Below are 72089 nucleotides of genomic sequence, written 5' to 3'. Positions count from 1 at the left end.
GTTTAAAAGCTTTTAAAAGGATATAGTTTACACCTAATTATAGTTTTCACATAATTTTTCAGTAAAATTATCGGCACTATGAATAAAGAATAATAGATTTATTCATACAAATGTATTTATTCAAAATCTACTTAAATCAATAAAATTAAATCCATTTTTCTAAGGCTCCGTGGCCAAAATTATGACCTCAAAATGATTACCTATGCTAAACTGCCTTTTGAAGGGGGAAACCCCTTTGTTTCAATCCATGTGGTTATTCATTTTAATTTCCGTTCGTTTTGGGTTTGATAAACCTTTCTTAATAATTTCTGTTTTTTATAAGTTTTACATATATATGAGTTAATATCTATTAGTGCTAGGTTTTACTACAGTCCTTTAATTTATATCGAGAACCTCTTTTTGGAAATAATGTTTAATTAGTACGTTGAAGGGAAAGGAAAGGATTTTTATCCCAGATGTTTCAGTCCAGTTAGACGATTAAACTTGAAAAGCTATTTCAATGTCCTTCAATTACAATAACACAATGACACAAACACAGCGGAGTTGTGCCATATTTTTCATTTTAAGCAAATTTTTGCTCCACTTATGATAGCAAAGAGAACATTTTCATCTAAACATCTAATAGCACTTTAACACAGTTTAATCTTTCCCATCAAGAAACGTGGTTATGTAAATTTTGACTTGTATCAGGGCAACCCCAAGTACGATCAAGATAGAACAGAAACATATACTCAGCAAAATAGATATTAGCCTACTACAAAATCGATTAAAAAGACACAGATTTACTTGACGGATTGAAGAAAGAAAGTTTTCTTAACGAAGCACAGGGAAAAAAACTAACCTTGGAAAAAATCAAATTCCAATTAACAATCTGTTAAAACATTAAATATCAAAGTTGGAAATAGAAATTTTGTAAGTAATACAACTGAAAATATCCTTGCATTGCATCAGTTTTACGAGGCTTCTTGAGTACTAAGGTACTATACACTAAGGCCCTGGTAGTAAGGTACTAAGTACTAAGAGTACTGTTGGCCCTGCAGTTTGTTACTACAGCTAGGTTAGACCTCTTGGTCTCGTACTACCAAGCTGAGATCAAACCCACTGCGCCACCACAGTTACAAATGAAAATGTCTTATTATTAAACTAAGCTGTTTCAAAATTAAGTGGCTTAATTAAATTAGGTGGCTTAAATTCTTGGAAGCTAAAATTAGGTAGAACCTAAAATCTTGGAAAACGCTTAGAGTGGAGGGATCGGGATGAAACTTGGTGGGAAAAATAAGCAGAAGTCCTAGATACGTTATTGACATGTTGGTCTTGGAAATCTTGGTCTCGTACTACCAAGCTGAGATCAAACCCACTGCGCCACCACAGGACAACTGAAAATGTCTTATTATTAAACTAAGCTGTTTCAAAATTAAGTGGCTTAATTAAATTAGGTGGCCTAAATTCTTGGAACCTAAAATTAGGTAGAACCTAAAATCTTGGAAAACGCTTAAGAGTGGAGGGATCGGGATGAAACTTGGTGGGAAAAATAAGCAGAAGTCCTAGATACGTTATTGACATGTTGGTCTTGGAAATCTTGGTCTCGTACTACCAAGCTGAGATCAAACCCACTGCGCCACCACAGGACAACTGAAAATGTCTTATTATTAAACTAAGCTGTTTCAAAATTAAGTGGCTTAATTAAATTAGGTGGCTTAAATTAAGCAGTAATGCTGCATAGAAAATCCTTTGTTCGAGTTCAATTAAAAGCTTTATAAAAAAATGACTTGTTAATTCGTTTATTCACATATTCAGAGTTAAGTAAACTGCTTGTTACTGAAAAATTACAATTCAATTATGGTTTGTAATTTTTATTTATGTTATGTTATTTATGTAATTATATGTTATTATATGTTATATAATTATATGTTATAATATGTTATATAATTATATGTAATTATATGTTATTATGTAATTATATGTAATAATATGTAATTTTTATTTATTTATTTATTTATGTATTATTTTTTTTAATTATGGCTTGTATGGTTCGTAATAAGGAAAAAAAGCAAAATAATTCTGCAAAAGAAATGAAACAATAATTAAAATTAATTCACTGAAAATAAATAATATAATATAGAAGGATACAAGGATAAGAATAATACAAAGAAAGAATAAAAAGAAAATATAATAATATTAAAGGTATTATAGTAATATAAAAATTATATTAATAATAGAAAACATGTAACGCTTCTTTACAAAAGCTGAATTATGTAATGGAATTACATAATTCAGTCGGAAAAATTTATTCAATTCTCGATTTGAATCTTTTGAAAAGTATTGGACATCACGATTTCGAATTAAAATTCATTGTTTTATTACTAGTTTTCCCATCAGTCACAGGGAAAGGGAGTAAGGTTATTGCCTTTTCACAATACCCCCAACGTTCGTCCCAGCATATTACAATACACCCAACCTTCGTTCCAGCACATTACTCTTTGTCTTCCAGTGCAATAAGATCTTCCTTCGATAAATGAAGGGCCCAAAAGGTCGATTTATACGTTAGGTACCGGGCATAGATAAAACAGAAGTGTCGTTAATACTAGTTTGCAAAATGACGGAGAACTAATCATGGCAAATATCTTTCACGTCTTAGTTAAATTTTTATGGCGAATAAAGAAACAATATATTTTCCTATCAATTTTTTCCTCACTTTTTATGCTTAGCTTATATGGCACTTGTGACGAGGTCAGCAGAGCCAAGAGCTCATATAGCATGAGCTCTAGCAAAATCCTAAGAATCAATAGACTGATTTAAAATGAAAATCCGAGCCTTAATGCCGGTCGAGATTTAAAATAAGAGCTCTGAGATACGAAGTCCTTCTAAATATCAAAATTCATTAAGATCCGATCACCCACTCGTAAGTTAAAACACCTCATTTTTTCTAATTTTTCCTCTCCCTTCAGCCCCAAGATGGTCAAGTTGGGGAGAACGACTTTATCAAGTCAATTTGTTCAGGTCCCTAACACGCTTACCAATTGTCATCGTCCTAGAACGTCCAGAAGCACCAAACTCGCCAAAGCAATGGACCATTTCCAAGATTTTAGGTTTCTCCCTCCAACTCCCCCCAATGTCATCATATCCGGTTGGGATTTAAAACAAGAGCTCTGAGACACGATATCCTTCTAAATGTTAAATTTCATTAAGATCCGATCACCCGTTCGTAAGTTAAAATACCTCATTTTTTTCTTATTTTTACGAATTAACCCCCCCCCCCCAGATGGTCGAATCGAGAAAACGACTATTTTTTAATTTAATCTGGTCTAGTCCCTGATACACCAGCCAAATTTCATCGTCCTAGCTTATCTGGAAGTGCCTAAACTAGCAAAACCAGGACCGACAGGCAGACTGACAGAAGTTGCGATCGCTATATGTCACTTGGTAAATACCAAGTGCCATAAAAATAGCTCTTAGTCTCGACGAAGTAAATTTACCGCCTTTTCTTGTAATTGTTGGTTTGATAGGCTTCATCCCGTTTTGGATATTCAGAAATCGTGGAATTTTTACGGCACTTGCCCGTCGGCCAAGTGCCATATAGCTATCTCAATTTCTGTCCGTCGGTCTGTCGGTCCCGGTATTACCAGTTCGGGCACTTCCAGATAAGCTAGGGCGATGAAATTTGACAGGCGTATCAGGGACCAGACTAGATTAAATTAAAAATGGTCGCTTCCCGATTCAGCCACCTGGGGGGGGGGGAGGAGGAAAAGTTGATTAAAAAAAATTAGAAAAAATGAGGTATTTTTAACTTACGAACGGGAGATCACATCTTAATGAAATTTGATACTTAGAAGGACCGCTGTCTCAGAGCTTTTATTTTAAATCTCGACAATTGGGGGGTGGGGGTTGAGGGGAAACCAGAAATTTTGGAAAACACTTAGAGTGGAGGGATCGAGATGACACTTGGTGGGAAGAATAAGCACAAGTCCTAGATACGTGATTGACATAACCGGACCAGATCCGCTCTCTTTGGGGGAGTTGGGGAGGGCGTGTTAATTCGAAAAAGTAGAAAAAACGGGGTATTTTTACGTACGAACGGGTGATCAGATCTTAATGAAACTTGATATTTAGAAGGACCCCGTGTCTCAAAGCTCTTATTTTGAATCCCGACCGGATCCGGTGACATTAGGGGGGGGGGTTGGAGGGGGAACCAGAAATCTTGGAAAACGCTAAGAGTGGAGAGATCGGGATGAAACTTGGTGGGAAGAATAAGCACAAGTCCTAGATACGTGATTGACATAACCGGAGGATCCGCTCTCTTTGGGGGGTGGGGGTTAATCCGGAAAATTTGAAAAAATCAGATCTTAAGTAAATCTGATAATTAGAAGGACCTCGTGTCTCTGAGCTCTTATTTTAAATCCCGACTGTATCCGGTGACATTGGGGGGAGTTGGAGGGGGAAACCCGAAATCTTGGAAAACGCTTAGAGTGGAGAGATCGGGATGAAACGTGGTGGGTAGAATAAGCAAATAGAATGAAGAAAATGAAGATGAAGCAGACCAGAATGGCTCATTCTCTTTTACAAACGTTAGAGAGATACTTGATTCTCATGACGACCCCGAGTATTTCCAACTTCCTCCACACTTCAAGTGTGTCAGTCACACACTTAACCTGCTTGGATCCACTGATTCTGACAAAGACCTCTGTGATGTTGCACATAATAGGCAGTACCACGCCGCTTTTTTGAAGTGTATTGCTCTCTGGGATGCTGTAGAGTTCAAAAACTGCTGACGCTGTGAAAGAGGTATATGACAAACAGCTTATAAGACCTGTGGTAACCAGGTGGCACTCGAAGTGTGAAAGCATCAAACGTCTGATGGATTGTCACAAAATCGGAAAGCTTGTTAACGTATAATAAAAACGCTCGAAAAAAATTAAAAGTTCTAGTTGCCTTTTTAAATAACCAAAAAATCGGAGGGTAACTAAGCCTACTCCCCCGCTCCTTTTTTTTCTCAAAATCGTCCGATCAAAACTATGAGAAAGCCAGTTAGCCAAAAAAATAAATTAATATGCAAATTTTGTTTTAATTATTCATGTGCGGAGAGCAAACGTTTTTTTTTTATTTAATACAACCTAGAAATAGTACCGAGATTATAGTGGACTAAAAACAAATTTTTAGAAAATTAACCATAGAAAAAAAAACCTAACTCTTTAACTCAGTGGCGGATATTAACGAAAATTTTGAGTGGAAATACCAAAAAAGACACTTTTACTAAAACATAACCCTCAAAAGGCTATTTGTCAATATATAGAAGCGAGAAAAAAAAATTCTAGGGATGCATATTCCCCCATCCCCAGTTGAAGCCAATTCTTTCAGTGCCTTAGCTTTATGGCTTTAGGGCATTGGAAACCAAATTTTCAAAAGGTAACATCACCAGCTATGCAAGGATCCCATTTACAAGGGTAAAAAGCCCGAATATATTCCAACTCCCGATCAGAGTTAGAGACGAAGTCAGAGATGGCCAATAAAACAATAATTTAGAACTGCTAAAACATAAACGGAAATGCAATGCACTGGATATATTTTTGAATATACGGATTTCGGAATAATATTAGGATATTTTGCAGAAATTATTAGCAGAAAACTTACCATCTCGACCACCTGTAGCAATTTCTGGAGATGTGGTCTCGCTACCCTTGCCACAAATGCTATTCACTGTGCCAACGTGAGCATGCTTAACTGTGTAAATTGGTTCATCCAGATTATCCACGTCCCTTAAAGAAAACTTATAAATGTAACGCAAATTCTTGATAATATGATTTTGTTTCGTTTTTTTTTTTTTCAAACAAAAGGGAGTAAAAAATACAAGTAAACATACCATGAAATCTCAGCGCAACTGAATAAAAACTGTCACTGGTTTTCATTATTGCACTTCTATTGAGCATAGTAAAAAACAAACAAAAACTTAAGCATATGGACCTATCAGGTCCACGTAGCAGGTGTCGATTTTCTGATGCTCTGCTGGGAGTTCTATGCGTGGTTGGGGGCGAACCATTCAACGCTTTCTATGTTTTCCCTAGATTCCTCTAATTAGCCGTTTGAAGGTGGGTGAGCTTCAGATTTGTCTTACTGAAACAACTATACCTATATCAGGGTTGCAGGAGTAGAGGCAACCAAGTAGGAGACGGTCACGTCCGGTACTAAGGAACAAAAAAGCGTATAATTTAAAAGAAAAGCAACTGCTCAATCATTTTGAAGAGTCATAGCTTTGGTTTAACTTGCTCGGTGTACTCTGTGAGGCTTTGACCATCACTAAGATTTGCTTGCGAATGCTGCTGAAAAATATCCAATGGGGAGATGGAGTTTCATCTCCCCAATGGGGAATGAATGGGGGGAGATGAATGGGGTAGAAAATATCCAATGGGGAGATGGAGTTTCGTCTCCCCAATGGGGGAGATGAATGGGCGAGAATGAATGAATGAATGGGGGGAGATGGATGGGGGAGAAAATATGCAATGGGGAGATGGAGTTTCATCTCCCCAATGGGGGAGATGAATGGGGGGAGAATGAATAAATGAATGGGGGAGAAAATATCCAATGGGGAGATGGAGTTTCATCTCCCCAATGGGGGAGATGAATGGGGGATCAATGGGGGGAGAATAAATGAATGAATGGGGGGAGATGAATAGGGGAAAAAATATTCAATGGGGAGATGGAGTTCAACATAAATAAAACTGGGTGATCAGAAGATTAATGAGTCGATATTGCTACTGAGTATTTTGGTTTATCTTGGGAAAACAATACACAGTAGTCTAAAACTTCCCAACTATTCCAAGATAAAATATTAGTACATCAGTTTTTTTCAACTGAAAATAGGAACCAAACATTGATATTTAAAACGAACAAAAATTGTGCAGTATATGAGTGGAGTTTTTCCTTAGTACCTGGCTCTTCACGCTAAAGTACTTTAGAGCTTTAAAAAGCTTCTTATTCTAACTAAACGACCTTTGTGTTTGAGGAGGCGTTCTTAAAGGATTGGGACAAAAAGTCAAACTTTAGCGTAACGTGCAAGAAATTGAGATATCACGAAAACATTATTAGATACGGGTTATTTTCCTATAATAACTCATGCTTTTGTAAGCAAAGTTTTATTGTCAAAGTCAGAAAACTGGGATAAGTTTCCTGAAAATATGTTCATTGTTGAAACCGAAAGCAACAGGCTAGCAATTGAACTAATGTCCTGGCTTGAAGGTTTTAGGATCGTCAGAAAAATAGACTAGGAAATGAAAAAGTATGGGAAAGAGCCGAAAAAGTGTTGTCTGATGCCGTTGAAGAAGTAAGTTTTAACTGTGCACAAAATCCTCGAGAAGATGCCTGTTACGGACCTAAGTTGGAGTTTGTTCTAAAGACCCAATAGGCTAGGCGGCACGGGCAATGCACAATGCGGCAGACACAGGCAATGCGGCACGCAACAAGTTGATTTCAATTTAGCACAAAGTCTGGGAGTTTTTTATACAGGGACCGACGGGATTAACCATTACCCCGTCTAATTACATAGAGCAATTATAGGGAAATTTGAACATTTTACTGGAATTTTAATTGAAAACTATGCAATAATCTTCACTATGACTTGCTCCCACACAGCTTGTCATTCTGACAGTTACCATCGAGGCCAAGAGGTATGCTACAGAACTTGTTTAACTCGTGTCGTAAGGACCGACCCGGCTCAATAGTAACCGAAACTCTAAAAAAGGAATTTTGATACCAATAGTTACGTCCAAAGAATTGCATTTTAATACTTATTTTAAATATATAAGTTTCATCAACTTTCATCATACTCATCAAAGTTACGATTCTGAGAAAAATTAGCCTTATTTTAGAAAATAGGGGGAAACACCCCCTAAAAGTCATAAAATCTTAACGAAAATCACACAATCAGAATCAGCGTATCAGAGAACTGCACTGTAGAAGTTTCAAGCTCCTATCCATAAAAATGTGAAATTTTGTATTTTTTGCCAGAAGACAGATTACGGATGCGTGTTTATTTGTTGTTTTTTTCCCATGGGTGATCGTATCGACCCAGTAGTCGTAGAATGTTGCGAGAGGGCTCATTCTAACGGAAATTAGAAGTTATAGCGCCCTTTTTAAGTGACCAAAAAAACTGGAGGGCACCTAGGCCACCTCCCACACACATTTTTTCCCAAAGTAATCGGACCAAAATTTTAATTTTTTTAATGTTTTAAAAAGTAGTAGCTGTTGGGCTGGCGCTTCGCGCCACCCTAACATCTAGTTGGTGGGGGCGCTTCGCGCCCCCCCCCAAGCCCCCCGCGCGCGTAAGTCGTTACACGCCATTGTAGTTGTGTCCCTGTGTCCCACCTGCGAATATAGATAGATATATACATATATATACGTTTTTAACTACGTGAAACTAGCGAATATACAACCTTCTTCGATGTCCCATTGTCTGTGCATATAAATAGATTGTCAGGTTTACCGACTCTTGAACATGCAACATAAAATTGTCCATGGGAAAAACAATCCGTATTTAGATCTATACTTCATTATTCTAATGATTGCACTTGAGCTTTGTTGATGGTGATTGCTAATCGAACATTCCCTGTGTCCCCGTCGTCATTTATATACCCCCTGTACCCCCAGCGTCCCCGTTGTAGCTGTGTCCCGGTCGTCATTTATATTCCCAGTATCCCGGTCGTCATTTGTGTCCCAGTGTCCCAGTCTGTAATTTCTCTTTGAGCGTCCCGGTCGTCATTTATATTCCCCGTGTCCCGGTGTCCCGGTCGTCATTTGTGTCCTGGTGTCCCGGTGTCCCGGTCTGTAATTTATCTTTGAGTGTCCCGGTCTTTATTTGTGTCCCAGTCTGTAATTTCTCTTTGAGTGTCCCGGTCGTCATTTATATTCTCTGTGTCCCGGTTTTAGTTTTCTTTTCTCCTTTATTTTTCAGTTTTTTTCTTTTTTAGTTTTTTTTTCTTTTTCAGTTTTTAGTTATTTTAATTTTTTTTATTAGTTTTTGGTTTTTTTTCTTTTATTTTTTTTTGTCGTTTTTACCTTTTTTTAGTTTTTTCAGTTTTTTTTTCTTTTTTAGTTTTTAGTTTTTTACCTTTTTTTAATTTTTTTTTTTAGTTTTTTTAGTATTTTCTTTTTAGTTTTTTTTGTAGTTTTTACCTTTTTTAATTTTTTTTTCTTTTGTATTAATGTTAAAGCCAAGGCTCGAACCTGGAACCTCTCGGACCTAGAACCTGGAACATAACGCTTTACCAACTCAGCTACTTCGGCTTGAATACATTCGTTTTTGAATTGGTATATGATGACTAACTTCATGACGACATACAGCTCAATCCTTATAATGACGTCAGTCGACAGACAAACAACTTATTTATACATATATAGATAGTTGTGAGAAAGAGTCAAACTTTAGCGCAAAGAGCGAGGCATTGCGGAGGGGACAACCTCTTTCATATGCGGAATAATTTCTGTTCGTTTTAAGTTTTAATGTCGCTCCTTACTTGTAGTTAAAAAAAACTTGTTTTTTTTATTTAATTAGGGTTAAACGGAGGAAACAATGCAACACAAGATAGCCTTACATAGCTAAAAGTTTTACCTCCCCTCCCGCAACACAAAAGTTTTACCTCCTATTCAAACCCTCTATGAGCTTCCTGAAAAATTGATTTTATTTTAAATACTGTGTTTTTTAATGACAAAAGCCCATAGATGTAGCTCTTAATAACTTTTTATGATGTTCTAGTGCCCCGCTAGCAGTGAAAAAGTAAAAGAACGGAAAAAGGAGGCCTTAAAAGGAGGCTAGCGCTGCAACCACAATACTGTTGAAAAAGGTAAAAAAGAATATTTTGATTTTAGTTTCAAAGAAAAAAAGTATGTTCAGTAAATTTTAACAATAAATATCTTGCAAAAGGCTTCTTCGAGGTTTCGTTCTCAGAGCTCCCCCATGCCACTTCGTCATGTGTACTCACAGGATCCTAATTTAAGGACTTGGCCATACTGACAAAGATATACTCATGAGACTCTGCCACATTTAATGGACTTATGCAATCGTCATTATTATTTATTAAGTAGCATTGAGGTATCAAAGCAATGGAGTATATTCAACAAGGTTAAAAGAACAAAGTTTTCGAAGCTCTTTTCTCGATATGAAGCCATCATCGTTAGTATCAATGAATTTTCCTTTCATCCATGAAGCTGCTTTTACTTTTTCGATTGGCTCTCTCGTATCACCGCAAGTCAAATGTCCAAATACTCTTTGAAGAAAAAGAAATACAATTTATCATGTTCCTGTATAATATGGCTAAGTCATTCAGGCTCAGATGATTTTTACTTACAGTTACAGGGACAAATAGACAGGGACCCAGGCAGAAATATGGTGTTTTTATTAGGAGATTTTAACACACAGGTCGATTGGAATAGAAAAAGCTAGTATCCTAGCATAGGGAAATTTGACATATAAAAAGAAAACAGTAAATGCTACAAACTGCTACAATTTTGTATGTATAACAATCTAGTTATAGCCAATACAGTGTTTGCTCATAAAAGAGCCCATAAGTCAACGTGGTATTCACGTGATGGTAATACAGCAAACCTTATTGATTACGTTATTGTAAACCGATGACTGGCAAGATCAATACAAGATACTAGGGTGAATAGGGGTGCTTTTATTGATGTCAAAAATAAGATTATCATCTAGTAGTGTCTAGGGTTAATTTAAAGCTGAAATTTCGGAAGGACAACTACCTCCCGGGAAGTTATGATGTTGGTAAACTCCAGGATGATAATTTGAGATAAAACTTTCCAGGAACAGTTGAATATTAAACTCGAGAGTCTAAAATTTGACGATGTAGAAGATAGATGGAATAATTTTAGTAGAACAATTTGTGAAGTCGTTGATGGTGTCTTAAGGAAGAAAGTTAGGAACGCAGCTAAGAATATTAGTGAAAAAGCCTTATGTTTAATAGAGAGAAGCGGCCTGAACAAGAACTATATGAGTGATTGATCGCTTAAAAACAATGGAAATTCAAAGAGAGTAGAGAAAGCATTAAAATATTAACTAAAGAGGTGTGAAGTTGAGGCCATGGATAAAATAGCCAAGGATCTGGAAGATGCAGCTAGACGGCATAACAGTAAAATATTGTACTGGCATGTTAATAAATTGAGAAGGAGTAGTCAATCGGACCTGTCCCAGTTAAAGATAGGAGTGGGGCCACAATTAGTGATAAGGGAAGAGTTAAAGAGAGATGGGCATAACATTTTGAGAATGTGCTAAACCAAGATAGAGTTGCAGGATAAGATACAGAGGAAAATGAAAAAGTTTGTGATACCTTGGATGTGAAAGAAGGTTTGTTTTGTGAGGAAGAATTAGCAACAGTACTAAAAGGATTAAAAAATAATATGGCTCCAGGTGCTCATATCGTGGTAATTGAGTTTCTTAAATATGGTGGCTCCATGGTTAGAAATAAGTTATTGTATATTATGAATATGATTTTTGAAAAAGGGGAACAGCCTAGCGAAGGGGAACGGCCGGATTTGGAAAGTGGCGACTTCTAAGCCAATCTTGCCGAATCTCCAATATTCCAGCCAAATTTCATCGTCCTAGTACGTCTAGAAATACCGTGAATTGCGATCACCGGAATTCCAAATCCCCCCCCCCCTGTTGCTGGAATCCTGTCCGGTCTTGTCTACTATGTACCTAGGGCTTGTACTTGTTCTTCCCACCAAGCTTCATCCCGATCCGTCCACTTTGAACATTTCACAGAATTTACGGTCCCCCCTAACCCCCCCAAAAGTCACCGGATCCATTCCGAACTTGAAGTGTAACGTCTGAGACACGAGGTCTTTCCAAAAATCAAATTTCATTAAGATCCGATCACTCGTTCGAAAGTTTAGTTGCCTCAAAATTCTGGATTCCCCATCCCTTCACTCCCCCCACGGTGGTCGGATCGGAGAAGTGACTATTTCTAGGTTAGTTTGGTCGGATCCCTGATGTGCCTACCAAGTTTCATCGTCCTAGCAATTCTGGAAGTTCCCTTTGAACATGTCACACGATTTCCGGTTCCCCCCATCTCCCCCCCTAAAAGTCATCGGATCCATTTTGGACTTGAAAAGTAACGTCTGAGACACGAGGTCTTTCCAAATATCGAGTTTCATTAACATCCGATCAGCCGTTCGAAAGTTATAGTTGTCTCAAGATTCCGGATTCCCCATCCCTCTACTCCCCCACGGTGTTCGGATCCAGGAAGTGACTCTTTCTAGGTTACTTTGGTCGGGTCCCTGACATGCCTGCCAAGTTTCATCGTCCTAGCACTTCTGACAGTACCCTAACTCGAGAACAGTCGATCGCCCGACCGACCGACAGACAGACAGAAAAGTGATCGGTAAATGGCACTTGAGCGAAGCTGCAAGTACCATAAAAAAAATGCAATTGTCAGCCGGAGATTAAAAATGAAATTTGAATGTGAAATTAATTACATTTTTAACTTTGCCGGATTCTGAACAGACTAGTTGAATCCCAAACACCAATCCTAAAACTGTTATTTTTAATCACAGAATTATTCTTACCTTCATGATGCAAGTTAACTGGTGGGTTTGTATCTCCTGGTTTTGCTTTCTGTGTCGGCACAATTTTGTACGACATTGCTTCTTTACTTGAACGCAAACAATTCTAAACTGATCAAGAAACACAGAAAACAATTATTTTTCAAACCTTTTCCGTAGTTAATCCTATCACTTATAATCTCATAGTCCGCTGTCCCAGGATGATTTTGGCCTCCCCTGTGGACGGTTTCGGCAGTCGGCATTGTAAACTAGGATGATGTTAATATCCCATGTGACCAGTTTGAACTGTCGGCATCTGGAACTGTTGGCGTTTTAAGCCGCCGGCATTTCTAACGATACCAATTTCTGGTGTTCATCCTGAATCGTGGGCATTTCGAGTCGTGGGCATTTTGAGTCAGTGGGCATCTTAATCGTGAGCATTTTGATCTTGGTAATTTTGAGCCGTGGGCATTCTGAGCGCGGGCATTGTGAGCTTGGACAAAAAGATCGTGACGATTTTGGGAACCTCCCATAGTTTTTGTATAACTTTCTGCTGCCTGTTGCAGCAGAGAAGCAAATTCTAAAGAAGTATAAAAGGTCTCATTTGCCTTTTTGCCAAACTGGGCTCCTACTTTCAGTTGAAATTTATTGAGGAGGGTTTGAGGGGAGGGGGTTATGCGGGGGGGAACTTTCCATGGAAAATTTCCATGAAGGGGGCGCAAGATTTTTTAGTATTTTTTTTAAAAAACAATCAAAAAATAAACATGAAAAAAAAGTAAGTCTGAAAGTAAGGAACAACATTAAAACAAAACGAACAGAAATTATTCTGTATATGAGGGGTTCAACTCCTCCTAATACCTTGCTCTTTACGCTGAAGTGGTTTTATTAATTTCAACTATTTATTCTACGGCCTTTGTGATTCAGGTGTCATTCTTAAGGAATTGGGACAAAATTTAAGCTTTAGTGTATAGAGCGAGGTATTGACGAGGGGGGAATCCCCTCATATACGTGATAAAAACATATCATGGAAAGAGAAATCACCAATGCTACAGCACAAACACAAAAAAAAAAAAAAAAAAAAAAAAAAAAAAAAAAAAAAAAAAGACAGAAGGAGAAAAGGAAGACTGTTTTCCTAAATTAGTGATAAATATAGACCAGCACTTGAATGAGGCCTTAACCCTACTCATCCATACAATCACATAGGTCAAACAGCATAGCCACACACAATCAACCATAAAGAATAATCCATGGACAGGCAGTCATGTCGTCAATAAGTATAAGTCGTCATTTACCGAACAATAGAAAAAAATAATATAAACAAATAATTCAGAAGCAACACCCAACATAAGGGCTCATCGGGAGAATACACTGGCCTATATAGGGTTTCCCCATTCTAAATTCTCTACCCAGCACAGTGTTGTGGCTACCACAGAATACCCATGGCATCCCCGCGTCAGGTATCACCCCCAAAATACATGCCTATGAAAAAAAAAAAAACAGCAAATGTAAAACAACCAAGTAAAACCAAAACAAGCTTATCCTGTTAATATATCGCTCCCTTTAGCAACAATAGGTAAACTAAATATTATAAATTTTACCAAATCACAAATATTAACACATTGCAAAAAACCTGAATGAACTAAACAATTATAGAATTCATCTTTACCTTGTGGCTAATTTTTTTAAAAAAAATCCGCTCAATTAAAAACACAATTCAAAATAAATGGCGCTGTGACAACATTTCTCGAACCTCCGAAATTAGTTAAAAATTTCTTTAAGTATTTCTAGATAATTCTTTTGATATTTATTTAATAGTTCGTTATAATGAAAACTAAATTTTTTAAATTGCCAAGTTAATTTATTTGCAGAAAAACCTCTTGATATCAATTTTTGGCTTAAGATTTTACATCTATTTTTAAAATCAATATAATTACTACAAATCCTTGCATAACGAAGTAACTGTGAGAAAAACGCTAGAATATTGAAGTTCGTTACGTAAGTTAATTCGTAAGTACGTATATTTTTACTAATAAAAACGTTCGTAAAAAATTAAAAGTTTTAGTTGCATTTTAAATAACCAAAAAATTAAAGGGTAAGTAGGCCTCCTCCCTCGCTCCTTTTTTCTCAAATCGTCCGATCAAAACTATGAGAAAGCCCTTTAGCCATAAAAATAAATTAATATGCAAATTTCGTTTTAATTATACTTGTACACAGAGCCAAAATCAAAACATGCATTATTTCAAAAACGTTGAGAAATTAAATAAAAAAACAAGTTTTTTTTTAACTGAAAGTAAGGAGCGATATTAAAACAAAACGAAGAGAAATTCCTCCGTATACGAAAGAGGCTATTCCATCCTCAACGCCCTGCTCTTTACTCTAAGGTTTTTCACTGTTTTAAAAAGTAGATTTGAGAGAAAGAGTCAAACTATAGCGTAAAGAGCGAGGCGTTGATGAGGGAACAGCCCCTTTCATATACAGAGTAATTTCTGTTCGTTTCAAGTTATAATATCGCTCCTTACTTTCCGTGAAAAAAGAAAACATGTTTTTTTTATTTAATTCCATTATAAAACAGGTCTCTAGATATAGTATTAAATTCAAATTAAAGTAGCATGATTAATGGTATATTTTAATTACAAAATCTTTCTTTGTGGATGTAGTGCCATTTCTCTGTCAAAACTACACTTTGATCAAAATGATTGTTATCTGCTCTGAAAGTTTGAAGTTTATGCCATTTCATGTTACCTGGATTGAGCACTCACCAAGTCTCGCTGTTATTGGGTCTTCATCAGATCAGAAGGGAACAATTCAAATTTTTGGTGCCAATCATGGACAGTTGGAGACCCATGCAAAAGTAGTATTTACCATCTTTTAACTATTTTTTTTTATTTTTTAGAGGATTGAGTTTTTGGATTTTTGGGGAGTGGGTCAGTTGATTTGGGTTAATAGAATTTTTGGTAAAATTCTAGTTAATTGACTTCTTACTATCTCAGAAAGGTTTAGGTTAGGAAATTGAAACTTTCAGGGATGAATCTACAGACTAAAGTATTTCTTGGGAAGGGATTTTGAAGCAACTACCTCCACTCCTTCCCCCTCTAGAGGGCCCTGAAATTTGCCTACATGACAGGTCTATACCTATTGAAATTTTGACAAAACAACATTTTACCTTAATTTTCAGTTACTAGTTGCTTTTTTGCTGCCTTTAGTTCTGAAAATGCAATTCCTGTTATTTGAGTAGAATTTTGAGCCAAATCAATGTTGTTTTTTTTTTTTTTCAAAATTTAGGAAATGTATTTGCATGTCTTTAAAACCTTATAAAATGGGATTGAGCAAAGTTGTGAAGCTGAAAACAATTTTGTTGTACTTCAATTAATCAGAAGATGTATTTTGCAAGGTTTCACTTTTATAACACACATATTTTTAAAGGTCATCTAAGGTCAGGGCCCTCTAGAGGGATAAGGAGTGGAGGTAGTTCAAAATACCTTCCCAGGATAGAATTTTACCAAATTCTAGTTTAGTGACTTCTTGCTATCTCAGAAAGGGGTTAGGTTAGGAAATGAAATGGTGAAATTCTAGTTTAGCAACTTCTTGCTATCTTGGAAAGGGGTTAGGTTAGGAAAATGAAACTTGCAGGGATGGGTCTACAGGCTAAAGTATGTCCTGGGAAAATGTTTTGAAGTACCCACCAGTAAAATTCTAGTTTAGTGACTTTTGGCTATCTTGGAAAGGGGTTAGGTTAGGAAAATGAAACTTTTGGGGATGGGTCTGCAGGCTAAAGTATATCCCAGGAAGGTATTTAAAGTACCTACCTCTACTCCTTTTTCCTCTAGCGGGCCCTGAAATGTGCCTACATGACAGGTCTATACCTATTGAAATTTTGACAAAACAATATTTTACCTTAGTTTTCATTTACCAGTTGCTTTTTCTCTGCCTTTAGTTCTGAAAATGCGATTCTTGTTATTTGAGTAGAATTCTGAGCCATATCAATGTTCTTTTTCAAAATTTATGAAATGTACTTGCATATCTTTAAAACCTTATAAATTGGAATTAAGCAAAGTTGTGAAGCTGAAAACAATTTTGTTGTACTTTATTGAAGCAGAAGATCTATTTTGCAAGGTTTCACTTTTATAACACATATATTTTTAAAGGTAATCAAAGGTTACGACCCTCTAGAGTCTAGATGGAGAGGGAGTAGAGATAGGTATTTCAAAATACCTTCCCATAACATACTTTAGCCTTTAGACCCATCCCTGAAAGTTTCATTGTCCTAACCTAACCCCTTTCAGAGATAGCAAGAAGTCACTAAACTAGAATTTTACTGAAAAACTTTGTATTATATGAGTGAAACTTTTCACTACTATATTGAATAAAAGTTAGCTTATTATTGAATAATTTATTTCTGTCAATGATAGCCAATGAAAACCATTCTCTTTCAAAAAGATTAGTTTTCATTTATAGTAACTGATGAAAATAAATTGCAATTTGTTGAATATGAATTCACTATAGCCTAGTCTGTAAAAGTTTGGATTATAGTCAATGACTAATCCTAGTCCATTTTTTATGTGGCTCCCAAATTTTGTCAACTGTGATGTTCTAAACCATATTATCTACACTGACATCTACATTATCTAGAATAATTGGTAAAACAAATTTGTGTCCACTTTTTCTCATAAAGTAAACTCTGAAGTCACCCTCATTATCAGTTTTTGTTTGAGCAACATAAACAATCTCTATGCAATTCTTGCCAAGCAAAAGCTTCATAAGAATAAAATTGTTTACCATGGTTTTAACTAAAGTTGAAGGGCTTGACGTCTTCCATGTTACCATAATGAAGTAACCTGTCATTCTAAAAATTGTTCATATCAAGAAATTCACTATTACTGTGTTTACAAGTTTTTGGTGACTTCTTTTGTGTGGTCTTCTTTGATGTTTTGCTTGTTGTGGCACTTGGTATCTACCAAGTGACATATAGTGATTGCAAATTCTGTCAGTCAGTTGGTCTGTCTTTCTGCCCTGGTTTTGCTAGTTTAGCACTTCCAGGTACACTAGGACAATGAAATTCGGTAGGTACATCAGGAACCAGACTAGATTAAATTAGAAATTGTTGTTACCCTGATTCAATCATCTGGGGGGGGGATTGAGGTATCTTACAGATGGGTGATCGTATCTTAATGAAATTTGATATATAGAATAATCTTGTGTCTCAGATGCTCCATTTCCAATTCGAATTGGATCTGGGGACAAAGAGGGTTGGAGGGGGGAAACAGAAATCTTGGAAAATGCTTAAAGTGAAGAGATTGGGATGAAACCTGATGGGAAGAATAAGCACGAGTTATAGATACATGATTGAAATAATTGAAACAGTTCCGTTCTCTTTGGGGGAGCTGGGGGTTGTTAATTTGGAAAAATTAGAAAAATCGAGGTATTTTTAACTTATGAATGGGTGACTGGATCTTAATGAAATTTGATATTTAGAAGGAACTCATGTCTCATAACTCTTATTTCAAATCCCGACCAGACCTATTGACATCAGGGGGAGTTGGAGGGGGAAACTGGAAATCTTGGAAAACACCTAGAGCTGAGAGATCAGGATGAAACTTGGTGGGTAGAATAAGCAAATGTCATAGATACGTGATTGACGTAACCGGACTGGATCTGCTCTCTTTGGGGGAGCTAGGGGGTAGGGTTCAGTGCTTTGGCGAGTTTGGTGCTTCTAGACCTGCTAGGACAATGAAAATTGGTAGGCATGTCGGGGAGCTGCACAAATTGACTTGATTAAGTCTTTTTTCCCAATTCGACCATCTGGGGGCTGAAGGGAGAGGAAAAATTAGAAAAACTGAGGTTTTTTCAACTTACAAGTGGATGATTGGATATAAATTAATTTTGATATTTAGAAGGACCTTGTGACTCAGAGCCCTTATTTTAGATCCCGCCCGGCATTAAGCCTCTGATTTTCCTTTTAAATCAATCTATTGATCCTTAGTATTTTTCTAGAGCTCATACCATATCAGCTCTTGGCTCTTTCGACCTCGTCCCAAGTGCCATACAAGCTCTTGTTCTATATAATCTCTTTAAGATGTGTTGGTAATTATGTGGATTTACCCCAATTACAAGCTTGTGGCCCCAAAACAGTAAGCTAAATGTGGACACACAGGGGAAAGGTCAAACCTGTTCAGCACCGACTATAGGTCATTTTGGTATGAGGGGCCTTGGGGAATACCAAGGGACTAGGGTTCTCAGGCTCCATAATTACCAATATGTATGTTATCACAGAGGACATAAACCTTGATTGACAAAATATCCCTGTTGAATGGAAAAATTCATGCTTCATGAAAGGCAGACGCAGTATTTGTTAGGCTAAATTTTTTTTTGGAAATGCTGCAAAGTAAGTACTGCCACTTCATAGATTTGGATTATGGTTATCCAAATATAAAATAATAAGACATGTTCTGTATTTTTTTTGTATGTTTCACAAAATGCTTAACAGATTCAAGGAAGGTATTACTAGTAACTCATCTACTTTGGCTAGCCATACCTTGCACTCATGGTGACCTCTGCATAGCACATCAGCTTGGTAATTGACTTGGAGGAAAATATACACCAGAGGCAAGTAGCAAAATTTGACTATATTCAGCAGGGGTAATGTGCAAAACTTCCTTAGACACCATCAGAGCCATCAAGTATTCCAGGTCAACCCTGACAGTCATTACCCTTTCAGTCATTCTTCTTCTGAAGTTCTGATGTGAAATGGATTATCTTAAAGTTAGAGGTTATGGTGCCCTGCCCTCTTCCAATGTTTCACTTTGTCAAGGAATATGACAGGATGGACTTTTGTCTTGTAGCATTCTCAAATTTTTGTATTTCTGAAGTTCTTGAGAATATTTCTTCTATTTGTTTTATTGGGTTGAGTGGTATATCTTACCTTTGCCTGCACTAATGACATTCTTCTAACAAGTCGATCCAAAGTTGGTCTGGTGCAGATGGTTCAAAAGTTTTTGTCCCTTTACTGAAACTGGTCTTTAGCTTAATATAACTAATTATGAGAATTTTTTGTAGCCAGTCTGCCAAATTTATCCTCCATTTAGTATTTCTTTCTCTACTAGGCTTTAAAGTTCTCCTGGTTCTTTCACTGTTCCTATTATTGATTTGGCTGTTTTGTAGGCTATCATACTTGTATAAACCTCAAGACACTTTTGGAACATGATGTTTGTGATACTGAGGTACAAAATACAGACTAGTCCCTCTAAAACTGTTGCCAATAGAAGTAAGTAGGCTATAATTAATGTAACTAAATAATGCAATTAATATCATTATTAATGTAGATAATTAATGTTCAATTTGTAGGTTTTCACAGAAAGTTCATTTCGTTCTGCTAGTGTAGCTCCTTCTTCTCTTGGTTGTAGAGGCATATCTACTGGAACTTTTAATGGAATGCTTCAAATTTGGTAAATATTTAACATATTTTCTATTTACAGTTTTTCCAGGAAATTTCTAAGCAAAAACAAAAAAAAAATCTGTTATAGCCTGTTTGATATTAGGCTAAGAAGTTTGTATTTTCTATTGATTTTCTGAGTAAATTGCTTGGAAATATCTTCAATAGTTCAGACCAAATAAACCCACATGCTGAGGTATGAATAAATGGAAATACGTAATGTTTGTCAAACTTAAATATTATCAATTTTCATTGTGAAACTTAATATGTTTAACTTAAACTTAATATTAAATTAAATTTAACTTAAACTTAATATTTGCTTAGATATATTATTAGTTGACATTAACAGTTTAAATTTAACACATTCTATTAATCAACTATATCAGTAAAATATTGTACTGGCGTGTTAATAAATTGAGAAGGAGTAGTCAACCCGGACTTGTCCCAGTTAAAGATGGGAATGGGGCCTCAATTAGTGAAGGGAAGAGTTATAGAGAGATGGGCATAACATTTTGAGAATGTGCTAAACTGAGATAGAGTTGCAGGAAAAGATACAGAGGAAAATGAAAAAGTTTGTGATACTTTGGATGTGAAGGAAGGTTTGTTTTGTGAGGAAGAATTAGCAACTGTACAAAAAGGATTAAAAAATAATAAGGCCGCAGGTGCTCATATCGTGGTAATTGAGTTTCTTAAATATGGTGGCTCCATGGTTAGAAATAAGTTATTTTGTGGATTATGAATATGATTCTTGAAAAAGGGGAACAGCCTAGCGATTTTACCACAACCCTAATTAAACTCCTATATAAGAAAGGTGATAAGAGTGTGTGCGGTAATTATTGAGGCATTAGCCTAGTCTCTGTAGGTAGCAAATTACTTAGTAATATGATACTTTTTAGACTGAGAGATGCTGTAGACAAAGTGATAAGAGAAGAACAGTGCGTTTTAGAAAGGGTAGAGGATGTGTCAACCAAATTTTCACTCTTAGGTAAATAATTGAGAAGTGCCTGAGTTATATTAAACACCTTTGGTCCTCACTTTTATAGACTATGAGCAAGCGTTCGATTCTGTTGATAAAGAAGCTTTAGTATATTAAAGTAATTAGTGCTATGTATGAGAATAACACTGCTGCGGTTAAGGCAGGAAATGAGGTTAGCAGCTGGTATCTTATTGAATCAGGAATTAAACAGGGTTGTTTTCTAACCCCCTTTACATGGATGATTTTGATGGACTTAGTCTTAAAGAGCACAGGAAAGGCAATGGGAGAACACGGAATCAAATGGGGAGAAAAAACTTTCCTGGACTTAGAGTATGCTGATAATATAAGTATCCTAGATGAAAGTGGGAGCAAAATGAAAGAACTTTTAGAGATTTTGCGAGTCCTAGAATAGGTTTGAAAGAAGACTAAATTACTAAGGCTAGGAATAAGTGAGGATGAAAAGGTGATGTAACGAAAAGGTGATGTTACGAAAAGATTGATCAGGTTCACTTACCTTGGTAGTATTATTAGTACAGACGGTGGGAGCAGAGAAGATGTTAAAAGTAGAATAGCCAAAGCTCAGGTTTTTCTTTCTCAGGTGAAAAAAATTCGGAAGAATAGGAAGATAAGTTTGCTAACCAAGAAGAGAATATTAGAAGCGGATGAAGATTTGCTAGATGTTTTCCAGAGAAATTGCCTAAGGATTGTTCTGGGCATCCGGCTGACTGAAAGTATTTCAGAGTAGGCTGTATGAAAAACAAGAGCTAAGAGCTCATATGGCACTTGTGACGAGGCCCGAAGAGCCAAGAGCTCATATGGCATGAGCTCTAGCAAAATTCTAAGAATCAATAGATTGATTTAAAAGGAAAATTAAAGGCTTAATGGCGGTCGAGATTTAAAGTAAGAGCTCTGAGACACGAGGTCCTTCTAAATATCAAAATTTATTAAGATCCGATCACCCACTCGCGAGTTAAAAATACTCATTTTTTCTAATTTTTCTTCTCTCTTCAGCTCCCCACATGGTCGAATCGGGGAAAACGACTTCAAATCAAGTAAATTTGTGCAGATCCCTGACACGCCTACCAATTTTCATCGTCCTAGCACGTCCAGAAGCACCAAACTCGTCAAAGCACTGGAATCCCCCCTCCTAACTCCCCCAAAGGAGCCGATCCAGTCCGGTTACGTCAATTACGTATCTGCGACATTTGCTTATTCTACCCACCAAGTTTCATCCCGATATCTCCACTCTAAGCGTTTTCCAAGATTTCCCCCTCCAACTCACCCAAATGTCATCAGATCTGGTCGGGATTTAAAATAAGAGCTCTGAGACATGAGCTCCTTCCAAATATCAAATTTCATTAAGATCTGGTCATTCGTTCTGAAGTTAAGAATACCTCAAGTTTTTAATTTTCCCGAATTAACACCCCCTAAACTCCCCCAAAGAGAGCGGATCTGTTCCAATTATGCCAATTACGTATCTAGAACTTGTGTTTATTCTTCCCATCAAGTTTCATCCCGATCTCTCAACTCTAAGCGTTTTCTAAGATTTCCAGTTTCCAAGATTTCTGTTTCCCCCGGATCCGATGTCCTCGGATCTGATTCGAATTGAAAATGTAGCATCTGAGACATAAAATCTTTCTATATATCAAGTTTCATTAAGATCTGATCACCCATTCGTAAGATAGAGATACCTCAATGTTCACATTTTCCAAGATTTACGGTTTTTCCCTCCAACTCCCCCCATTGTCTCCGGATCTGGTCGGGATTTAGAATGAGAGATCTGAAGCACAAGGCCCTTCTAAATATCAAATTTCATTAACATCTAATCACCCGTTCGTAAGTTACAAATACCTCATTTTTTCTAATTTTTCCAAATTACCCCCCCCCCAACTCTCCCAAAGAGAGCAGATCCGGTCCGGCTATGTCAGGCACGTATCTTGGACTTGCGCTTATTCTTCCCACCAAGTACCGTCCTGATCTCTCCACTCTAAGCCTTTTTCAAGATTTCCGGTTCTGCTCCCCCCCCCCAATGACACTGGATCTGGTCGGGATTTGAAATAAAAGATCTGAGTTACGAGGTCCATCTAAATATGGAATTTTATTAAGATCGAATCACTTCTTCGTAAGTTAAAAATGCCTCATTTTTTCGAATTCTTCAGAGTTAGCCCTCCCCCCAACTCTCCCAAAGAGAGCGGATCCGTTCCGGTTATGTCAATCACGTATCTAGGACTTGTGCTTATTTTTCCCACCAAGTTTCATCCCGATCCCTTCATTCTAAACGTTTTCCAAAATTTTAGGTTTCCCCCTTCAACTCCCCCTAATGTCACCGGATCCGGTCGGGATTTAAAATAAGAGCTATGAGATACGATATCCTTCTAAGTATCAAATTTCATTAAGATTTGACCACCCGTTCGTAAGTTAAAAATACCTCAATGTTTCTAATGTTTCCGAATTAACCGTCTCCCCTTTTTGGCCAACCGTCTAGAGCTAAACGGAAAGCAGGTCGTCGGCGGTTGGGGTGGGAGGATGTCACAAAGAAAGGGAAATGGGGACTTCCTGACAGGGTGTTAAGAGGGAGGTTTTGAATAGATTGGGATGGAGGAGGAGTGTGCGCAGTTGTGTTGGCCTCAGACAACTTGATGCTGCGGTGAGTTGTTATTAGCATTACGGCATTAGGCTATTTTTTTGGAAGCCATGTCACATCGAACCTCCCAATGTCAAGTTTATTTCACTAGTAAACTTCAACCATCATGATTGCAGCAGTACTATAAGTCGATAATTGTAAATTTTATTCAACTGAACACAAATAAATGGTTGAAGATTAGATACAACAGCTTTTAAATAAGGCGCATAGGTAGAATAAAATACCAGACACGCTGTGACGGTACAGTTGATAGAGCCGTTCCTTTTAATGGGTGGTGCTTAGGTTCAATCCTCCCTATCGCTAGAAGATGGGATTACGTTAATATAAAGGTTTTTTCAAATTTAAATACGTTTTAAACTTGTTTCAGTATAGCCATTTTTTGGCTTACGCCGAAAAACTCATTCCATTCCAATTTGCAAAACAGATAAGCTTTGCCAAGACAGCGCTTAACAAAATATGTACGAATTTTGTCTGATAAGGTATTTTTGACATTTTCAGCACAAAAATTTTAACAGATTAATCTTATGGATATTTACTTTTCAAATTGCTAGACATTAGGCCGGAGACATGTGACTGACCTATTTTTGGCAAAAGGGCAAATGAGACCTTTTATACTTCTTTAGAATTTGCTTCTCTGCTGCAACAGGCAGCAGAAAGTTATACACAAACTATGGGAGGTTCCCAAAATCACCACGATCTTTTTGTCCAAGCTCACAATGCCCGCGCTCAGAATGCCCACGGCTCAAAAGTACCACGATCAAAATGCTCACGATTAAGATGCCCACTGACTCAAAATGCCCACGACTCGAAATGCCCACGATTCAGGATGAACACCAGAAATTGGTATCGTTAGAAATGCCGGCGGCTTAAAACGCCAACAGTTCCAGATGCCGACAGTTCAAACTGGTCACATGGGATATTAACATCATCCTAGTTTACAATGCCGACTGCCGAAACCGTCCACAGGGGAGGCCAAAATCATCCTGGGACAGCGGACTATGAGATTATAAGTGATAGGATTAACTACGGAAAAGGTTTGAAAAATAATTGTTTTCTGTGTTTCTTGATCAGTTTAGAATTGTTTGCGTTCAAGTAAAGAAGCAATGTCGTACAAAATTGTGCCGACACAGAAAGCAAAACCAGGAGATACAAACCCACCAGTTAACTTGCATCATGAAGGTAAGAATAATTCTGTGATTAAAAATGACAGTTTTAGGATTGGTGTTTGGGATTCAACTAGTCTGTTCAGAATCTGGCAAAGTTAAAAATGTAATTAATTTCACATTCAAATTTCATTTTTAATCTCCGGCTGACAATTGTATTTTTTTATGGTACTTGCAGCTTCGCTAAAGTGCCATTTACCGATCACTTTTCTGTCTGTCTGTCGGTCGGTCGGGCGATCGACTGTTCTCGAGTTAGGGTACTGTCAGAAGTGCTAGGACGATGAAACTTGGCAGGCATGTCAGGGACCCGACCAAAGTAACCTAGAAAGAGTCACTTCCTGGATCCGAACACCGTGGGGGAGTAGAGGGATGGGGAATCCGGAATCTTGAGACAACTATAACTTTCGAACGGCTGATCGGATGTTAATGAAACTCGATATTTGGAAAGACCTCGTGTCTCAGACGTTACTTTTCAAGTCCAAAATGGATCCGATGACTTTTAGGGGGGGAGATGGGGGGAACCGGAAATCGTGTGACATGTTCAAAGGGAACTTCCAGAATTGCTAGGACGATGAAACTTGGTAGGCACGTCAGGGATCCAACCAAACTAACCTAGAAATAGTCACTTCTCCGATCCGAACACCGTGGGGGGAGTGAAGGGATGGGGAATCCAGAATTTTGAGGCAACTAAACTTTCGAACGAGTGATCGGATCTTAATGAAATTTGATTTTTGGAAAGACCTCGTGTCTCAGACGTTACACTTCAAGTTCGGAATGGATCCGGTGACTTTTGGGGGAGTTAGGGGGGACCGTAAATTTTGTGAAATCTTCAAAGATGACGGATCGAGATGAAGCTTGGTGGGAAGAACAAGTACAAGCCCTATGTACATAATAGACAAGACCGGACAGGATTCCAGCAACAGGGGGGGGGGGGATTTGGAATTCCGGTGATCGCAATTCACGGTATTTCTAGACGTACTAGGACTATGAAATTTGGCTGGAATATTGGAGATTCGGCAAGAGTGGCTTAGAAGTCGCCACTTTCCAAATCCGGCCGTTCCCCTTCGCTAGGCTGTTCCCCTTTTTCAAAAATCATATTCATAATATACAATAACTTATTTCTAACCACGGAGCCACCATATTTAAGAAACTCAATTACCGCGATATGAGCACCTGGAGCCATATTAATTTTTAATCCTTTTAGTACTGTTGCTAATTCTTCCTCACAAAACAAACCTTCTTTCACATCCAAGGTATCACAAACTTTTTCATTTTCCTCTGTATCTTATCCTGCAACTCTATCTTGGTTTAGCACATTCTCAAAATGTTATGCCCATCTCTCTTTAACTCTTCCCTTATCACTAATTGTGGCCCCACTCCTATCTTTAACTGGGACAGGTCCGATTGACTACTCCTTCTCAATTTATTAACATGCCAGTACAATATTTTACTGTTATGCCGTCTAGCTGCATCTTCCAGATCCTTGGCTATTTTATCCATGGCCTCAACTTCACACCTCTTTAGTTAATATTTTAATGCTTTCTCTACTTTCTTTGAATTTCCATTGTTTTTAAACGATCAATCACTCAGATAGTTCTTGTTCAGGCCGCTTCTCTCTATTAAACATAAGGCTTTTTCACTAATATTCTTAGCTGCGTTCCTAACTTTCTTCCTTAAGACACCATCAACGACATCACAAATTGTTCTACTAAAATTATTCCATCTATCTTCTACATCGTCAAATTTTAGACTCTCGAGTTTAATATTCAACTGTTCCTGGAAAGTTTTATCTCAAATTATCATCCTGGAGTTTACCAACATCATAACTTCCCGGGAGGTAGTTGTCCTTCCGAAATTTCAGCTTTAAATTAACCCTAGACACTACTAGATGATAATCTTATTTTTGACATCAATAAAAGCACCCCTATTCACCCTAGTATCTTGTATTGATCCTGCCAGTCATCGGTTTACAATAACGTAATCAATAAGGTTTGCTGTATTACTATCACGTGAATACCACGTTGACTTATGGGCTCTTTTATGACCAAACACTGTATTGGCTATAACTAGATTGTAATACATACAAAATTGTAGCAGTTTGTAGCATTTACTGTTTTCTTTTTATATGCCAAATTTCCCTATGCTAGGATACTAGCTTTTTCTATTCCAATCGACCTGTGTGTTAAAATCTCCTAATAAAAACACCATATTTCTGCCTGGGTCCCTGTCTATTTGCCCCTGTAACTGTAAGTAAAAACCATCTGAGCCTGAATGACTTAGCCATATTATACAGGGACATGATAAATTGCATTTCTTTTTCTTCAAAGAGCATTTGGACATTTGACTTGCGGAGATACGAGAGAGCCAATCGAAAAAGTAAAAGCAGCTTCAGGGATGAAAGGAAAATTCATTGATACTAACGATGATGGCTTCATATCGAGAAAAGAGCTTCGAAAACTTTGTTCTTTTAACCTTGTTGAATATACTCCATTGCTTTGATACCTCAATGCTACTTAATAAATAATAATGACGATTGCATAAGTCCATTAAATGTGGCAGAGTCTCATGAGTATATCTTTGTCAGTATGGCCAAGTCCTTAAATTAGGATCCTGTGAGTACACATGACGAAGTGGCATGGGGGAGCTCTGAGAAAGAAACCTCGAAGAAGCCTTTTGCAAGATATTTATTGTTAAAATTTACGGAACAAACTTTTTTTCGTTGAAACTAAAATCAAAATATTCTTCTTTATCTTTTTCAACAGTATTGTGGTTGCAGCGCTAGCCTCCTTTTAAGGTCTCCTTTTTCCGTTCTTTTACTTTTTCACTGCTAGCGGGGCACTAGAACATCATAAAAAGTTATTAAGAGCTACATCTTTTTGCTTTTGTCATTAAAAAACACAGTATTTAAAATAAAGTCAATTTTTCAGTAAGCTCATAGAGGGTTTGAATAGGAGGTAAAACTTTTGTGTTGCGGGAGGGGAGGTAAAACTTTTAGCTATGTAAGGCTATCTTGTGTTGCATTGTTTCCTCCGTTAAGTCGGTCTTAACCCTAATTAAATAAAAAAACAAGTTTTTTTTTAACTACAAGTAAGGAGCGACATTAAAACTTAAAACGAACAGAAATTATTCCGCATATGAAAGAGGTTGTCCCCTCCGCAACGCCTCGCTCTTTGCGATAAAGTTTGACTCTTTCTCACAACTATCTATATATATATAAATAAGTTGTTTGTCTGTCGACTGACGTCATTATAAGGATTGAGCTGTATGTCGTCATGAAGTTAGTCATCATATACCAATTCAAAAACGAATGTATAAGCCGAAGTAGCTGAGTTGGTAAAGCGTTATGTTCCAGGTTCTAGGTCCGAGAGGTTCCAGGTTCGAGCCTTGGCTTTAACATTAATACAAAAGAAAAAAAAGGTAAAAATTACAAAAAAAAATAAAAGAAAAAAAACTAAAAACTAATAAAAAAAATTAAAAAAACTAAAAACTGAAAAAGAAAAAGAAACTAAAAAAGAAAAAAACTGAAAAATAAAGGAGAAAAGAAAACTAAAACCGGGACACAGAGAATATAAATGACGACCGGGACACTCAAAGAGAAATTACAGACTGGGACACAAATAAAGACCGGGACACTCAAAGATAAATTACAGACCGGGACACCGGGACACCAGGACACAAATGACGACCGGGACACCGGGACACGGGGAATATAAATGACGACCGGGATACTGGGAACATAAATGACGACCGGGACACAACTACAACGGGGACGCCGGGGGTACAGGGGGATATATAAATGACGACGGGGACACAGGGAATGTTCGATTAGCAATCACCATCAGCAAAGCTCAAGTGCAATCATTAGAATAATGAAGTATAGATCTAAATACGGATTATTTTTCCCATGGACAATTTTATGTTGCATGTTCAAGAGTCGGTAAACCTGACAATCTATTTATATGCACAGACAATGGGACATCGAAGAAGGTTGTATATTCGCTAGTTTCACGTAGTTAAAAACGTATATATATGTATATATCTATCTATATTCGCAGGTGGGACACAGGGACACAACTACAATGGCGTGTAACGACTTACGCGCGCGGGGGGCTTGGGGGGGGGGCGCGAAGCGCCCCCACCAACTAGATGTCAGGGTGGTGCGAAGCGCCAGCCCAACAGCTAGTACTTTTTAAAACATTAAAAAACTTAAAATTTTGGTCCGGTTACTTTGGGAAAAAATGTGTGTGGGAGGGGGCCTAGGTGCCCTCCAATTTTTTTGGTCACTTAAAAAGGGCGCTATAACTTCTAATTTCCGTTAGAATGAGCCCTCTCGCAACATTCTACGACCACTGGGTCGATACGATCACCCCTGGGGAAAAAAAAACAACAAATAAACACGCATCCGTAATCTGTCTTCTGGCCAAAAATACAAAATTTCACATTTTTATGGATAGGAGCTTGAAACTTCTACAGTGCAGTTCTCTGATACGCTGATTCTGATTGTGTGATTTTCGTTAAGATTTTATGACTTTTAGGGGGTGTTTCCCCCTATTTTCTAAAATAAGGCTAATTTTTCTCAGGCTCGTAACTTCGATGAGTTTGATGAAAGTTGATGAAACTTATATATTTAAAATAAGTATTAAAATGCGATTCTTTTGACGTAACTATTGGTATCAAAATTCCTTTTTTAGAGTTTCGGTTACTATTGAGCCGGGTCGGTCCTTACGACACGAGTTAAACAAGTTCTGTAGCATACCTCTTGGCCTCGATGGTAACTGTCAGAATGACAAGCTGTGTGGGAGCAAGTCATAGTGAAGATTATTGCATACTTTTCAATTAAAATTCCAGTAAATGCTCAAATTTCCCTATAATTGCTCTATGTAATTAGACGGGGTAATGGTTAATCCCGTCGGTCCCTGTATAAAAAACTCCCAGACTTTGTGCTAAATTGAAATCAACTTGTTGCGTGCCGCATTGCCTGTGTCTGCCGCATTGTGCATTGCCCGTGCCGCCTAGCCTATTGGGTCTTTAGAACAAACTCCAACTTAGGTCCGTAACAGGCATCTTCTCGAGGATTTTGTGCACAGTTAAAACTTACTTCTTCAACGGCATCAGACAACACTTTTTCGGCTCTTTCCCATACTTTTTCATTTCCTAGTCTATTTTTCTGACGATTCTAAAACCTTCTAGCCTGTTGCTTTCGGTTTCAACAATGAACATATTTTCAGGAAACTTATCCCAGTTTTCTGACTTTGACAATAAAACTTTGCTTACAAAAGCATGAGTTATTATAGGAAAATAACCCGTATCTAATAATGTTTTCGTGATATCTCAATTTCTTGCACGTTACGCTAAAGTTTGACTTTTTGTCCCAATCCTTTAAGAACGCCTCCTCAAACACAAAGGTCGTTTAGTTAGAATAAGAAGCTTTTTAAAGCTCTAAAGTACTTTAGCGTGAAGAGCCAGGTACTAAGGAAAAACTCCACTCATATACTGCACAATTTTTGTTCGTTTTAAATATCAATGTTTGGTTCCTATTTTCAGTTGAAAAAAAAACTGATGTTCTAATATTTTATCTTGGAATAGTTGGGAAGTTTTAGACTACTGTGTATTGTTTTCCCAAGATAAACCAAAATACTCAGTAGCAATATCGACTCATTAATCTTCTGATCACCCAGTTTTATTTATGTTGAAACTCCATCTCCCCATTGAATATTTTCTCCCCTATTCATCTCCCCCCATTCATTCATTCATTCATTCTTCCCCCATTCATCTCCCCCATTGGGGAGATGAAACTCCATCTCCCCATTGGATATTTTCTCCCCCATTCATTTATTCATTCTCCCCCCATTCATCTCCCCCATTGGGGAGATGAAACTCCATCTCCCCATTGCATATTTTCTCCCCCATCCATCTCCCCCCATTCATTCATTCATTCTCCCCCCATTCATCTCCCCCATTGGGGAGACGAAACTCCATCTCCCCATTGGATATTTTCTACCCCATTCATCTCCCCCCATTCATTCCCCATTGGGGAGATGAAACTCCATCTCCCCATTGGATATTTTTCAGCAGCATTCGCAAGCAAATCTTAGTGATGGTCAAAGCCTCACAGAGTACACCGAGCAAGTTAAACCAAAGCTATGACTCTTCAAAATGATTGAGCAGTTGCTTTTCTTTTAAATTATACGCTTTTTTGTTCCTTAGTACCGGACGTGACCGTCTCCTACTTGGTTGCCTCTACTCCTGCAACCCTGATAGAGGTATAGTTGTTTCAGTAAGACAAATCTGAAGCTCACCCACCTTCAAACGGCTAATTAGAGGAATCTAGGGAAAACATAGAAAGCGTTGAATGGTTCGCCCCCAACCACGCATAGAACTCCCAGCAGAGCATCAGAAAATCGACACCTGCTACGTGGACCTGATAGGTCCATATGCTTAAGTTTTTGTTTGTTTTTTACTATGCTCAATAGAAGTGCAATAATGAAAACCAGTGACAGTTTTTTATTCAGTTGCGCTGAGATTTCATGGTATGTTTACTTGTATTTTTTACTCCCTTTTGTTTGAAAAAAAAACGAAACAAAATCATATTATCAAGAATTTGCGTTACATTTATAAGTTTTCTTTAAGGGACGTGGATAATCTGGATGAACCAATTTACACAGTTAAGCATGCTCACGTTGGCACAGTGAATAGCATTTGTGGCAAGGGTAGCGAGACCACATCTCCAGAAATTGCTACAGGTGGTCGAGATGGTAAGTTTTCTGCTAATAATTTCTGCAAAATATCCTAATATTTCTTACCGAAACTAGCATTATTCCGAAATCTGTATATTCAAAAATATATCCAGTGCATTGCATTTCCGTTTATGTTTTAGCAGTTCTAAATTATTGTTTTATTGGCCATCCCTGACTTCGTCTCTAACTCTGATCGGGAGTTGGAATATATTCGGGCTTTTTACCCTTGTAAATGGGATCCTTGCATAGCTGGTGATGTTACCTTTTGAAAATTTGGTTTCCAATGCCCTAAAGCCATAAAGCTAAGGTACTGACAGAATTGGCTTCAACTGGGGATGGGGGAATATGCATCCCTAGAATTTTTTTTTCTCGCTTCTATATATTGACAAATAGCCTTTTGAGGGTTATGTTTTAGTAAAAGTGTCTTTTTTGGTATTTCCACTCAAAATTTTCGTTAATATTCGCCACCGAGTTAAAGAGCTATGTTTTTTCTATGGTTAATTTTCTATTATTTTTTTAGTCTACTATAATCTTGGTACAATTTCTAGTTTGTATTAACTAAAAAATTGTATAAAGCTTCATCCTAATATTTGTCATGAAAAGTACTGTTGATTGTTTAGTTACGTTCTTTATTAATTTCAAATATAGGAAAAAGCCTTTATCGTTTTCTTAGCTGTAACCTAGTGTACAACAAAGAATAGTTGTAAGGTTTTCCTAAGGTACATCTCAAAAAGTTACTTTGAATTCCGTCAACGTACAATAATTTGGAGAATATGACACATTGGAACCTGGATAACAAGAATTTGTGTGTTTAGTAAAAGTGTCTTTTTTGGTGTGTCCACTGAAAAAAAAAAATTGCCCTCCTCTATATTTTGAATATTTTCGTTAATATCCGCCACCGAGTTAAAGAGTTAGGTTTTTTTTCTATGGTTAATTTTCTAAAAATTTGTTTTTAGTCCACTATAATCTCGGTACTATTTCTAGGTTGTATTAAATAAAAAAAAAATGTTGGCTCTCCGCACATGAATAATTAAAACAAAATTTGCATATTAATTTATTTTTTTGGCTAACTGGCTTTCTCATAGTTTTGATCGGACGATTTTGAGAAAAAAAAGGAGCGGGGGAGTAGGCTTAGTTACCCTCCGACTTTTGGGTTATTTAAAAAGGCAACTAGAACTTTTAATTTTTTTTCGAGCGTTTTTATTATACGTTAACAAGCTTTCCGATTTTGTGACAATCCATCAGACGTTTGATGCTTTCACACTTCGAGTGCCACCTGGTTACCACAGGTCTTATAAGCTGTTTGTCATATACCTCTTTCACAGCGTCAGCAGTTTTTGAACTCTACAGCATCCCAGAGAGCAATACACTTCAAAAAAGCGGCGTGGTACTGCCTATTATGTGCAATATCACAGATGTCTTTGTCAGCATCAATGGATCCAAGCAGGTTAAGTGTGTGACTGACACACTTGAAGTGTGGAGGAAGTTAGAAATACTCTGGGTCGTCATGAGAATCAAGTATCTCTCTAACGTTTGTAAAAGAGAATGAGCCATTCTGGTCTGCTTCATCTTCATTTTCTTCATTCTATTTGCTTATTCTACCCACCACGTTTCATCCCGATCTCTCCACTCTAAGCGTTTTCCAAGATTTCGGGTTTCCCCCTCCAACTCCCCCCAATATCACCCAATATCACCATATACAGTCGGGATTTAAAATAAGAGCTCTGAGACACGAGGTCCTTCTAATTATCAGATTTAATTAAGATCTGATTTTTTCAAATTTTCCGGATTAACCCCCACCCCCCAAATAGAGCGGATCCTCCGGTTATGTCAATCACGTATCTAGGACTTGTGCTTATTCTTCCCACCAAGTTTCATCCCGATCTCTCCACTCTTAGCGTTTTTCAAGATTTCTGATTCCCCCTCCAACCCCCCCCCCCTAATGTCACCGGATCCGGTCGGGATTCAAAATAAGAGCTTTGAGACACGGGGTCCTTCTAAATATCAAGTTTCATTAATATCTGATCACCCGTTCGTAAGTAAAAATACCCCGTTTTTTCTACTTTTTCGAATTAACACGCCCTCCCCAACTCCCCCAAAGAGAGCGGATCTGGTCCGGTTATGTCAATCACGTATCTAGGACTTGTGCTTATTCTTCCCACCAAGTGTCATCTCGATCCCTCCACTCTAAGTGTTTTCCAAAATTTCTGGTTTCCCCCTCCACCCCCACCCCCCAATTGTCTCCCGATTCGGTCGGGATTTAAAATAAAAGCTCTGAGACAGCGGTCCTTCTAAGTATCAAATTTCATTAAGATGTGATCTCCCGTTCGTAAGTTAAAAATACCTCATTTTTTCTAATTTTTTTTAATCAACTTTTCCTCCTCCCCCCCCCCCCTCAGGTGGCTGAATCGGGAAGCGACCATTTTTAATTTAATCTAGTCTGGTCCCTGATACGCCTGACAAATTTCATCGTCCTAGCTAATCTGGAAGTGCCCGAACTGGTAATACCGGGACCGACAGACCGACGGACAGAAATTGAGATAGCTATATGGCACTTGGCCGACGGGCAAGTGCCGTAAAAATTCCATGATTTCTGAATATCCAAAACGGGATGAAGCCTATCAAACCAACAATTACAAGAAAAGGCGGTAAATTTACTTCGTCGAGACTAAGAGCTATTTTTATGGCACTTGGTATTTACCAAGGGACATATAGCGATCGCAACTTCTGTCAGTCTGCCTGTCGGTCCTGGTTTTGCTAGTTTAGGCACTTTCAGATAAGCTAGGACGATGAAATTTGGCTGGTGTATCAGGGACTAGACCAGATTAAATTATAAATAGTCGTTTTCTCGATTCGACCATCTGGGGGGGGGGGGTTAATTCGTAAAAATAAGAAAAAAATGAGGTATTTTAACTTACGAACGGGTGATCGGATCTTAATGAAATTTAACATTTAGAAGAATATCGTGTCTCAGAGCTCTTGTTTTGAATCCTAACCGGATATGGTGACATTGGGGGGAGTTGGAGGGAGAAACCTAAAATCTTGGAAATGGTCCATTGCTTTGGCGAGTTTGGTGCTTCTGGACGTTCTAGGACGATGACAATTGGTAAGCGTGTTAGGGACCTGAACAAATTGACTTGATAAAGTCGTTCTCCCCAATTTGACCATCTTGGGGCTGAAGGGAGAGGAAAAATTAGAAAAAATGAGGTGTTTTAACTTACGAGTGGGTGATCGGATCTTAATGAATTTTGATATTTAGAAGGACTTCGTATCTCAGAGCTCTTATTTTAAATCTCGACCGGTATTAAGGCTCGGATTTTCATTTTAAATCAGTCTATTGATTCTTAGGATTTTGCTAGAGCTCATGCTATGTGAGCTCTTGGCTCTGCTGACCTCGTCACAAGTGCCATATAAGCTAAGCATAAAAAGTGAGGAAAAATTGATAGGAAAATATATTGTTTCTTTATTCGCCATAAAAATTTAACTAAGACGTGAAAGATATTTGCCATGATTAGTTCTCCGTCATTTTGCAAACTAGTATTAACGACACTTCTGTTTTATCTATGCCCTGTACCTAACGTATAAATCGACCTTTTGGGCCCTTCATTTACCGAAGGAAGATCTTATTGCACTGGAAGACAAAGAGTAATGTGCTGGAACAAAGGTTGGGTGTATTGTAATATGCTGGGACGAACGTTGGGGGTATTGTGAAAAGGCAATAACCTTACTCCCTTTCCCTGTGACTGATTGGAAAACTAGTAATAGAACAATGAATTTTAATTCGAAATCGTGATGTCCAATACTTTTCAAAAGATTCGAATCGAGAATCGAATAAATTTTTCCGACTATTAAACAATTCCATTACATTATTCAGCTTTTGTAAAGAAACGTTACATGTTTTCTATTATTAATATAATTTTTATATTACTATAATACCTTTAATATTATTATATTTTCTTTTTATTCTTTCTTTGTATTATTCTTATCCTTGTATCCTTCTATATTATATTATTTATTTTCAGTGAATTAATTTTAATTATTGTTTCATTTCTTTTGCAGAATTATTTTGCTTTTTTTCCTTATTACGAACCATACAAGCCATTGACATTGAAATAGCTTTTCAAGTTTAATCGTCTAACTGGACTGAAACATCTGGGATAAAAATCCTTCCCTTTCCCTTCAACGTACTAAGTAAACATTATTTCCAGAAAGAGGTTCTCGATATAAATTAAAGGACTGTAGTAAAACCTAGCACTAATAGATATTAACTCATATATATATGTAAAACTTATAAAAAACAGAAATTATTAAGAAAGGTTTATCAAACCCAAAACGAACGGAAATTAAAATGAATAACCACATGGATTGAAACAAAGGGGTTTCCCCCTTCAAAAGGCAGTTTAGCATAGGTAATCATTTTGAGGTCATAATTTTGGCCACGGAGCCTTAGAAAAATGGATTTAATTTTATTGATTTAAGTAGATTTTGAATAAATACATTTGTATGAATAAATCTATTATTCTTTATTCCTAGTGCCGATAATTTTACTGAAAAATTATGTGAAAACTATAATTAGGTGTAAACTATATCCTTTTAAAAGCTTTTAAACATGAGGGTTTCTTCTGATGACTCCTATTGATAGCTAGTTTAACATAGACAGTAATTGCAAGGTTCATAGTAAAACTCTAAAATCCTTACGGACTCTCACTGTTGCTGATTGACTTTCTCTTAATCTTTCAAAGTGTGAATATCTTTCATTTAATAGCAATATCACTACTCCTCTAATCTGTGGATCTTTTTCTATCCCGTCGGTTTCTTCATTTCGGTGGCTGGGAATTAACGTTAGTAAAACTCTAAAATTCTTACGGACTCTCACTGTTGCTGATTGCAAGAAGAAAATCCAATTAAGTTACTCTAGAATTGTTGCTAACCGAGGTAGATACAATAGAAAGTCTCTTGCTAAATTATACTCGGTTTTTACAGATCATTAGGTTTTGTTTCTTTCTGGTATTTACCATATTTTTCATAAAAAAGATATCAGTTCAATTCGTTCTTATTATTTCCGTTTTTCCCGTTTTCTATTGTATCTGCCTCCATGGTATAGGAATAGGAGCCTCATATCTATTTATAGTTTCCTGGATATTGGGTCGAAGCTCACAGAGCTTGCTGGCAAAATATCCCAGTCTACTTATAAGTATCTGCCCGCCCACGGAGGCCTTACTCGTTTGCTTTAGTTTCTTGTTTTTTCTGTTTTGTGTAGTGTTTTTTTTGTTTCTTTTATTGATACTCCGCTTCGATTTTTTGTAGCGGGTCAGAAATAAATTGTTATTATTATTATTATAGTGATGAACTCTGTTTTATTGATTAAATTGATATTGGATAAATCCATCCATCTACAAACAGAGTATTATCCTTTATTCCTAATGCCGTTAATCTTGCTAAGAAAATCATTTGTTTTTGTTTTGTCGTTTTTTTTTACTAGTTTTGAAACTATTATATTTTTGTTCGTCTTTTTAGGTTTTGTTAAGTTATGGGACGTCAGACAAGCAGAACAACCGGTTGCTGTATTTCGACCTGCAATAGGAACTGTTGATTGTTTCACAGTGACTCTTGGACAAACAAGCTATAATGATAAAATAGTGGCTGCTGGATTTGACAACGGGGATATTAAGATTTTTGATCTTAGAAACATGGCGGTTGTCAAAGAAGTCAACATAACTGTTGGTGTTAGTATTTTTTCTTCTTCTTTTGATTTTTGAAGTGATTTTTATCCTTGGGCCCGTGGGTCGTGATGAACCTGGTAAGTGGGACAGAGATGAAGGGACCTGTTTTCAAGGCCGTATCCAGGGGGTTAGGGGGATTTGAACCCTCCTCCGAATGTTTGTCTGACTTGTAAAAACGTAACAAAAATGAATATAAAAACATTTTTGATGTGTTTTTATAGTTTTTTTGTTGAAACTCCCCGAAAAAAAACCTTTTGTACCCCCCACCCCCTACTCAAAAAAATAAATCCTGGATACAACCCTGTCGGATTACTTTGTAGAATAGGTTCACTTTGTCTTCACTTTTCCTGTGAATGAGCATTTCGAAAGATATTTAGTTCTATAACGGTTTCTGATTATCGAGTTGTGGCCATTTTCATTTAAACATTACCATCTATTTTTTCACACATTATCATCTATCTTACACATTGCCATCGACATACACTCCCATCTTTCTTTTTTTAGATTTATTCATAATAAAAAAAATGAGAATCAGGGTAACTACTCCACTAGAATAAAATGCATTATTTCAGACACAAAAATACGAGCGGAAGGAGGAAGTATTAAATTTGACAAAGATTTTATTTTGGGGGGAATTAAATTGAGAAAAAGTGCGAGATTTAAGAAAAAAATCTGTAAATGGAAAATGACTATTTTTATGTCCCATTCGAAAAACATGTGTCTTGTATCATAATTTAACTTTTCTAAAATAGGATTTCACATTTTAAATATGAGAAAAAAGATACGTTTAGCGGTGAATTTAAGTAATTTTTTCTTTTCTTTAGGTAATTCTTTAGGTAATGGAATGTGTATTAATATGGGATATATGGTAGGTTTTAATAGTTGTGAACTAAACGTACTTTGACTTAGGTTCTAGCTTGCTTCTAATGTTTTTTTTTGTTTTTTTTACGGATAAGATTAAATAGAATTATCCAACTTAATCACTAGAAAAACATTTCTTTTTAATTCAGCTTATTAGTAGAGTTTTTTTTTAATGAAAAGAAACTTTTTTTAGAAATTATACTTTTTTATTAGTATTGTTTTATGTATTTGTCCTATTCACTTATCTTTGTTTCAGATATTGCTGTTGTCTTTTAGGTTTGTTCTATGCAATTTTCTGAAAAAAGTGATAGCCTTCTAGTCACAGGGATCAACTCAAGAATATGTTACTTTCCTTTAGACATTGCTAATAAAGAAAGTGTCATTTGGGAAAGTTCCTGGAGAAAATCTACAGTTTGGACTGGGAAACTTATGCCTCAAAGTGCTGCCATATTTTCGACAACGGCTGGAGACGGCAGCGTTGGGATTTGGAGAGTGTAAGATTTTATGGTTTTCTTTACTGACTTCATTTCTCCGGGTTTATAGACATGTGGTGTGTCTCATATTATTTTTTTTTTATATTCAGCATTCAGACCTGTCATTGTACTATCTGCGGCTTTATAGACGTCTTTTCCGTTTGTTAAATTAGTCCTGCTGCTCAGTGATTGATATTCCTCTTAAAGGTTCACTAAAGGCATTTTGGGTCTTATACGAAAGGTGTTTCGGTCTTTTAATTTGGTCATGTGGTGTGTATCGTATTTTTTTTGTATATTCAGCATTCAGACCTGTCATTGTACTATCTGCAACTTTATAGACATCTTTTCCGTTTATTAGATCATTCCTGCTGCTCAGTGATTGATATTCCTCTTAAAGGTTCACTAAAGGCATTTTGGGTCTTATGCGATAGGTGTTTCGGTCTTTGCACGTGAGGCTGTTTTCAGCCTCAGGAGATGGGGAAAAAGTACAATAAATTGGGCCTACAGTGTTTAAGGCCTCTTAGAGAAGTCTCAATGAAGGTATTTCGCGCCTAACAGGATTAAATGAAGTTTGATGCCATATTTATTCACATATTTGAATTTAAAGACCAAAAATATGACAAAAAATGTGTTTGTAATAGTTAGAAAGTAAGTGACGCGTCTTTTGAAAAAAAAATGTTTTCAGCCTCAAGGTGAGCAGTTCTTTCAGTGGGAAAACTAGTAAATTTGGCAGGTCTCTCAGAGGACTATCTGAGACGTTATGAAGATGTTTTCCATTTATTGTAGTAGTGCTACTGTTCAGTAATCGTTTTTCCTCTTAAAGGTTCACTAAAGGTATTTTGGGTCCTGCGCGAAATGTATTCGGGTCTTTGCTTCTCGGGTCTTTGAGCAGTAAGATGCTATTTGATGCACAACTAATATTGATATTGGAATCTGAATACCAAAAATATAAAAATAGTAATTGTTTTTTAACGTTCAGAAAAAACATGATGTGTCGTTTGCGAAAAACATTTTTCAGCCTTGGAAGATGAGAAAAAACACGATCAATTGTGCCTATGGTAATTTAGATCTTTCAGCGATCTATCTGCCCTGTTATTGATACCATTATGTTTATAAGTGTTTTTACTAATTACCAACTTTTAACTATTAAGGTGACATGGCCTGTCAGCTTTTTATATTGGTACTTGACTTATTTAAAATTGACGTCACCATATAGGTTTAATATACCATCATTTATGGTTACAACCTATGATTCATCATCTTGTACATGAAGAACCAGTTTCTTGTCAAAAAGTGTATTTTATTTTAAATATTATGTTTGGTTAATTGCAAACGACACTAGATTCAGCAATTTCTTTTCAAATGAGCACTTAAACAGCTCTCTATGATGCTCCAGTACCCAGCTGGCAAAAAAAGAAAAAAGAAGACACACCAGCGCTACCCATGCACAAAACTGATTTCTTGTTCAAGACAGGGGGCTGTTAGTTTCTTGTGCAGGGTTTTTCGGCAATAGCGATTCTAGTGGAGTATTTTATTTCGATCAGACGCCAGTTTTTAGGGGTTTTGGGCTATTTTTCGAAATTCCTATAATTTCATTTTAAAAACAATATTTTACTATTAAGGCTACTCGAGATAATAGTTACCATTTTTGAATCAGCTACAAATAGCAATTTTTCTCAATAAGCATTTTTTTTATGGATTTTTCAATTTTTTTGTCACTAAGGGCTGTGGTTCGGTCTTTACTAGGCTGCAGCAGCCACGATCGACGTGTATCTCGTTTATTGGAACATTGCTGCTACTCATTATTTGTTTCTAGTTTTCTACTCAATATTCTACTACTCAGTATTCTATGTTTCTACTCAGTATTTGTTTCCAATTTTAAAAGCTCTTTGCAGACATTTCAGTATTACAGTAGTATTTGATGCCATATCTGTATACATAACTAAAATCTGAACACCAAAAATGTATTATAATATAGCGTATTTACGAAATTCAGATGGAAGGTGATGCGTCTTCTACAAAAAAAATAATGTTTGAGCCTCAGGAAATGGTCAGTTCTTTTGGGAAAATCTTCCAAATTGTGCCTACAGTATGATAGGCCTGTCAGCGCACTATCTGAACCGTTTTAGACTTTTCTGTTAATAAGAGCGGTACTACTGATGCTCTTTAATTGTTACCCTTCTTATAGGCTCACTGAAAACCTTAGGATATTAAAACGTTAGATGTTATTTGATGCCGTACTTATGTACATATTTGATGACCAAAAATAGTAAAAAAAAATGACAGATTTTTTGGTAATCAGAAAAAATGTGACCTATTTTTTCCCAAAAAAAAATTAGCCTTTGTAAGAATGGACAATCCTCTTCTGAAAAAAAAGCAAAAAAACTATTGAGTTATACCTTTTGCATAAGGACTGAAGGGATAAGAAAATTCCAAAGCAATTTGCTGAAGCATAAATTCAACCAATCAAGTTAATTCTAAAATGGTGAGGCACTTTAGTGGCGACATATGTACTGCCAAATTAGATGCCGTAATTGTTACCTGGCATCTAATTTGGCCAGGTAACAATGATTACCTGGCCATGATGAGCCTGGGCTCCTATCCTAAGATGTGAGGCCACCGCATCTGACTCCTTCGCAATATCTCGAAGTTTTTTAGATATTTTTGTCAATTTTTTGGGTCCACAGTTTTTATGTATTACAGATATCATTTTAATGTCAATAGACACTATTAAGTAATTGATGTCAATAGATAATAGGTATAGATGTCAATCGACTATGTTTCAGAATAGAAAAAATGTGCCTCATTTAGATTAAATTTTCAACCACCGGTATTTAAGAAAATTTAAGAGAGAGAAACGGGTTTGATTTAAATTAAGCAGTGAACAAAACTTACTAAAAACAAAAACACAACAAAATAACATTTATTAATAATAATTGTGAGTATTTCATCTTCATATCTGGGAGCCTTTATCAACAGAAAAGAAAAACCCATTTAAACTCTCGTAAATGGAAAAGCAGTGTCGTCTAAGAAACTATCTAAATTTACTAACCAAATTAAACGCATCCTTATGTCTCACTTAACGCCTTTTGGGTCTTATCAAAGTAAGATGCTATTTGATGCCGTTGATGTCTGTATCTCTCAAGTTTTTGGCAGCTCGAACGTGACAATCTATTAAGCTTTAGGAAAGGAATCTTATGTCCTTGGGGAACGCCATTTTGAAAGTATTCACCGATTTAATGTGATATTACCTACAAACAAAAATTAGCATGATTTAAAATTGTGTTTAGTTTGAATTTATCAAATATATGATTAAAATTCAATGCACAAAAAGAAAGGAACTTCTTATTGCCCGATCAAAAGTGCCACGTTAACACCTCAGCTTAATTTTCAAAAATGAAACTACAAAGAGAGTCGACGAGTTTTGTCTACTGGAGATTCATTTCTCCACCGATTTCTCTTGGAATAACCATCTTGGTCAAGTGAGCACCTCCTGCGCAAGAAAGCTGGGAGTTACTCTTCGCTGCGAAAACCTTCTGCCATCCAGCTTGATTATCTCACTCTACAAATCCTGCATCAGACCCACAACTGAGTATAGATACCCTCCATCAAGAATAGGGGCGGGCTGTGCTTCTACACATGACTTGCTCTAGCCTCTAATTGAAAGGTTGTATGTACCGTCGATGGCTGTTTTCTACAAATGCATGAATTCGCCTCCCTCAGGCGAGTTCTCTTGCACTTTGCCCCCCCCCCCCCTTTGTCCAGCCGTGAAGGCAGACACGAAGGCACAGAGCTCGGTTCAATTATCTAAAGGACACTCCAAGAACTTAGTATTTGAAGAACAGCTTCATCCAGCGTTGCACCTCTGGCTAGAATGATATCTCTGGGGATATTATTCCTGCAAATCCCACGGTTGACTCCTTTAAAAGAAGGTTCAACAGACATTTAAAACCTCGAGGTTTTGGAACGAGGAAAGGAACAGTGGCATCAGATACCTTTAAGTACCTGGCGCCGTGAATGTAGGAATAAACATCTAAAAAAAAAGCTTCAATTATAATTCTAAGCTCTGAATAAGGTTTACTTCCTAGTTATTCCAGTGAACATAAATGCTTATGTATAGTACATTCAGAGCCGTCCCCAGGGTTAGGGGGACCGGGGCAGTTGCCCCGTGGATTTGGGGGGAGGGGGCAGCTGGGGAATTGCCTACTTTCATCAAATTTTTATTCTGCTTTTTTTGCTTATACGTGAGTTGGGAAGAGGCCCTGTAATTAATTTCTCCCCGGGTGTCACTAATCCTAGGAGCGGCTCTGAGTACATAGTAAACGACATCATAATACATGCTGTTGAGGTGCCAATGAACTCACAGAAGATGATTTAGTTTAAATCTCTATGAAATTGCTGAGCACAATCTCCACCTGTTTCTTGGGAACCAATTTTCACAATCTATTATTTTTCTTCCATTATCTTTTTTAGACTGAAAATGTGTTTCTTTCGCTCACTTTTTGTTTTGTCATAAGGACTGTTCCATCCTTCTACTGTTTCTATGATAATCTAATCTGATCCCGCTTTTGAAAATAGCGAGCATTTGACAATTTAAATTTGCAGACAAATGTAATCCGAGACTTTATTATATTTTATTCACATTGCAGAAACATCCAATTTACTCTTATTTTGAAAGTGACAAAACTGGTGCTCAGTTTGAATACAGCTTTGATGTCAAGGAAAATATAGGCTGTATGAAAGTGACAGTCTTTATCAGTGGGGTCTTGGCCTCTACAATACTCCCCCCCCTCATTACTAATAGAAAAAATTGCAATATTGTTATATTTACTTTCTTGTACTTTTCTCAGGACACAAACTCTTCAGCTCGCTCTGCCGTTAGGATTTTACAGACGTTCGTGTGCTACACTGCTCGGTCTTCAGTGGATGGTGCAGTAATCTCTAGTCATTGCTTATTTCATCTTCGACCGTGGCGTTGAAAGCCCTCAATTGGTTCCAGTTCGGTCTTTACTGCATTGAGCCAAGTCTTTACTTGTAATCTCCACATCTTCTTCCAATGGCTCAGGGGTTTACAGTTTTACGCTTTTTTTGTGAGGGCGCTATTTGGCCTCCGAAGAACGTGGCCAAACCATTTAGGCGGTGTTTTTTTTTTTTTATTATTATTAATGAACCGATGTCATTTTTTTTACGGCAGCGTATTCATAATTCGGCACTATTGACTATCGATGTGAATGATAGTGATAGGCAGGAGTGGTCAAACACATTGAGGGCCTGGACGTCAGCTGCTTTCAGGGACCAAGTTGGGGTTAGCACTGTTGCACCTTGTTTGAAGCATTATCACGCAAAGATTTTCTGTCAGTATTGTTTGGGACACAAAGGGAGGCATTGATCCCTCTGTTGATAGTTACCAACTGCTTAGCTGATAGCTATTGCGTCTTGTTTGAATCAGAATCATGCAATAATTTTAATCTGTATAATTGGCAAACTGAATCTTCTGATGAAATCAGAATTAAATAAAGGGAAAATATCATAGTTTTTATTTTATTCTGGTACGGCTGATCAATCGTGAATACTTTCGCTTTCTGAAAGGAGTCAAATGTGCAGCCGGATTTCACAGCCCCCCTCCCTCTAAAAAACTCGTCAGGAAGAGAATATTTGGTTCACTTCTATTTCGGACCAGAGTCGAAGAATTCATTTGCTTTGGCCATCGAATTTGGTCTAAGTCAATAAAAGGCTCAGGTCTATGCCCTGGTGATGATTTGCTATTTTTTCTGATTTAGATAGTCTTTCCAGAGTTTTTTCTTTGATATTCTTAAAAGATGTAGAGAATAAGAGGATTTCACTTTTAATTTGACACGTTTGCCAGATTCTTCTCTGTGATGTCGCCCGTCACCTATCCATCTTCTGTCAGAACTTAAATTTAACGCTTCGGGATAAACTGAATGTAATAGAGATAAGACATATAGCGTTTGGATCCAAAGAAGTGGGAGTGACTGCGCTTCAGTTGACCACATAGACATAAACTTGGACAACTTATCCAACTTCAGGCAGCCTTAGACTTTCTTTTTTTTATTGAAATAAGGCAGTAATTACTATCATTCATAAGTCGGGGTTGCATTGTTAGGGGTTTCATAGCCATTATGGTGCATGTCGGCAAAGTTAAGGATGATAACCGAGGTCTGCCCCAATCCCTCCTATGTAAAATTTATTTTAGAATAAAGTATATATTATGCCTCTTCAAAGTTCATTTGTAGTATTTTATTTCTGTGTTCTTGCACCTTTTTTTAAGTCGACAACCAGGGGGGGGGGTATCAAATAACTTATTAAAACTCTACACTATTTTAAGTATGAATGTCCATTATCTGCGAAAAGAATGTAGCAAATGCTGTCCACTTGTCCGCTATTCAATGTCGGGAGTCTCAATTTGTGCAACAACTAAAAACTGGCTTTTTGCCAATGTAAAAATATCTATTTGAAAAATAAACTCTTGATATCGACAGATGGGATGCGTCTTGAATCTTTGGATTTTGTTATTATCTCAAAATTGTGACCTATCTAAATCGTTTTTTTCATACCAGGAAATTTTAGTGTGCCGACTTTCAGAAAAAAAATAGTGAGCCATTTTTGAGAAATAATATCGAGGACGATGAATATCATTTTATGAATATAACATAATAACTATGTTAATTTCTTGAATTTATCATCCGCGGGAAGAAAGTTTCAAGTTTTTAGTAAACACCAATTTTGGTGTTAATCAAATACTTTGTGTTAATAGACCATAAATGTTAATAAAACGACGTAAATCTAAAAAATTTTAAAATTATGTTATGTATAAAATATGGAGATCAACTCCACACTATTTTATGTTCCACAACATTATTGACATGGAGTCGTTTCAATTTTTAAGACGCAGGGAAATGAAGTCAGTGACAAGAATCATTGCAATATCCTTTAATCAAATAATTGAAATAACAAAAAAGATGTATTGGCATCGCTTAGAATAGCGTTATTTGGTGTCTTTAGTATTTTAAAGCTATCTTAGTAGTTTTAAAAACAAATGCAATGTAGTGTTGCTGGTTCCTAATAAAATTACCAGTGGTTTTGACGGTATTTGGTCGGTTTGCTTACGTTTTAAATTAATATGAACATAACAAGTAGTAGCTGAAGATGCGTGGTTTAACTTCAATTATAACGGGTTCAACTTAACGTGTCGTCTAGAATACGATGATGAGCCGATTGGCTGAGGACCAAGGCAAATTGAAAGATCATTTTCAAAAGTGTATTCTGAAGCTGATTCATTTAATGACTGGAAATTCATCTACGTTAGAGAACCCTGCAGTGTCCTCAGAATCATGAAACCTCGATGGATGCTCGTCCGATCAGAAATTGAGAGTTCTAGTCTTCTTTTTTTTAAGTCAAAAGTAGTTGGAACCAGCCCCTGTCCTTAAACTGTTCTTACCCCTTAGGACATCTGATCGATATTTTGAGGTATTTATTTTGTACTTTATATATATATATATATATTTATTTCTAACCCACTTACATCAAAAAGATAAATAGTGGAGTAACAACTAGAAGAAAAACGGAAAACAAATAAAAAGAAAAAAAAATGTGATACAAATAAAAAAAAAAACGAGAGTCAACAATAGACATTAATCATACAAACGGATCAGACCGTGGTGAGGCGACAAACGCCGATGCGCCGTTTCTGAGAGCTTTTTGTGTACTTTCTCTTCGGCTCCTCAATTTTGCCTGTGGTATGATTTCCATGGGGGGGGTAAAGCCTAGGCCCATTACATTATAGTTTCTGAATAACCATGTGTTGAAAACGGTAAAACATATATATGCTTTCACTGCTGGAGTAAGGAAGGTTGAAGTGTCCCAGGGAGGGCTAGATTTTGTCTACTAATGCGTCCAAGCCTGACATGATTGCTTATCCGACAAGCTTGAAACGATATGGATTCGACGTCGAATAAGTTACGCCTCCTAACCCCGGAAACTGCAGGATAAGCAAGAATATCTCACGTCATGTGTAAATAAAAATTCAACCTTTCGAAAACAGAACAATGTGTAAAATTATCTGCAGAGAACAAAAAAGGACATTAAAAAAAAATGTAAATAACTTCTGTTCACAATTGGGTACACGTGACTATTGATTACACGTTACTTATTCATCATAGCTTTTCAGAAAACAAGTCTCGAACCAGCATTTGTTGTTATATATAAGAGATTACATCCGTGGAATCAGTGCTAAGCCAATAAGCCATCCTAGGACCATTAGGCATATTAATATTTGATCCCATGGCAACCATGCACAGAGCCTACCGACATATTCAGAACTATGACCTGAAGCCTTGCTTCACTTACCTTTATTTGAGGCTATTCAGCGGTTACAACATTATAAAAGTAGTATTATAAACTTATGAATTTACTTCAGTTTTGTCTGACACTTTGTAATCATTATCTCCTCAAATGATTTATAACACGTTATCATGCTTTAATAATGCTGTAGTTGACAAATAGTTAAACAAACATTTTATGGTATTATAATTTTGTACTAAGTATTTTTCAGTGTATATTTTAATAAAAATCTTGCACGAAAATTAAATTGCTACATGTGAAATGTAAACACTCATAAATAGAAAAGGCTATAGCATAGATGAAGATGCTATGCAAGTACTTTAGGACAACACGCTTCTGTATCACTTATTTAGTTTTAAACGTATCCTCTTAAATTGTATAAAATATAATATTTTTATTCGGCATAAATTTCCTCTTTTTTTTTTTCTTTTTTTTTTTATTGAATCAGGATGTCACAAATATTTTGGGAAGTATCCATTTCACACCAAAGGTTTTGTACATTCACCATACTATTCTCTCTATTATCAAAGATTTGGTACAAATTTGGGTACCTTCGTTACGTCAAAATTTGAATTTCACATAGCAATATTTCCAGGAAAGCTCATGTAGTCAAGGCCATTTCCGGGGAGGGGGGTAGACGGGTTTAACCCCCCTCCTCCGAAATGTCTATCCGGCTCGTAAAAACGTAACAAAAATGAATATAAGCGAGTTTTTAATGTGCTTTTTGTAATCTCCCCGGAAAAATAGTCCTGGATACGACTCTGCATGTATTTACTATTTGGAAGATTTCTTTAATATGAGAGAAGCTCTTGACCCCTTAGGCCCTATACTCACGCTTTCAAAGTTCCAAGTTTTAATCTTATCTAAAAGATCTTATTTAAGAGATAAATTATTTCAGGCGACAGAGGTCGGAGGATGAGGAGCATTTTGAGTTATTGGAAGAAGGAGTAGTTACCGATCAGCCGATTACATCTTTTGACTGGAATTCAAGAAGGAAGGGGCTGGCAGCCTGTACTAGCTTTAACGAGACTCTGAAAGTAATCCAGTTTACAAAATTTGATTGAAGTTCTGAGAATGTAAAATTTTTATACCATTTTAAACTAAATTAATCGACATGTTTCCCTTGTTTAGATTAATGATAATATTGTATGAAAAAATGATATTTGTTAACTATTCAGAACATATTCAAGAATTTTGATCAAAATTTAAGATCAAGAAAACCAGTTTCATAGCCACAAAAGAAAAGTGACGGGTGACAGAATGCATTGGACTTATATAATTTGGGCTATATATTTGCACATTAGGAGGGGTTGGGGGTAAATTATAGCGGGTCTGCATGCAATATGTTTTAGCTATATTTATTCTGCATGTTATGAAGCAAGAATTGTTTTCTAACTTCATGCTGTCCAAATTCCATTCTGTCAAACTTAACAAGTATTGTAGCTATGAAATATGAAACCGATTTTTGCAGATCTACAGATCAAAATTCTTGAGTGTGTTCTGAATAATTAACAAGTACCGAAAAAATGCATTATCCTATCAAGATATCTACTTATGTAGCTAAGCGTAATAGTCCTGTTAGAAATGCTTAGTTGGTTTGAAAAATATTAGAAGCATCACTTGAATTATTAAAATTCAAAAATTTAAACTCAAAAAGAGAAGAAAACCAATGCAAAGAGTTTCGACATCGCCCTCTTTTGTAAAAAAAAAGTTTAATTATATATCACTTCCCCGGAATATTACGATTCAAATAATTTTGAAATGAAGTTATCCCTTCATTTCTTCTTGCAATTATCCAAACTAGTCTTCTTAGTAATTCTTCTTAGGTCTTGTTAACTACTTAATGCTAATTAAGTAATTACTTGATTTTATTAGTAAATAATTAACAACTTAGTTTCTCTAAATTGTTGTAGTCATTCTTTTGATCTAAGACACGTTTCGAGAGAGATTGAAACGCGAACCCGACAGACAAGTCTTGTTCGTTTTTTTTTTAGTCCTGTCGACACGGGCAATTTGTTTATTTTACTAGAATTCATCTGTGTGTTAAAAAGTAGCCCTAATCCCCACCTCCCGTGTATGTCCTTGTCGATATTATATTTAAGTTGTCCCCTTTCTCTCCCTTTAAATCCCTAGTAAAATGTTTTGTATTCTAGCTAGCTAAAACTAACTGTATTAATAATTTTAAAATTATTTTCCAATTTTATTTTATTAATTTTTATCGTAATTTGGTTTATTCTAGATAAGCATAATGATTTTTCCGAAGAGCTAAAAACAAAATTACAGGTGAATTTAGTACAAAGAAACAATGAAAATTAAAAAGCTACGAAATTAAATCAAATTTTATGAACTGCTCTATATTTACCGTCGATTTTTCATAAACTCGACCATAAAAGTGTTAAAATGAAGTTTTTAAAGTGTCTATAACCTAACTCATGTTTGACAATAAATTAAAAAAAAAAAATGTGCACCTTTTCTAGAAAAAAAAACGGAATAGGATAAATTTTAGCAAATTAAATTATCAAAATAATGATTTGCAAGATCGAAAGTTTCCCTTGGAGGTTGGATTGGGTCGAAAACAAAAGAGAATTCTAAGACCATCATTTGATTTTTCCAGGGGAGGAGGTCCTAGACAAATCTCAGGGGGAGGGCTTCACCCCATCCAGGTGTGATTACAACTGGTATTGGTGTCTAAAAAGAACGCTGTTTTTTATTGTTGTTTTTTTTTGTAGAATATGGCAGAATTACATTAGCATGTCCAAGATAAATAACGTTCAGACTTATGTTTAAAAACTAATACGTGATTTTCATTTCACATTTTTATGTCGCCATCACTACTTAAAACTTTTTGAAAAATTAGGAGGAAAATTTTAGATAGTATATCTGATATCTCTCTAATAACATGAAATCCCTACATCCGTATTTTCTACCTTTAAAAGTCAAATACTGGTTTTGTCACATGTAATATATGTCTGCTGAAGATGATTTCAGTACAATATAATAGATTATGTCAGTCTTCTATAATAAGTTGCTCTTTCAAAATAAAGCCCTTTCTACATTGAACTTAGACGATTATGGACCCTAATTTTAATATTTTAATGCTACTTACATTTTCCATGAAAGTTAAACTCTTATAAAAACCGTTTTAACGTGAGCCCAAAGGCGCTACTAACGGGATAACGGCGCTACTAACCCCTTCAAAAATATTTAGACCAGTCGCTAATTCTTGTAATTTATTTTTGCACTGAAATTACAATATATTCATATATTGCACTGTCCAATATAATGTATAGCGCAATATATTGCACTGAAATCCATTTCATATTATACTTAGCGTGGAAAGAAGAAGCATTGACAATTGAAAACGAACAATTTTAAATCTTTTCAAATTGATCCAAAAAAAAAAAAAAAAAAAAAAAAATATCAAGCAACAATAAATATACTCCATATAATAGAAGTAAATTTGATAAATGTTCTTTCAAAGCTTATTTTAAGTAGTTGCACTTTGCACAGGGACATAGCTTCAATTTTCTTGGGAGGAAACACCGATTAATTAATTAATTAATTAAACACCGATTTAATTCAGGTCACTGAATTGTTCTCAAAGCTCTGTGCTGAGTTTTGTTTTTGCTTTTAGAGATTCGTAACTTTGCGATTCGTAACTTGCGATCAAACGTGCGTTTGATCGCATTTCATTAACAAAATTTTGATTATGACAAACTTTAATTTATTTTTATACTAATCGATTAATTAAACGATACCATGTTTGGGTCGTGCCTATGATAATGATATTTTGTCGAGTGTTGCAATATGGCAATCCAAATGAAAAACGGAGCATAAAACATAAACTTGAACTTCTTTGAAACGTGCTGATTATGGCTTAAAATACAAGCTGGAATTCTACAATACAACCATGCGTTTAAACAATCACTCAAACTATTAAGGAACTACGCACTAGTAAAAAATATATTGCCATTAATAAAATTAGCAGTTCATTATAGGCTAGTTTGTCTCATAGTACATGTCCGAATATCAAATGGGGAAGAGCTATCATTCACAATAGCTTCGGATTCAGTGGCAGCTGGCTCGTCATACACATTTTCTTCATAGTCTGTTTCATCAGCTTCATCAAAATCAAAGCTATTATAGTAGTCGGAGTCAGATATATTTGAACAGTTTGATTCACTAAGGCTCTGCCTAAGATCTTGGATTCGTTCATGCACAGACCATAGATGGCAGAGCAGTTGCATATCCATTTGTCTCAATTTGGCCTAGAAAATTGCGAATTTGGTGAGTCCTATAAGGGTAGATACTATTATTACTGCTAATAACTCACTAAAGCACCAATGAGGTCATTCAGCTACGCACACTCTTCCTCCACCCTAATCATACAAAGCCTCCCTCTTTACACTCTGCAAAGAAGTTCCCATTTCCTTTAAATTGTTCCTTGCGACCTCCTTCCACCTTGTTGGGGGACAACATGCTTTTCGTTTGACCCTAGACAGATGGCCAAAAACGACCTTTCTCTATTTAAAGCCCAATAAAGCGGGATAGAACCACATATTTCACATAGTTTACTGTTTGATGTTCAGTCAGACGGGTCCCTGGAAGGGGATTTTTTTTACAATTTGAAGCAAATTAAAAAAAAAATTAATAGACACTGTCAAAGCCGTATCCAGGCGGGGGGAGGGGGTAACGGGTTTGAACCTCCTCCCCGAAATGTTAGTCCAACTCGTAAAAACGTAAAAAAAAAGAATATAAATAAATTTTGGATGCGTTTTTTCATTTTATTTCTACCCCCCCCCCCCCACCGAAATAATTATTTTGTAACCCCCCCAAAAAAAAAAAGAAAACTAGATACGGCCCTGGACACTGGATAATAGGCCTATTTCAATTCGATTTCAGCACCACCCTGGTGCTGGTATGCCTGTATCATTTTCCGTTGAAAAAACTGTAATAAAAGGAATGGCTATCACAAGCCCCGAAGGGCCAAATTCAAATTTCGAGAACAAAAACATAGAAAAAGTTTAAAATAATGAAAAAACTTAAAGCTGGCTAAAGAATGCAAAATTAAATTAACAGAGTGAATAAATCATTCATAAACCATTATTTGAAACTGTCATATTATCAAATTCGTCAATAAAATATAAGTATGTATTTACATGTGTCACAACATGTCAAATGATTAAAATCAAGTAGAACTCAATAAAATATGTATTTATGAAAAAAATATCAAACTTCTAGAAGGAACCAACTTATTTACTTTCTTACAAAAAAATAATTCAAAAAGTCAGATCTAAATTCTCTCTTCCTTGACACTACTGATGAGTTTACTGCCAACACAAAATAGGAATTACTGTCATCAAAGTTTCTCTATTTGTAATCGATTCCAATTCATATCAACAGAGCTGCCAATTCACGAAAAATTTCACCTGCAGAAAATACTCCCCGGAAAATACCCTATCGACCCCACCACAATTACTCCCGCGTAAAATAGCCCCCCTCTCCAGAAATCATATCCCCCCTCCGATAAAATATCCTCTCAGAAGGTACCTCCGGAAAATACCCCCCCTCTGTGAAATACCCCCCCCCCCTAACGGAAAATACCCACACCCCCCACCTTGTGGAAAATACCTCCCAATAAATACCGCCCCCACGAAATACACCTCCTCCCGTAGAAAATAAGGCTTTCCAAATTTTGAGAATTTGAGCTTTTTTCGCAAGAAGAAGGAATTTTGGTACTTTTGTATTATACGCCACTCACTCAAGTTTACGTCGTATAAAAATCGAGGAAAACGGTTTCTTCGTTAGTTTCTTTCAGGTTGGTGCGAGACAAGACAAAGACAAGTGACAGAATAGATGGGAAATATATAAATTGGGGCACAGGGTTGTTTTCAGTCGTCTTTAATTAAGATACGAAAAGTTTTTCTTGTATCTTAATTAAAAAATTATCTTGTTAACAATCAAGAATTGAAGAGAAGTATATATTTCATGGAGTCACTAAAAAACTAAGCTGTAGGTTAATTTTATTAATTATAAAATTATTCAGCGCTTCAGAATATTAGTTGTCGACTTACCTGCAAAAACATGTTTTCGGAAAGAATAATTGTCCAACTTTGTTATATTTATCCTTTCCAAATATTTATTTTAAAAAAGTACCACTTTTACTACTTGACTTGTATCACATAAAGCAAAAATATGAAATTCACTGTTTCGCTTCAGAAACGAAGAAAGGGAATGCAGACCTGACAAATTCAAGTGCAAAAAACGACTTGTATCGAAATATTAACCAAGTTTAATTAAACCAAGTATTTTGGACAACCAGTTATTAACTTGGTTTTTAACAACCAAAAGAAAAATCGCAGGAAAGTCTGGTTTTCAGATATGAATGGACCTAAGGCTGAGACAGGTGGAAAAAAAAATGTTTTCACTTTGGTCTACTGAAAAAATTGCAGTTAACAACGTTGTAAACATTTTGGTGCACTTGGTACTTTAAAAACAAAATGAGTCTTAGAAATATACAACAAATCGCAGAATTCATATGCTGATGGTGACCTGGCACGATTCGCTGATATGAAAGATTTGCTGGTTACGTAAGAGATGAGGTTGATGGTATGTAAGAAATTACGTAAACTGAGAAGAACTTTAATCATCACACAAAAAAAAAACAAATCATCAAAAGTTTGTTTATACCCATTTTGTTACGTTTTTAAGAATCGGACCAGCATTTCAGGGGGGGGGGTCAAACCCCCTATCCCCCCTTAGATACGGCCTTGGCTGTTATATTGGGAATTGCTTAGCTAAGATGAGCCATGATATTTCATTTCAGAACTAAAACTAATTTGAATTACATCGAGGGTAATTTTTGAAGCATTTACTTTCCCCAAGACTCTTGAGAGGATTACCTTATCTCGTCCATTTCAAACTTTTTTAGTTTATATTGCCAAATCATTTAGACTTGATTGTGCTGTCTTGTCATAACTTCTAGAGCTTCGACAAGAGATCCGAATAATTGACAGAAAACTATAAGCGGACGCCAGCCCGAAAAATCTTTTAAAAAAAAATTGTATTTTCGCGTTTGGTCCAGACAGAGATATTCTGTTTTAATGACACCTACATCATCAGAATTTTGTTTTTTGGATTAAATGGAGCCGAATTTCTTTGTAAAATTAAGGAAAGGGGAGTCCCTAAAATAAGGGGGTTATGTTTGAGGGTTTTCCAGCAGGCATGCTGGAACATTTTCAGAGATGGCCTTTTCCTGAACTTTAAAAAGAAAATACTACATTTCTGACACCAAAATGAAACTTTTTAGCCACCTGGCTCCATCTTAGGTTTATTCATATCGGAAAACCAGGATTTTCTACGGTTTTTCCTTTGGTTGTAACAAACCAAGTTGATATTTCGATACAAGTCATTTTTTGCACTTGAATATGTCATATCTGAATTTCGGTTCTTGGTTTCTATAGCGAAACAATGAATTCAATATTTCTGCTTTATGTGATACAAGTCAAGAAATAAAAGTGATACATTTTTAAAATAAATACTTGGAAGGGATAAATACAACAAAATGGTCTTTCCAAAACAATGTTCTTGCAAGAAAGTCAACACCAGGTAATCTGAAGCGTTGAATAATTTTAATAATAAACAAACCAATACATAGCTTAGATTTTTAGATATTCCATGAAATATATACTTCTTTTCAATTCCTGTTTATTAACAAGATGCTAGGGCTAGCCTAACATAATTTTATTCATCCAATCACTATCCTTTTATCCAGTTTGCTGCAGATTAATGGTTGTGTTTGCAATGCTACAACATCAACCAAAACAAAATAAAATCAACCAAAAACAAGATATTAGTTTAGTAACTTAGTTAGTTTAGTAAACAAGATAGTTAGTAACTTAGTGTACCAAGGACAGTGAAACTCAAACCTGTTTATTTAAATTGGTTAAGTTTTTGTGTAGCTTTCCTTTGAACATGAATGACTGAATATGTTCTTTCAACATGTAGAAACTTGTTACAACTTAAGAAAGTGTAGCTTTCCTTTGAACATGAATAACTGAATATCCTTTCTGCATATTCTACTATCTGTTGTCTGCATATTCTTTTCCATAAGATTTGAACACAACAAAATTTCCCTTGTATATACAACCTTGTAATTCAAAAAAGGAGGATAGAACAATGAATAAATTCTTGTTAAGACGTCCAATAAAGCAAGAAGGATGTAGCTCCTTCTGCAAAAGAACGAGACAGAAAAATAAACAAATTCTTGCTGAATCTACTTTCAGGAAAGGAAAGTTACAATCAGGAAAGTTGCACTTTCTACAACTCTATGATGATATATTTTTTTCGCTCTAATCTCTAATCTGACAGCCTCTCTCAAAGAGTGACTACTCCGACATCTATATTTTATTTTCGCTTCACACACGTTCTTTATTCTTAGACTTGGCGCCCATGAGTGTAAAAAAATAAGAAATCAAGAACTTTTTCGTTAAAAATGGAATTCCCGATTTAATCCAAATGTTTTAACACATGTATGGTTGTGTAATTTTCCACTTAACTAGTTTAAAGCATTAAATTCTATTTTCTTGGTATTTTAGGAATTTTCCGTGTTATGCAACTCATGAAATCTGATGTTTCGAATATTCGGAATGTTCAGTCCCTTAACACTGATTTTTTTTTTTTTTTATTGCTTGCTTCTCACCGAATCCAATAAAAACTCGCATAAGAACCATGCGAATTTTGTATATAGGCCTTTGTATTCAGTGTTAAATGCCTTTACGGCTTATACATAGTTTGCTTGCGAAACTACTGTTTAGCAATTAGATTTATTTTTTTAAATATTACATATTTTCTATATATATATATATATATATATATATATATATATATATATATATATATATATATATATATATATATATATATATATATATATATATATATATATATATATATATATATATATATATATATATATGTATATATATATATATATATGTATATATGTATATATATATATCTATCTATATAAAAATAAGTTGTCTGTCTGTGGATGTGTCAGGTGACGTCACCTGAAAAAACTGGATCAGGTGACGTCAAAACTGAAAAAACTAAAAAAAGGCAAAAACTACAAAAAAAACTAAAAACTAATAAAAAAAATAAAAAAGCTAAAAAACTAAAAAAACTAAAAAAAGGCAAAAACTACAAAAAAAACTAAAAACTAATAAAAAAGCTAAAAAACTAAAAAAACTAAAAAAAGGCAAAAACTACAAAAAAAACTAAAAACTAATAAAAAAAATAAAAAAGCTAAAAAACTAAAAAAACTATAAAGGTAAAAACCAATAAAAAACTAAAAAAAAAACTGAAAAAACTAAAAAAAGGCAGAAACTACAAAAAAAAACTAAAAACTAATAAAAAAAGTAAAAAAGCTAAAAAACTAAAAAAACTAAAAAAACTAAAAAAAGGTAAAAAACTAAAAAAAATAAAAAATAAAAAAAAAACTAAAAAAAAGGAAAAAACTGAAAAATAAGCTAAAATAAAGGTAAAAACCAATAAAAAACTAAAAAGAAAAAAAGGAAAAAACTAATAAATGACGACACTCAAAGAGAAAGCGACCAGGACAAAAGAAATGTTCGATTAGCAATCAACAAAGCACCGGGACACAGGGAGTATAAATGACGACCAGGACATAAGTAAAAAAAAAAAACTATCTATATATATAAAAATAAGTTGTCTGTGGATCTGTGGATCGTGGATCAGGTGACGTCACCTGAAAAAACTGGATCAGGTGACGTCAAAACTGAAAAAACTAAAAAAAGGCAAAAACTACAAAAAAAAACTAAAAACTAATAAAAAAAATAAAAAAGCTAAAAAACTAAAAAAACTAAAAAAAGGCAAAAACTACAAAAAAAACTAAAAACTAATAAAAAAGCTAAAAAACTAAAAAAACTAAAAAAAAGGCAAAAACTACAAAAAAAACTAAAAACTAATAAAAAAAATAAAAAAGCTAAAAAACTAAAAAAACTAAAAAAACTAAAAAAAAGGTAAAAAACTAAAAAAAATAAAAACTAAAAAAACTAAAAAAAAGGAAAAAACTGAAAAATAAGCTAAAATAAAGGTAAAAACCAATAAAAAACTAAAAAAAAAACTGAAAAAACTAAAAAAAGGCAAAAACTACAAAAAAACTAAAAACTAATAAAAAAAGTAAAAAAGCTAAAAAACTAAAAAAACTAAAAAAACTAAAAAAACTAAAAATATAAATGACGACCGGGACACAGGGACACAACTACAACGGGGACACCGGGGGAAACAGGGGGATATAAATGACGACCGGGACGAAAAAACTAAAAAGAAAAAAAAACTAAAAACTAATAAAAAAACTAAAAAATCTAAAAATCTAAATAAGCTAAAAAAGAAAAAAAAAGGAAAAAAATAAAGGAGAAAAACAAAACTAAAAAACGAATGTATATACAGACCGGGACACCGGGATACAAATGACGACCGGGACACAGGGAATATAAATGACGACCGGGACACAGGGACACAACTACAACGGGGACACCGGGGGAAACAGGGGGATGTAAATGACGACCGGGACACCGGGACAGGGAATGGTCGATTAGCAATCACCATCAACAAAGCTCAAGGGCAATCATTAGAATCATGAGGTATAGATCTGAATACAGATTGTTTTCCCATGGACCATTATATGTTGCATGTTCAAGAGTCGGTAAACCTGACAATCTATTTATATGCAAAGACAATGGGACAGCAAAGAATGTTGTATATTCGCAAGTTTTACGTAGTTAAAACCATATATATATATATATCTATCTATATTCACAGGTGGGACATAGGGACACAACTACAATGGCGCGTAACTATTATGGCGCGTAACGACTTACGCGCGCGGGGGGGCTGTAAGATGTAAAGAATTAGAATTAGTAAATGCTGGAATTAGTAAAGAATTAGTAAAGACGTAGAATTAGTAAAGATGAATTAGTAAATCAGTAAAGATGTAAAGAATTAGAATTAGTAAATGCTAGAATTAGTAAATGCTAGAATTAGTAAAGACGTAGAATTGCAGCTCAGTGCGAGATTCGCATTACAATTGCAAACTTCAAACTAACTAAAAACCAGGCATAAATAAGTTTCATTTAAAATTACCATTTCTTTCTTCAGGACGCTCAATTGCTGGCCCATTAAACTATTTCTTCTTAATGGGGTTGTTGAACTTCCCTCTTCATCAACTACAGAAGAAACTGAAAGACTACCCAGACTGGAGTTTAATTCATCAAAAGAGAAAACAGGAGGTGGATGCGGAGGCCTTCTTCCAGGAGTTCCTTCTCTACTCGGAGTACTTCTTGGACTTGAAGTGGGGGTATTCTGAGCAGCTCCATTGAAGCGCATATAATTTACAAGACTTTTGGGGATGGGCGGAAGTGTAGATATTTGGGTTTTATCAGAATCTGTCAAAAGAAAAAAAAATTCATGACAAAATCACACAAGCATTAATAAACGTGGCCTTCTGCCATACTTTCAGGAAAGTTTCATCTTTCTTTGTTTTATGGCATATTTTTTAAGCCTTAAGAGGTTTATGACACCACTTCCCCTCAAATGGGATCTCTAGCAAAAATGAATATTTACTTCTATTAGTACACAAGCAGGTGCTTAGACTACAAGGTATGTGGGTCTTGGCCGCACACTCCTAAAATATTAAATATTTTTACGATTGCTCCAGTAATTTTGTATATTTTTTGGGTTGTCACTTATTTTCTGGTGGCAATTTTTTAAGTTAAAGCCCCTTCAGTTCCCAATCAGGAAAATATTATGCGTTAGTGTTAAGTATAAATAATTTATACTTAACTAAAGGTACTAAGTATAAATAATTTGAGTTATTTAAAAAAAAATATAGCCTACCTAACCGTGACTATTGTTTTTAAGAGAAGAAGCATTGCAACAGGATCCCATTCAGGGTAATGGGTTACATAATTTTCTATTCTAAGTAGTTACATTACGTATGACCTTTTAAATTTAAACAAGTCCTTTCCGCGCTAGGCTAAAGTAAAAATACATAAAATCATCCTATTCATCGTCTAAATTCATTAGAATCATCGCAATGATTTATTCAGTTCAGAAGCAAGTTAAAAATGTGGAATACAGATGAAGATTAAAGCTCCGATCCAGCACGAAAAAGTTCAAGATATATTGATCCAGAAATTCCATTTCAATTTTTCATATTGCAACTAAGGACAAAATTTCCTCCATGAGATTACACAACGCAACGTACATTCTTGAGTTATGCTAGGGCAAAGGCTCTACAGCATAGTGTGAGAGGACCATAAAGGTAATTCTTAGAAATTAGAAATTTCGAGTATCAATCGTGTCTTCTACACGTCCTTTTTTCAACTTGTGGTCCCTGGTCCATTTCAACCTCTAAACTCTCCATGGAATGACATAACTTTGGACGAAATAACCCCTGACCCAAAATATATATTAAAAAAAAAACAATTAACTGTAAGTTTTCACTATACAGTTGAAACAAGCAATTTATTTTGGGGTATTATATTTTATTTATTTGTTTCCTGAATCTTGAGGAAAGCCCCCCCCCCTCCATTCGTATGTTCCTGTGCACATAGGTAAACTTTTAGCCAGTTGTTTCGTTACTCACCACGTTAAAAATGTGAAGGGGTCAATTAGCTTGTCTAGCCCCCAGGCAGGAAAGGCAAATGTCACTTGGAGATCTTCAGAAATTGTTCGAACATAATTCCAAAAAGAATTCCCTCTAATTAGTTAAAACATCAAAAGAAGAGATAACTTGTGAGAAATAAGTAAAATCGTAGGATTGGGGGGGTCTAAAATCGTTTGACTCTGAGGAGAGCTGAGACTTCGAGATGATCAAAAGTACTTGTAAAATATAAAAAAAATCTTGAATTAACGAGTCTTCGTTAATTCATTTCATTCTGGGGACAGCTGAAACTTCGAGATGATCAAAAGTACTAGCAAAATAAATAAATAAATCTTGAACTAACGAGTCTTCGTCTTGAAAATCTCTAATGAGCGGATGCCAAATAAACGTCCGCTCACGAGGGATATGATTTTTAGAAGAAACTTCCTATTTGTAAGTTGGCTTAAACCGAGTGCATAAGATGAGGATCTCCTTTTTTTACATTTGTATACATGTGAATTTCAAAAGCCCTGATGATGTATACACAAAAAAAAAGTACACGAAATAAGTAAATCACCAACGGAACAAATTACAAAGCACACATAAACGGAATACAAAGCAAAAAATACCTAATCTCTACAAAATAATTTAAGCTTTATCGTCTTTCTAAGGATTTATCTACATATATACATGGATTCCAGTTATTGTCGTTGGGTTACAACATTGAGCAATGTCAGGAAGCTGCAAGTAAGTCTCCTATAAGTATTTTCCCCTGAAACTACAAAGCACTCCCGTAGAAAATGGTCCAAATTTTCACCACCCCCCCCCCTTACTAAAGGGAAAAGCATACCTCCTTTCAGAAATCACTCTCTTGTGATTTCTGATATTCAATAGAAAATTCAAGCCCTCTGGAGAGGAAGTACTCCCATCCAGATTGTTCAGCTATTTTATCTTTCCTTCTTTATTATATATAAATACCTCGGTTCTCATTTACAATTTCATTATTCTTAAGCAGATATCTGCAAAGTAGTTTGTTAGAAAAAAGCGAAAAACAGGTTTTTTTTACAAAAATTTGTTTGGACCTAAGGTCATTTTATCTCTATGTGAAAAATAATACCTTAAAAAAAGAGTTAATACAAAAATTGGTGGCAAAGCGATGTCGATTCTTGAAATAAGGCTTTATATACAAGAGTTTTTCCGAATTTTGTTTTTCCGAATTTTGAGGAGAAATGTCCCTGTGTTATTAACTTAACTTATCCAAATTAAACTGACGTTACCCCTTTCAAGAAGTTCCTTCGATATTAGGTTTGGCAAAAACTACAGCACGGGTTATTGGAAGGTTTGCCAGAGGGAGATAGTTTTCTTTGCAAAGGAGTGGCGTCAATTCACATCAATTAGGCAAGGGGAAAACAAAAATGTATCTTCTTCAAAATCTATGGGGAATTTTTGTTTCTAGGGGTGAAAGACCATTTTTCAATAGAAACATCGAAAAATACGTATTTTTCAAAATGTGGGGAGGGGGAGGCACAAAAATCTTGGTGACCCAATGCCAAGCTCCAACCTGACACCACTGTTGTGAAGGAGAGCGTATTGATTCAGCTATAAAATATTTGCATGCGTTTTGCGGATTAATCTATTTTCCGATTTAACATGAAAACAGCCAAGTTTGAAGGAGTTGGTAGTTGTGGGTTTACTTTTTCCAATCTACATAAACAGATGTCTCATAGAAAGAGGATGATGACCCATGTGTGGGAGATCCACTGCATAATATGCTGCTCGATCTGATCTACAATTACCGCTTATTCCCATGGCCTGGGCAAATATTGCATATCTCCAGCATAATTTTTAAGAGGGGGATGGGCATGTACAGCATATTACGATTCAGAAAAGGATATTACTTGTTGTAGGGGGGGGTCGTCTGAATAACGTTTCAAGTGCTAAAATTACGGTGCAGATTTCTCCGGACTAGATACTCAATTGCTTTGGGCACTTTTCAGCAGCAGTCAGCTCCCATATTCAAAAAATCCAGTCTGTACAGTAGATTCTGACTAAAAAAGAGAGGCGAATTATGCTTGGTGGGTTAATATTTTTATTTTCGTTTTTTTACTTTAGATTCTATCCCTTTTCTTTTGTTTTAGATTGTTTCTGTTCTTATAGCTAAAGACACCAAGTTTTTTACAGTTGTCTTTCCTTTTCTTTATACTGGCCATAAACCGGTCTTTTTTTCAAGACTCTCCTCTCTTTGTTTACTCAGCTAGCTCTTCCTCGCATAGGCAGATAATTTTCCCACATCTTCTTAGGTCAATACCATCTTTATAACTATCCACAAGATTCAAGAACTGCCACTTCTTTTTTAAAAGCTGTTTTAAAACGCCTCTTTTAATAATCCAAGATCAAAAGGCCAAATGAGCAGAATCAATAGAACAAAAAGATAATAATAGCTTTTGAAATTTTTTTAGATTGTACTCCGCCAAATAATGTTATTTGTAACAATGTAGATTCTGACTAAAAAAGAGACTAAAAAATAACAATTATTCATCTATTCACCTAACAGAACTGAAAATTTTCAGTTCTCAAAGTGTGGGCAATATTATCGAATATATTCGAACAGCTTACGTCTATTTTTCAGTCCTTCTACTAGGATTTCCTCCGTTCCCCCAAAACCAAGGATATATTTTTAATCTTACTTAGGAAAAAGGCGAAGGGTCTATATTCCAGAAAAGGTGGCAATCAAGGCCGTATCCAGGAGAAGGGAGGTTTGACCCCCCTCCACCCCGAAATGTTTGTGTGATTCGTAAAAACTTAAAAAAATGAATATAAACAAACTTTTGATGGGTTTCTAAAGTTCATTTGGTACTTATGTATTATACCAAACTCACTCAAGAAGTGAAGTTAGGTCAATCATAATAAAATATACCAGAACATGATGAAAATATAATACTTTAGTTTATATAATAATATAACTTGGGAACGCCTCATTTAATAACCCAAAACCAATAGCTCAAATAAGCAGAATCAATAGAACAAAAAAAGATAGTAATAGCTTTTGAATTTTTATTTTTAATTGTACTATTAACACCCAATAATGTTATTTACAACGATGAATTATTCATCTGTTGACCTGACAGAACTGAAAAATTTCGTCAAAAATCTACTGAGAGCTTTATAGAAAAATTTTGGATTCAAATTCACAAACCTATTCTTTGAACTTCCATTCTTGGCGACACATCGGACATTGTTGGTTGCTTTGCTGTTGCTGAAGCCATTTCATAATACAGTGCATATGAAAGCAATGAGAACACCGACCCCACACTAAAGGGCAATCATCACCTGGGAATTTGCAGTCAGTGCAGCAAGCATCAAATGCCATGCGGCAAATGCCACAATTGTCGTCTTTAGCAACCCACTTCCAAGATGCAACAGGAGACCACTCTAAATAAAATGCATATATGAGTGTTCTAGTATTCAAAGTGAAGCACAGGGTTTTTCGAAATGGGACGATACCAAAAATTTTCAAGATTCTGATTCTAATTCAGAGACTTTTTTTATTTGTCTTCTGTCTTTTTAGTGGCATCAATAACAATTTTGAGACTTTATGTCGTCACATTAACTAATAAAATTTGGCATTAGAGATACTACTGATCCCACAGTTGGTTATCAATCATCTGGTGTTTCTGGATTTTAGGCTAAAAAGCTAACAGCAAAAGTTGATCGCACATTAGGAAGTTGAAGTTTCTTTTCATCACTGGTATAGCCAGGGCAATCATAAAAAAGGGCATTTACTGATCTTGAAGACTATATTTTTGGCATTTATTGCTTTAGTTATTTATTTCATTTTCTTCATAGTGCCAAACCCAAAATGACTGTCTCTACACCAGTAAAATGGCAAAAGAAAGAAGAAATATTCCCAAGTTATAGTCTATCATAGCATAGCTTTTTCTTCCATAGCAATGTGGGCTCTTTATGGATTTTTTTTTCCAACAAACCCACTTTTTATGGAAGGAGTTGTTGTAGAAACTTTGGAACAGGCACGTTGGATTGGAAATTGAAAGTTCCAGTGACCTTTTTAAGACTCAGAAGCGATTGGAGGGCAATCAACCTGCCTCCCATGCCCCCTTTTTCCAAAGTAACATATCCAATCAAAATTTTGAGATAGCCATTTTGTTCAGCATAGTTAGAAGCTCCCCTCTCCCAGCCTTTGGGGCAAGGGTTGTTAGTTATGCAATTTACCCATTGCTTACATATAGTGTTATCAGGAAAGTGGGGGGGGGGGTAGAATGTTTGAACCTTGTGTCCAGAGGCGCCATTTGGGGCGGGGGGGGGGTCAGGGGTGGGCAAATGCCCACCCCAGATTTTCCAGGGGGGCCAAGCTTCCACCACAAAGGGCCCTTTGCCGGCCATAATAATCCATTATGTCCAACATAATCCATTCTCTCCAATTGATTTAAAATTACTGCACGCCTATTAACCAAAGAGCGTAATTACTTGACGACCCTTGGGGTAATTACGCTATTTGCTATTAATTATTTTAAACTTTGAAAGTAGGTAAGATACATAATAAAATTTTCGAGTTCTGTCAAATGCCCATTTCCTAGATGATTACGCGACACGAAGTGAGTCGGGTGGGTGGGCCAACATGGAGTTTATGCCCACCCCAAGATTTGGTCCAAATGGCGCCTCTGCTTGTGTCCAAAAATGCCAAAGGAATTCAGGTGAAACTTTCAGCAAACGTTGAGAGGAATGTTGAATTAAAATCAAAATAATGATGATAGATGGTAATCAGCCAGGTGATTGATTTTATCAAGCGATAATTTCGACAGGACCTGTGCCTGTCATCATCAGGTTCAAATTCAAATCTCTTGCCAGAAAGTAAAATCACTAAATAAATGAAACAAAAAACAATGAACAACACTAATAGTGAGCCAAACCTGGAATTATTGTTGTGACATGGCCAGAATTTTGGTGGAGGGATTGATGGCCGCTATCCTAGTAGATCTTAAAGAGGTTGGGTCTGTATGAGGGGTGGCGTTTTTTGTGAGATTTCAGTCGTAGATTTTATGGGGCACCCAAAATTCACAAACCAGATATACCCCTTAGACCCATTGTTTCAACAGTAGGTTCAGCTGCACAAAAGTTGGAAAGGTATCTGGCTGGTATTTTAAGATCTATAACCCTCAGCAGCAAACACACAATAAGAAATACCAAAGAAGTAGTTGAAAGGCTAAATAGCATCAATACCACAATATGCAGTTTTGATGTTGTATCTTTGTTTACCAGCATACCCTTGCCCCGTCTTATACCAGCTTTATAATCAGCTTTAGAAAAGGATGATTCCTGGAGGGAACTGACAAGCTTGGACACCACAGATATCATTATTCTCACATCTTTATGTCTCAGCAATGCTTACTTCACTTTTAGGCATCAAACTTATAAACAGATTTGGGGCATACCAATGTGATGAGCCTTGGCACCAGTTCTCAGCGAGGTGTTTCTACAGCATATTGAAACTAGTATCTTCAAGCAGGACTTCAAGGATCTCCAACTCTCCATGAGATATGTAGACGATTACTTAATAATTTGGAACGGGACACAGGACAAATTAAGATCCTTTCTCAATATTTTTAAACAGCAGGACCCAGATATTAAGTTGACCATTGACCTTGAAAACAACCGCAATTTCCCCTTCTTAAATGTTCTCATTACAAAATGAGAAACTAGGTTGGACTTAAGCGTATACAGAAAGCCAACTCGTAGTGATAGATATCTGAGATATGACTCCTATAACCACCCTATAGTCAAAAATTCTGTTGTCTATTCATTGGTTGATAGAGCATTTGTAGTGTGTTCCTCTGATTTTGAGCAGAAGGCTAAACTTGATCATATGAAAGATCTTCTGACAGGTAATGGATACCCCCAAAAAGTCATTGACAAGGTTATTCCCAGGAGAAAGGTGAGTGGAAAAACCAAGAGTTCTGCCCCTAAGATAGAAGAAGATAAACCCTTTTTGTCATTACCTTGTATTAAGGGCATTACTGACATTTTAAGCTCCAAACTCACTAAGCTTGGCTTTAAGGTGTTGTTTCCTTCTGTAAGGACTATCTCTTCCTTCTTGAACAAAGGCAAGGATAGGATTATTACAGATCCACCAGGGATATGAGATTCCTTTGCAGCTGTGGTAATACCTATATAGGTCGTACCATGAGACCTCTACATCACCGATTAAAAGAACATGCTGATTCCATTGATGCCTGCCTTAAAAAAAGAAGCTAATGGAGGAAGATAGTTTTTTCTGCATTGGCCCATCATATCTTTGAAAATCCTTCTCACTCCATTAAGTTTGACCAGGCCCAACCTATTGCTATTGTCCCACAAGTCTTAAAGCAGAAAATCAGAGAAGCTCTGGAAATTGCTAAAAATAAACCAGCCATCAATGAAGACAATGGTGAGTTGTACATCAGCGAAATTTAGGAACCCAACATCCATAGACTGAAAACTCACAAGGAACTCAACCCCTCTCCTACAGGTCCAATCTTTTTAAGATTTACTTGGACAGCGGTCATCAATGCCACCACCAAACTTCGGGCCATGTCACAAAAATAATTCCAGGTTCGGTTCATTATTAGTGTTGTTCAGTGTTTTAAGTTTTATTTATTTAGTGATTTTTCTTTTTGGCAAGAGATTTGAATTTGAATCTAATAATGACAGGCACAGGTCCTGTCAAAATTATCGTTTGATAAAATCAATAACCTGATATCCATAGCTTAGTTATGATTATTAACATCTATCATTATTATGAATAAGAGTCAGGTTGGCCTCAGAGAATATATTAAAATTAAATCAAAAACACTATATGCACTTAAGTTGCCGAAGGACGTATTTCAGGAATGGCTCAGAAGTCGGAACTTTCAGGTAATGAGGAGGAGGAGGATGATTTAGTCAAAAGACAATAAAGTGCAAATTATGTTCTTGTCCTTAGAAGGCATGTGGGCGTTAGCCCTACTCCTCTTTGCAGTGATTTCCGGTCGTTTTGAGTTTGAATTGGTTATTTATTATAATTTTGGTTCGTTTTGGGCTGTATTTATTTATTGATAGTGATTTATACTAGTTTTACGCTTTAAAAATGATATGATTTTTCTTCTGCTCATCTTTGGTTTGATGTAGCTCTTTACTTTTCTTTGAAAAACTGCTTGGAAAAATCAGTATAAACTAATTATATAAAAAGCCTTATTTCCTATTATATTTGCTCACTCTCTTAGTTATTTTACTAAACAAAAATAAAAAATCACATTTTCCTTGTTTTCCTTCTTGTCAAAATTTTATCTCAAGAACTTATTAAATAAATAAAAAAAAAACTGTTTTTTTTTAACTGAAAGTAAGGAGCCACATCAAAACTTAAAACGAACAGAAGTTACTCCGTGTAAGAATGGGGCTGCTCCCTTCTCAACGCCCAGCTCTTTAGGCTAAAGTTTGACTCTTTTTCTCAATCCTACTTTATTAAACAGTAAAAAACTTTAGCGTAAAGGGCGTTGAGAAAGGAGCAGCCCCTTTCATAAAGCAAAGTAATTTCTGTTCGTTTTAAGTTTTAATGTGGCTCCTTACTTTAAGTTAAGAAAAACTAGTTTTTTTTATTTAATTTCTGACGTTTTTGAATTAATGCATGTTTGATTTTGGCTTTCCGCACATAAATTATTAAAATAAAATTTGCATATTAATTCTTTTTTTGGCTAAATGGCTTTCTCTTAGTTTTGATCAGACGATTTTGAGAAAGAAAAGGGGTGGGGGAGGAAGCCTAACTGCCCTCCAATTTTTGGGTTACTTGAAAAGGCAAATAGAATAATTTTTAAGAACGTTTTTGTTAGAAAAAATATACGTAACTTAAGAATTAACTTACGTAACGAACATTTATATACTTATAGTTTTATTATGTATATGAGGGGGTTTGTCCCCTCGTTAATACCTCACTTTTTACACTAAAGCTTAAATTTTGTCCCAACTCTATAAGAGTGACCCCTGAATCAGAAAGGCAGTAAAATAAATAGTTGAAATTACTAAAAATACTTTAGCTTGAAGAGCGAGGTATTTAGGAGGAGAAAAAACCCTCATATGCGTAATAATCTCTGTTCGTTTTAAGTTTTAATGCTGCTCCTTTCTTTTAGTTGAAAAAACTTTTTTTCATATTTATTTTTATAATAATGCTAGAAATCCTGCGCCCCCTTCATTGAATTTGTCCCCCATGATAATATTCCTCCAAAGAAAGACCTTCCACATAGCCCTATCCCCTCAACCCCCCTCCCAACCCAAAATAACCCTCTGAAAAACGTTTGTACACTTCACAATAACCATTACTGTATATAAACACTGGTCAATGTTTGTAACTTGCATCCCTTCCCCTGGGGACTGTGGGGGAGTAAGTCATCCCAAAGACATATTTATTATGGTTTTCGACTATGCTGAACAGAATGGCTACCTCAAAATTTTGATCCGTTGACTTTGGAAAAAAATGAGCGTCGGAGGGGGCCTAGTTGCGCTCCAATTTTTTTGGTCACTTAAAAAGGGCACTAGAACTTTTAATTTCCGTTAGAACCAGCCCTTTTGCGACATTCTAGGACCACTCGGTCGATACAATGACCCGTGGAAAAAAAACAAATAAACACGCACCCGTGATCGGTCTTCTGGCAAAAATACGAAGTTCCACATTTTTGTAGATAGGATCTTGAAACTTTAACAGTATGGTTCTCTGATGCGCTGAATGCGATGGTGTGATTTTCATTAACATTATGTGACTTTTAGGGGATGTTTCCCAGTATTTTATAAAATAAGGAAAATTTTCTCTGGCTCGTAACTTTTGATGACAAAGACTAAATTTGATGACACTTATATATTTAAAATCAGCATAAAAAGCCGATTTTTTATTCGGCATAAAAAGCCGATATATTGGCATAAAAATCCGATTTTCCGTTTTTCAGAGTTTCGTTTACTATTGAGCCGGGTCGCTCCTTAATACAGTTCGTTACCACGAACTGTTTGAGTTCGTGGTAATTGATGTTCAGGCTTTGGTACCAGGAATCATAAGATTTCTGCAATTTTTCCTTTAATATCATATATTATGCACATCATTCACCTACTCTTCTAGGCTATGTCCTCTCCTTTGTCCCCAGTAGTATAGTAATTGGTGGCTCTGCCTCACCTATCTCATTCATTCAATTTACATGACTTTCAATCCATTTTACGTCATTTTAATATCAATTATTTCGCATTTTAACAATTTTCCATTCCTACGTTCAACATGAAAACAGGTCCTTGGAAATCAAATTTGGTCTTATTTTTATACTTTTCACAATGTGAATACGGGTTCTAGATCGCCCAATCAATTTACCCCTCAATTGAATTCACACCATTTTAAATTAAAATTCCCGACATTTCTATATTTCCCATCCTGAGCTTTAAGATCGTAACAGGTCTTGTAAAATAAGGGTTTAATTATATTCCATTTTCCCTACACTACCGATAAAATGTAATAATTTAATATTTAGTGGACAGTTCAAAATCTAAATTATTAATTTTATCTTTCAATAGCCTTTAAAATCATACCTTTACTTAATTTTCTTCATTTCTTTTCAAGATCAGCTGCTTTAGAATTGTGGCAAATAGATCAACGATTTCAACTTTAAAATGAATAGTAATAACAAGTTTATTTCAAAATTTAGTTTTAGCACATTTCATTCCCGTAATCGTGTCTTCCATTCCAATGTCTAAATCTTCTTTCCTAATAGTTCGATTATATTGATTTAACATTTTCATTTTGCTTAAAAGTTTCTTCATTTATTAGGTGATCATTTTATTAAACAAATTTCCAAATCGAAAATAATTTATATATTAACATATAATTTGCTATCAATGACTTCCTTGATTGCTTTTTTTTCTGAAAATAAAAACGCAGTAAATGTTATATGGATTAGCAGGTAATTGATCTAACAAAAGTTTAATTTCTAAATCAGCGGTTGATCCACTTCAATAAATATTCAATTCACGCTTTGGAACATCAAAGCAAAATAAAGGATATACTATTTTAAAATCATTGTAACTTACAATTGTTCCACTATCAACATTTTTATGTTTATACCCTAATTGCAAAAATCGTTGATAAGCGTTAGAATAATCTTTATTAGAATCAATGAAATCACATTTAAAATCTTCGTGTGGATATTTAAACCAATTTACTCTCACTTCAATTCTATTAATGTTCATATGGCCAAATACCATATTGTTTTGCCTATAACTGTTATCTTTTTCAAATTTCTGTAACACAACAACAATTGTAGTTGTAGTACAGCGTTCACTGACTACCCTCATTGTTAATTTTTATCCGTTTTATTATCACTTTTATAGGTATTACACGCTTCCCATCTTAATTCAAATGACCTGCCCTTTTCTAATCCAGTTTTTAATTGTCCCGCCTTCTTCGTTAATCCGGCTTCTAATTGAGTCGCTACAGGTAAACTGGGACGTAACACTGGTAATATCTATGATAAATGCATTACATCTACATTAAAATTTGGAGCTCCAGATTCTATAATCATATTTTCTTTTTAATATACTTTGATGTATAACGCCTTTAAAAACACGATTAATATCTTGACAAAATTCAAATGATCGTGATTATGGTAAACAGATACTAACCACGTGACTTTCTTTTGTTTTATTAAATCTTTTGAATAAACCAGTATTAAAAGCGTTATTTCATTTTGTTGTAATGGTTCCACCGCCTCCTGCAACAGGTGTAAAAATACTTTCAAATTCATTTTCTACTTTTTAAAGGAATCAACAGGTTAGATTTTATCTTCATACCAAAACCTATTAGTAGCTGCGCTTCGACTAGTCATCTGAAAATTCAAATAAATTTTAATTGTAGTCGTTATACCTGCATAATCAATTCTTTTAAAACATTTCCCATTAATAATATATTCAGCATTTCTGAACAAATTAAATCCATTATTTGTTAAAGTAGCTTCTTCATTATTTTGCATATTTGACCCATCCCATCGTGTTATTTTCACTTTTGCATAAAGGTGACTATCACTTGGAAGAATCCAAGATTCCACATCTTTTGAAATGATATTATAATTTAATTGTTGAGATACATTCACATTGTTTTCTCTAATTTCTGTATATTCATGTTTAGTTGTAGAATCATCATTAATAGGCTTTCAAATATTTCCCAAAAAGGAGCAATAACTAGACTCACTGCCATTTATATACAGAAGAAATTGTTAAATAAACCTTGAAAGATTTTCAAATAGAGGAGGGGGATCTTCAATTGTCACTGAAGGTGTCAACGAGAGGTTCATCGTGGATGTAGTTTAAGTCCCTTCCCTAAAATCATTCCATCCACTAAGGCTTTCCTCTGTTCATCAATATTATGAAAAGAGAAATCACCAATGCAACAGCACAAACACATAAAAAAAAAAAAAAAAAAATGTTTATTGAAATATCTCTTATTGTTTGAAACTATATCTTTTGAAGATCTCACATTATTTAACTGTCTTTGATTATAGTCTATACAAATCTTTTCCATATTCAATCGCTCTATTTTTAAATGATTCCAGTCGAGGTTTGATCATTCTATTATACATGGAGCGAGCTAAATCATTTATATTTTTATGGACGTCTTGAATAATTGAGAATTAATGATATTTATAAAGAAACTACCAATCCCACTACCATACTGTCTTGTATACAAAATTGTTTCTTATTGATCAACATTTATCATAGATAAATTATATTAAATAATTTCAATACTTTTTTTCAAATCCAAATTAGATTCAATATTATCACCATTTAGATCAATTACTCTACCTAATTGATCACTTATAATCATTTTTAGCACGTTAATATATTCGTTCCGATTGATTGGAAGATATTACCGTTCTATAGGAATCTCACAGAGTAGCATTTTGAATTCTGTTTTTGAAACAAAACTCCAGATCACATCAGAGGTTGCATTCCCATTCACAAATGAACTATACACTAATGAGTAGTGAATATGTATTTTATCAAACTTTCTTGCAATATTAGGAACTTTAGCACCTTCATTATATTTACTACTTAGTTCAGCTTCATTTTTAAATCCTAAAATAAAACATAAACCACTATTAAACCAAAATTTATAATTATGTTTCAAAATAATAGCAAATTTCATTGTTGCTAGATCGGATGATATACTGATTGGACATCGATCTAGGGATGAATTGAAATAACGAGTTAAGAAATAATTTAAAGCCTCTTCATCATACAACCCATTAGGAACAACAGCGTTAACCCATTCATCCTTATTTTTTTCCCTGTATTCTAACGTATTGTTTTTAAATTGGTCACTTATATTAAAGCTACTTCATAATCAGTGTTTCAATCTAGCGTGATCAGATTACTTGTAAAGAAAGTAAAACAGTTCAAAATAGGGATCAAATAGGGATGATGAACACTGTATATGTGTTCGAAATATCCAGTTAAAAAAT

At 35.6% G+C, this 72089-nt stretch overlaps 2 protein-coding genes across 4 annotated transcripts; one reads left to right on the top strand and one right to left on the bottom strand.

Moving 5' to 3' along the window:
• Positions 1 to 15105: 15105 nt before the first annotated feature.
• On the top strand, positions 15106 to 48026 carry LOC136029567 (dynein axonemal assembly factor 10-like). Of its 3 annotated transcripts, none has more exons than XM_065708057.1 (6): positions 15106 to 15391; positions 19882 to 19982; positions 31383 to 31507; positions 37007 to 37215; positions 38350 to 38567; positions 47806 to 48026. In XM_065708057.1, exons 1-6 carry the CDS (start codon positions 15233 to 15235, stop codon positions 47969 to 47971), a joined length of 978 nt encoding a protein of 325 aa, XP_065564129.1. In that variant the 5' UTR covers positions 15106 to 15232; the 3' UTR covers positions 47972 to 48026. The 3 variants fall into 3 exon arrangements, with proteins under 3 accessions (XP_065564129.1, XP_065564128.1, XP_065564130.1); XM_065708056.1 differs by having other exon boundaries at positions 15114 to 15394; XM_065708058.1 differs by having other exon boundaries at positions 15121 to 15159.
• Positions 48027 to 50122: 2096 nt separating this feature from the next.
• Positions 50123 to 58371, bottom strand: LOC136029569 (uncharacterized). Its single transcript, XM_065708059.1, has 2 exons — positions 58074 to 58371; positions 50123 to 51175 (listed from the first exon to the last, which is right to left on the bottom strand). The coding sequence occupies exons 1-2, from the start codon at positions 58314 to 58316 to the stop codon at positions 50900 to 50902; spliced, it is 519 nt and encodes a 172-aa protein (XP_065564131.1). The 5' UTR covers positions 58317 to 58371; the 3' UTR covers positions 50123 to 50899.
• Between the last annotated feature and the right edge of the window lie 13718 nt (positions 58372 to 72089).

Source organism: Artemia franciscana, chromosome 7 (genome assembly GCF_032884065.1).
Source record: "Artemia franciscana chromosome 7, ASM3288406v1, whole genome shotgun sequence".
NCBI lineage: Eukaryota > Metazoa > Arthropoda > Branchiopoda > Anostraca > Artemiidae > Artemia > Artemia franciscana.
Note: the sequence above shows the minus strand (reverse complement) of the source record. Positions and strands in the feature narration are given on the sequence as shown.

Excerpts from the sequence above, each read along its gene's own strand:
- LOC136029567 (XM_065708056.1), top strand. The coding sequence starts at position 15,233 with ATGATTGTTATCTGCTCTGAAAGTTTGAAGTTTATGCCATTTCATGTT. Across the intron at positions 31,508-37,006 it reads TGCTACAGGTGGTCGAGATG|GTTTTGTTAAGTTATGGGAC; the intron begins GTAAGTTTTCTG and ends TCGTCTTTTTAG. Across the intron at positions 38,568-47,805 it reads AGCGTTGGGATTTGGAGAGT|GCGACAGAGGTCGGAGGATG; the intron begins GTAAGATTTTAT and ends AAATTATTTCAG.
- LOC136029569 (XM_065708059.1), bottom strand. The coding sequence starts at position 58,316 with ATGCGCTTCAATGGAGCTGCTCAGAATACCCCCACTTCAAGTCCAAGA. Across the intron at positions 51,176-58,073 it reads GCGTCCTGAAGAAAGAAATG|GCCAAATTGAGACAAATGGA; the intron begins GTAATTTTAAAT and ends GCAATTTTCTAG.